Genomic DNA, 69,769 nt, shown 5'->3' with positions numbered 1-69,769 from the left:
GAAGACTTGATATAAGAGCTTTGGCACTCTAAATTTTTAGAATTTCTGTTTTGTATTTGCATTGTAAGGGATTTTATTGCACCTTTTTGCAAGATTTTTGATTCACATATTAAGGGATGTCTACAAGAGCTCATAATTGTTTTCAACTGCTTGTTGTTTATTATACTTAGTAGTTGAAAGCTGTCTCCTTATAACCTCCTTTGGGATGCATAAAACAAAAGAATATAGAGTCTAATAGAGGTTTTAGAAGGAACATTACCTCTTCAGAGCCATCATTTGAACTCAATGCATCAACAGATGCACTTTGTGTATCGTCATTTTTCTGTTTTTTACTGCATTCCTGAAACAAAACATAAAATGTGCAGATTATGCAAAGCCTGTTCACCATTCTGTAAGAACACTTCTGCAGAACTCTTCATGCCATTAACCACGGACGGAGCTATTTACAGCGCTGTGGAGCACAGGCAAGACCCCGCGTTCAAAGTGCCATCGCTACGATGGAAATGATATCCCCGGGATTCCCCCGCTCCATCGGTTCGGGCGTTTGTTAAGCCGCGGGGCTGTCGGGGCAGGCACAGCAGGGCACGGCCACACGCCGGCGACACCGCGCTCGGGGCTGTCACGGGGCGGACGCGGAGCTCGGTGACCTTGGGGCCGGCGGCCAGCGCGGCTCTGTCTCCCCGCCGGGGCTCTCCGGGGCCGTTCCCGCGGGCAGCATCCCCCTACACCCCCGTGTGCCCGCGCCGAGGGGCGGCAGGACCCGGCCGGGCACTCACTCACCTTTTTGCTGCAGTTCTCGCACTTCATCTGCGGCGCGGCCCTGGCGCGGCTGCCGCGCGGTGCTGCCGCCGGGGCTGCGGGACAGGAGAGAGCGGGGCGGGAGGTGAGAGCCGCTCGAGCAGCGCCAGCCCGGCCCCCGACGCGCTCCCTCCGTCCCCGCCGCCCTTTGTTACCGCGCCCGCCCCGCCGGGCGGTCCCGGGGCGGCCCCGCCGCGCTCACGTGTCCCGCAATTCCCTGGCCCGGAATTACCCCGCAAACGCCGCCGGCCCCGGCAATGCGGTGGCACCGAGCGGCCTCGGAGGAGGAGACGCGGGGAAGGCGCCCCCGCAGCCCCGCACGGAGAGCGGAGCCCTCACCGCTGCACCCCCGGCTCTTCAGAGCCGCCCGCACCGAGGTAACGGGAGAACGGGCGGGCACGAGCCGCAGCTCAGCAGCTCCACCGGGATAAAAACCCCGACAGCGAAATCCCCCCGAGAGCCCCAGCGCAGCCTGTCCGGGGCAGCGCCGGTGCCGTACCTGCCGCCGGGGCTGAGCCTGTGGCCGCAGAGCGGGCGGGGCGGCACCGCCTCCTCCGCCGCCTCCCCCGGCCGCGCCCGCCGGGCTCATTGCGGACCTGCGCCGCCGCACGTACGCGAGGGGCGCCCCCATCCCGATCCCCATTCCCCATCGCGGCCCCCGTCCCCATTCTCATCCCGACCGGGACCCCCCAAGCCTGCCCTCCGCGCCCGGCTCTGCGCCCGAAGCCTCGCCGCTTCTCTGGAGCGTCCCTGCGTAATTTTTTACAACGCGCTCCTCTGTTAATATCGTACAATGGTTTTTTTCCCCTCGATTTCTGTTTTTTTCCTAATGGCTTTAAAGTGAAATGACACTCTGCGATTTATTAAATACAGCATCATCACCATTTTATTTAAGCGATATGCTGCGGTTTCCCATTCCTGTAATAAAACACAAGTAGCAGCAATGCTGTTCCCAGGCAGGAATCACAAATCCTCATGAACAGGATTATTGAACAGATATCAGCCTTCCAGTCTCAAAGGCCCTGGAGTATTAATCGAGAATTTTTACGATTTCTTGTGTTTCTGAACCTCAGGTAGGATTTAGACACAAAGGTTCAATCAAGATTTTGCTCCTTTTTTAACCCCCAGCCATATGAACACACAAGTACAAGCAAACACCTACACAGAGAAGTTTTTCAAGTGTAAAATGACGTTTTATAAATTAAACCACAGAACTTCCGAAAAACATGCAATTTCCTGCCTTAACTGCAACTTTTCTGTAGCACTGGGAAAATCCCCTCCTGTTACAGTGCTTTAAGCCACAGATGGGTTTTGAGCACAAGGGCTGGAAACAGGCACGGCCAGATGTTTGTTACCCAAAACCACAACTTTAAACACTTGTTCCAAAGATAACCCCAGAGAAGAATGTTGTGCTTTTTTAGAATTATTTTTTAATTTGCAGACTATAGGTGAGTTATCACTGAGGTCAGAGAAATCAAGAATTCTTTAGCTTAACCCTGATGAAAGAAAACAGAAATGTTTTCATACTTACCACTTAAAGAAAAGTAAGCTGATGCTGCTTTACATATACCCTGGAAAAATATCACTAAAATTGTAATAGCTTTGGTAATAATTTTCTGTGCTTCTGCTCTCTTCATTCAAAATACTCTCACATTTTTTATTCGTGTATTAGCCCAAGCTTTTTAAAAGCATCACAACCACTGAGCAATTCCTATGTGATCTAAGAATTCCCATTTCCTACAGACTTGCTGGAATGCAGCATTATCTGACATCATTTTTGTTCTGTGGATGAGTATTTTCATACAAGAAAAGCACCTTATTCTACCAGGATACAACAGCTATAGCTGCACTGGCCAGTAAGGTGACAGGACAGATGGGAAGTTCTAATTTAGAAATGTGTTGAGATTTGTACTTAAAAGCACAGCTAAAATCTTCCTGTTTCACACTCTGATTATACTTACATTTATTATCCAAAACTGATAAAGTGATTCTTCAAAAGACATGCCAGTTTTGGATATTTCTGTAACTGCACAGATCATATTTAAAATATATTTTTATTTCACAGAATCACAGAGTGGTTTGGGTTGGAATGGACCTTTGAAGGTCATTTAGTCCAAACCCCCCTTGCACCAGACCAGGCTGCTCCAAGCCCTGTCCAGCCTGGCCTTGAATTTCCAGGGATGGGAATCCCTGGTGAACCAAGTAATCTGTAAATGGATTGGATTAAACACATTCTTCTGCACATCAGCAAAGGGCAAAGACTGAATTTCCCCCCTATTTCTTGTATTCACAATGAAAAACTGCATAGAAATGGAAGCATTTTGCAAGAATATTGAGGACACCTAAAGTATCCCTATTTCATCCTTCATCTTAGGAATACTTGGACTGAATTTATTTCCATTTCAAAATTCAAACAAAAAGAGCTAAAACTTCTACAAACTGAAGTGTGTGCAAGGAATCTCTGTTTCAGTGCACAGTACAAGGTTGTATTTTTGAAATCATTAGATAATTAGATGTCTCATTTATTTTATTGCCAAGAGCACTCTGTGCTTTCCATTCTCCCACAGAACAGTGGATCTTTGATCAACCCTCACAGTGTGCCTGATAACCTGAGACAAGAAACAGCATCCTGCTTTAATCTGGGCATGGTGACACTTAATCTGGGCATGGTGACACCACCTTTGCACTCTCTAAAAGCTTTCCTATGCCAGCTGTAGGCAGCACTTAAAGGCATCACTTCTTTTATGGCCACTGTTGTTGATGTGTTTGGCCTCCATGTAACATTTATCCCTGCACCTGAAGCATTTACACCCTGAATGAAATGGAGAAATAAGAATTTCCCTGTGAGAACAGCAAAGTGCTGCAGGCTGTGCATGGCTGTGCCAGCTCATGGCACACACAGCTGGCAGAGCTGGGCAGTAACTCCTGGCTGAATGAACATGGATCCATGAAATCTGTGCCCTGTTCCACCCAGGGCAGGCCCAGCACAGGCTCCTTCTGTGGCATCAGCTCATTTCTAGCAGCACTCCCAGCCAATTCTCCAGCCAAAGCATTTGGTGGCTGCTTCCAAGCAAGCACTCTGGAATTTATCCTGGCATGTCAGTCAGATCACATGCTTAGTGCATAGCTGAATTCTTAAGACTTTAGGGCAGAAAAAAAAAATAAGGAGTTAGAAAAAAATATTTAGGGAAATGGTCTGAAATAGGAAAAAGCACCACAATTACACACATGTCAAACTAATTCAAAATAAAGGCCAGTTCTGTTTTATTTGCATGTTCTTGGGTTTAGGTCAATGACTTAAAAGTTACAAGTGTGTTTGCTACACAAATACAACATAAACACTTCCACAGAATCTATTTTTACATTGTTGAGGAAGAAGTCCACAAACAATCACATATTCCTGAATTGTTTATTTTGGAAAATGGTTTTTGTTTCTGCAGCAGTGGTTTGGAATTCATGCTGTTCTTTAGGTCCAGCATCAGGCTTTCAAAATATTCCTTCTTCCTTTGTCTATTGGAAGGCATAACAGCACTCACCTACTTGAAAGAGCTGGTGTAAAACCCCCAGATTTTAGAAAAAATGCTGTAAGAATCATTAATGGATAACAGAAGCTTACAGGGATCCTTGCCATATTTATTTAGATTGTGTATGTATGTGATATTTCCCATGGCTGAAAAAATTTCTCTGTAACTTCATAATTAAATTAAGTCATACCAGGTTATCCTGGTGTGACCTTTGAAGAACTGCAGAAGTAGAGAGCTGCTGATATTTTTGCAGTTGGTAACAATAATAAAACATATGCTTTGTGGTTTATGCTGAATGGAGATGAATTTCTTGCTTATTTCACTCTACTCTAGACACAAGAAACCTTTTGTCTTTTATCAATCCAAACAGCTTAACATTTGGTTTCCAGAGAAACCAGTTGCTTGTAAAAACTGATTGACAGCTAATTAGACATAAATTTCTTCCCAAAAGCCTCAGTCAGCTGCTTGTTTGGGTTGAGCACACGTGATACTTCTTACTTCCTATTTTTCATCCAAATCCAGCAGCTGGTACCTTGTGACTCACAAGCAGCCAATTCATTCTTGCACTTCCTCACTGCCTTTTCCCATTAACTCTTACACAGAATTTTACACAGGTATTTTCCAGTACTTACACTTAAATGTCTGTATTGTGGACTCTCTGGGGGTTTATCCCTATCTTCACTCTGGAATGTTATAAAAGTCATTGGTCAAAATCTTAATTTGCCAGAATAATGTTGAGAACAGCTAAATAAACTTCTATCATGTCATGGACCTGAGCAAACACTCCAGAATATATTCATGTTTGGAAAAAAGCCAAAATTTGAGGATTTCATCCAGGAAGGACATTCCTGTGCAACTGAGAGAGGACCAAGTATCATTTGTAGATGAAGTTACAGACTGACTAAGTTAAGCTAAACTGCAGATGTCTGCATTTCACCCATCCTGCCTGACATAAGCAGTTGCTCAAATGGATTGAACAGGAGCAGCTTTCCCATGTGAATGATATTTGAAACATGAAACATTTTCCAAATGCAGCCTATTTGTCCACAACAGGAAAATTATTCTGTATTTCAAGTGAATTAGAAACTTTCCTCCCCAAATAACGGATTTTCAAACTCAACCCTTCAGCTGATGCACAATTCAGAAAACTCATGACATCAATGTTTGACTTGTAAGATTATCACTGATATTTCTGCTTTGCAAATATAAGTCATGTCCAGGTGTAACAAAAAACAAGTTATTTGTTGGTGAAATTGCCTTGTTGAAGTCTAGGGCTTGATAATGCTTTAATGACCTCAGACCTAGCAGAGGTTAACAAAGTGTGAGCAAAAAGGATGCCCACTGGCAGTGGGCACCAAGAATTCAGAATTTAGGGGCCATCTGGCAAGAACTCCCAATATAAGGAAGAAAGAGATGAAGCCAACTCAGCAACTGGGCTGAAATCAGCTCCAGCTGGGTAAAAGGGAATTCTGGCGGGTGGAATCTGCAACCACTGACACAAGAAACTCACCTACAAGAAGGAAAGGCTGAGCATGCAGACTTCTTACCATGACAAGTGGATCATTAATCAATAGAAGACAGAATGCTAATTATTAAGAGAATGATGTAACTTGTAGCCAGTGAATACTAATGTCTTTGCTAAAATGTATCAATAGTTAAAAGCTTTGGTGTGCTTGATGTGTGGAAATGTCCACCTTGCACCCTGTGCAGAATAAACAACATCTCTGTGTTTAGAGGGCTCCTAAAATCAGCAAAACTTTCCTGCAGCCATTCCAAACCCACCGGGACGCGTTCGAGGTGTCAGCAGGGCTTGGACTGAGCGATCTCCAGAGGATCCTTCCAACCCCAGCCGTGCTGTCACTCTGCCAGAGCCGGGGCACGGCACCAGCTCTTTGTGTCACTGCTGTCCCAGGTGCTGCCATCGAGCACCCGGAGGTTTCCTGGCTCTGCAGGAGCTGCCCGAGCCTGGGGAGAGCCCCCAGGGCTCCCCTGCCCTCCCCGACCCCTCATACAAGGGGCCATGTCCGCCTCATCCATCTCGGCTCGTATCCACTGATGCTCTCCCGCACACCCAGCCTCACCCTACAGCGTTTCACGCGAGGTTTCTGCTCTTTCCAAGCACCGCTAAAGTAAAACAACCAAGGAAACATCGACGCTCTTACTTCAGCAGCATCCGCGGGCCTCGGCGCCATGCTGAGTACTGGCAGCGCGCCGCCATCTTGGCGAGGCGCTGCCCGCACGGGCGGGGAAGGGAAGGGAAAGGAAGGGAAGGGAGGTTCTTGTCCCGTCCTCTGCCCTCACCCAAAATGGCCGCGGGCGCCTCCGTCCATCCCTGAGGCGGGACCAGCGCTGAGGGCGCGGGACGCGGAGGCGGCCGAGGATCTTTAGAAGGCGGCTGGAGGCCGGGCAGGTACCGCGGGCACCGGGCTGGGTGAGGGTGAGGGCGGCCTGGGGCTCTCCACACGCGGGGGCACAAAAGCCGCGGGTCGGGTGGGTCATGGCTGGGGAGGGTCTTCCCCTCCCTGAGGGGGAAACCACGCTGGGCTGGGAGCAGGTGCAGGCTTGGGAGGTAACAAAAATAAGCTCTGTAAAGAAAATTCACCTGATGTGTGGTCCTGACTTGATGGCTGCTGGTGGTGAAGGTTTCAAGGGGTGAAAATTTCAATTCTTCCAATGGGTTTTGCTGGCTCGCCTTCAACCGACAGCTTGGAGGAAGCGTGAGAATGTTATTTTGATGCTGGAGATCAGTTCATTGTAAACCAGACAAATTCAAGCAAAATTGAATTTTTAAGGACTTACCAAGAGCAGCACAAAAATACCTCTTTCTCTGTGTTCTGGTAAAACTTTAGTATTTGCTTTAGGGCGCATTTATGATTTATTTATTAAATGTAACTTTAGAAGCCGCTTTGCTGCTTTTTATTCCAAGCAGCAGCCTGTGAGAGACAATGCACTGATGTTGAGTGTCCAACATTAAACCAAAACTGGCATTTGCCTGCTTGAACTTCCCTAAATTATTATGGGGAGGAGATATCAAAGGTTGCATTAATGGACTTGACTGATAAGTGTGAGAATTATGTTCTAAGTAGGGTGTAATATTTATAAAACACACTGAGATTTCTGCGGTGATTTCGATGTGTTTTTTAACTTGGATTTGGTAACAGGCAGGAGAAGGCATTGTGCATGCAGAAGTATTTTCCGGTGTATTGAGAACAGCTCACAGGAGTCATTTGAAAATTAAAATTTGATGCTTGACATCCGGAGGAGATGGAGTGTGTCTCATGCATAAGTGCTTTTGGCTCTTTCGGTTTCAGATGCTCTCAGATGTGTTGCTAAGAGATTAAAACTAAAGCCGTGGGTGCTTTTTGTTTAACTGAAAAGACCTGGCTAAATCTGCTCCCCTGGAGCTTTGTATCCAAACTCCCAGAATTGCAGGAGCATATTGCATCCAAGAACAGCTGGATAAGTAAAGGACTGAAAATCACATATTTGCCTTTTGTGAGAACTTGGATGTGCTCAGACCTGCTCTCTCAGTGTTATTCAGAACCTGATGAATGTTGGCATTTTCTTGAAACCTGTTATCTTGGGCAGCTAACAGCAGCTTAATGCCAGCCTCCTTGAGCTGGTTCTGTGGGACAGGATGCCCAGGGAAGTGGTGGAGTCACCATCCCTGGAAGTGTTCAAAAATCCTGTAGGGGAGGTGCTTAAGGACGTGGGTTAATGGTTGGGCTTCATGATCTTAAAGGTCTTTCTCACCCTAGATAACTCTGATTCTGTGCTGTGAAACAGTAAAAATATACTGAAAATGCTGCATGGGATTACCCAGCTCTTCCTGGTTTTAATTAGTGCCTGGCCTTTTAGTCTCTGCTGTTTCTGCCTGGGCTGAGGGTATGGTCTTGTTGAGGACAGACAGACGTGGTTGTTGGAAGCTCCTGGCTGTGTTCCTGAGGTGCCTTGGAAGATGGGACTGCTGTCTGTGGCATTATGGGATGGTGGCAGTGCTTGGCTGCACTGTCCTGCCCCAGCTCCCAGATTAACCCTTCCCACAACCCTCTGAGCTCACAGGAGAAATGCTGTAAAGAGATTTCCATTCCCCTTGCTCTTTTATCTGAAGGGCTGCATGAATTAACAACAACATTGTTCCAGCTCCTTGTTTCTCACATTTTTCTTCCAGAATCTGATTATAACAGAAAGAGACTTTTACCCCTAAAAATGAGAACTTTCTTCCAGGAATTCACATTCCTGTTGTTGTTATGCAACTCTCAACATGACAGTTTTACTTTGTGGTTATTTTCAGTGTTCATATTGCTCTTCCTGTGTTCTTACCCCAGAGTATCTTTTATAGTCTAGATTGAGACTTGGTAAATCCTGGAGGGGGAACTGGTGGAACTGTCAATGATTTAAAAATCTTACCTTTTTTTGTTTGTTTGTTGTTTTGGTGCAGTGAGGTTTGATGAGTGACACTGGGCTGCTGGGAGTTGCTGTTGAAGATGTACATGTTGGTTGAAAAACGCACAAATTCCCATCTGCACCTGAAGAGGTCACCTGGCATCCGCTCCTGGTCTCTCTGTGTTGGTAAGAACACAGCTTTCATTCCACAGCTTGCTTTAAGGGGAGATTCACAATAAACTCCTGAAAGAGCCTCTGGTGAAATCCCTGCCTTCCAGGCATTTTCCTTTCCAGAAGAGGAGAGATTGGGCTCTGAACTCTTCCTTTCCATAGCCACTGAATGAGTGTGAAGCCTCAGCGTGGCACTTTCACTGTGGGACTTTCAACCTCAGAAGCTCATGGATGGAATTTTAAGGGAGTCCTGAAAGATCAAGAACAGAAGGTTTATTATGAAATGTGAAGCTTCTGAAGGGGGTTTTGCTTGAGAAACGTCTCAGTTTGCAGGAGTAGAAAGCTGCAGTGTGACCATGCTGGGTTGTGTTGTGTGTGTGGTGGGAAATCACACAGGATATTCTGAAAGGCATCTTTATAAACACCACTGAATATGCAGGAAAAATCAACTTGTTGGGATTGTACTGAGAGAGCTGCTGGGGAAAATCTGGTTTATCCTGCTTTCCAGCTGAGATCCCACTGCAGCAGCACCACCTTGTCAGTGCTTTCAGGGATGTGGTTGAGAAGATCTTTGCAGTTGCAGCAGCCCCTGGGGCATGGGGCACTCTTCAGCTGCTTCCTCCTCTCTGAGAGAGAGGAGCTGGCACTTTCTGACACAGCTTTACTGCAAAAGTTGTCTTTTGGCTCCATAGAGCACCCAAAAAAGAACCATTGCAAGGTTTGTGTGAGCACTCCAGGTTGTACTGTGCTGAGAGGAAGTGTGGTGTCATGGTTGGACTGAGTCCCTCTGAGCTTCTGTTCCCAATTGTGTCACAAAATTTTTATTTCTGACTCCAACCACTGTGCTTTTAATGCCTTTGCAGGATGGAAGCTTTTTTAATACTGAGAGAAAAAAATAACTGGACTTTCATATAGTCATATATGTTGCAATCAGGTTTGTCCTGGTTTTGAAAAGTGATGTTTTTCATCAGGGAATTTTAGATGTTTTTTAATTATTTGTTATTTATTTGTCTTAATTCTCTCCTCTTTCCTGCTAGGAATAGCCTCCATAGGTTTGGCTGCTGCTTATTATAGTGCAGGTAATGCTCTATCACTTTTTTTGGGAATTATTTCTTTGCTGTTAATCTGTTTTTCATGCTGATGACTCCTCTGCAGCTCCTGTCTGGCCCTTCAAAGGCAGTGGAGGTTCCTCTCCCCCTTTGTGGTGTGATATTAAAACTAATAATAATTGTTGCCTCTATGGCTTGCTGTGCTTTAGTGCTGTATTTCTTACTCAGCCTCCTTTTCCATTTGCAAGTATTTTTAATAATGATATTGGTACTCTGTGGCATTTTGTACTTTCAATGTTTTATAAATGTGATTAGCTGCTCCTCACAGCTCTCCTGGGAGGACATGTAATGATGATTTGACACCATAATGAAATGATTGCTTTGCCTGTGATGGAAATTCTCTGTTTCTCTGGAAACTGTCAGATCATCCCTGGCAGGGATTTACTCATCCCAGCACCTTTAGGGATGAGCCAGCTTCTGCTGCTTCCTCCCCCTGCACCAAATGCCAGCTGTCCTTCCATCCATGGCATTTGTCCTGGAAGCTGCCCTGTGCTGCATCCTGTTAACATCAAATGTTAAAACTTAATAGTGTGGAGGAATGTGCTACCAACAGAACCCACATATTTTTATTTCAAGAGAAAAATGCAGTGAAATCTGCTTGAGCCACCAGCTAAATCAGCCTTGTTTTTCTTTAAACATTGCAACAAAGTTTTCTGAAATCTCAGCACAATTCTGCTGTGCCTTCAGTTAAAAGCCTGAGTGAGCAAATTATTCAGGCTGTGACATGTAAACATCTCCAGGACATGAAATGCAAATGTTTGTTTGTCAAGAGGACCAACTGCTTCCTTTTATGCAGGAACATGTTTCCTTTATTGAGTTTTCATTGTCCTTATCCTTGTCCTCTGCAGCACAAATATTTGGTGTTTGACAGCAGGTTGGCAGTTTTGTGAATGCCTGTTAAGATGCCTTTGTACAGAAGAGAAAGATGTGATGTTCCAACCTTGCCAATAATACAAATGCTTATAATTCTGCATGGTTTGAAGCCCAGTGTGAATGAAGTTTCTGGAAAGTGTGAAAATTTTCTATATTTTCATTCTGGGAAAGAGCTGTAAAATAGCTTGTAGTACAACTAAAAGCAAAAATGTTCCATCAGAGAAACCTTTCCTCCTTTTGTTGCTTTTAAAGGGAGCATGTTGCTTTCAGGATTGTTTCAATACCAGAGAAGGAGTAAAAAAACCTAAATTTCTGCATTTTTTACATTGTCCAGACAGCTTGGCATGGAAGCTCTTCTACATGGCTGGGTGTTTCTTTGTGGCAGCCCAGAATCTGGAGCAGTGGGAGGTAAGAAAGATGCTGAGCCCAGGAAATGAGGGGCTGTGAGTAGGAAGCACTTGGCAGATGCTGATCCCAAACACACAAGTTCTGCTTTTGGTTTTGAGGAAACCCTCTGGGTTGCTGTGCTGGGACCAGAATTAGGGCAAGAATTCTTGGATTATACAAGCATAAAAATGTGAAGCTAAACATTTGGGTATTTTTAAGGGGAGACTTGGCCCAAAATGTTCTCTCTTATACAAAAGAGGGAGAATGACCAGGACATTCAGCTGCACAAATGATTTTGAACTTAGCCTTCAGGCTAATGACAGAGAGACCACTAAATAAGGGAGCTCTCAGCTTCCAGGCTGCTCAGCTTTTTTCCTCTGCTTTAGAATTGTGTGGATGTTGATTGGAGAGCAGTAAGGCACCTTGTCACACTGCTGACCTGAGCTGTGTTAGAATGAGCAACTCCCCTAAAGAGAGCAAGATCCTCTTTTCATTGATCAATATGAAATTTTATTAATATCCCATATCATTAATATTCATTTTCATTGGGATGTTTGAGGTCTGTGTAAGCCTGGCCAAATGAGCACAGCACTGGGATGTCAAATTCACTAGATGTGAGAATTATAGGAGTTACAAGTTAGTGTTCAAATTTAATTCCAGCTTTTATTACATGGGGAATGTGGCAAGAGGGACAATGAACCCATTTTAACTCCTTTCTAGAAGTCACACCAGAGATATGGTAAAATTTCTATTAAAACCAAGAGCAAGATTGTGATTTTCATGGTCTGGTAATAGAGGAATGTATCTCTGTCTCTCTCTGTGTATTTTTCTGTTACCAAGATTATTTTCCAATGGAACTATTTTTATTTCACTTTGAAGCATAGCTAGTGATGAAAATCTTAATTCTTTTCAATTTCACAGGAAGCTGTATTTGATAAAAACAAGGGAACAATCTGCCTAAAAACATTCAACCTCTACAAAAAAATCCTGACCTTGTCAAAAGGAGGCAATGAACAAGGTGAGAAAGCAGCATCTGTGGTAGAAAATGTGGTGAGCAGCAGCAGAGATGGATGTGTGCCCATTTAATGGCTTCTCTGGAGTTCTGTACTCAAATTAAGTCACATCTGCTTCCAGATCTTTGTTCCCAAGCAGCAGATGTAACAATCTGCCTCTCTGGGCCCAAATGCTTTTTCTCAGTGTGCTGAATGCATCTTGTTAATTATTTTAATCCAACAGAAGTAGGCCTACACATTGCTTTCCCTAATAATGTTAGCTATTCCTTTGGGATGTTAATGTGCTTACCTTGCTCTTGGCTAGCCTGCCTGGCAGCTGGGACTGGTGGAAAAACTTCAATTTTGGAACCAGAAGTTGAGATTCCTGTAATCTCATCGGCTTTGGGGAGCAGGCAAAGGTTTGATAGCATATGCAAGCAGGCTTGTTCCATCCTGCAGTTACAGAATATGCATTTAAAGCAGCCTGAGCGGGAGGCTCAGTTTAATGCAGGATCTGATGGCCTTGGGCTTTGCCTTGGACTCCCAGAAGTTGCAGTTTGGTCTGGGAGTTGGGGGAGTCAGGGTGGTGAGTTGGAAGCTCTGTTGCAAACTGGGATCTTTTATTCTGTTGCAAAAGTAGGATCTCCTTCTATGGCAGAACATCTAAACCTGAACCTGCCAAGCACTCAACCCTGCACACAACTGAACTGCACTGAATCTTGTGACTGTCACCCAACAGTCCTGACACACACACCTGGCCTGACAGGCCAAGGAAACAAAACACCATCACTGTGGGGAAACAGGCTCCATATTGCATCCTACTTTTGCACAAACACAGGCACAGCAAATGATAAGAATTGTTTTTCCTTTCTCTGAGGTTCAGAGAATGTGAAACCCAGAAATATTCTTGGGAAGAATTGTGCCTTGCTTTTCTCTGTGAAGAGTAATGGGGCTACAGGGAGACAAAAATTCCTTCTCTAGCTGGGGACCAAGGACAAATGATCCAAACCTCAGGCCCAAGAGCATAAAAAATGTGGACTGAAGAGAGAAAAACAGAAGGAAGTGACTTCATGGGCTGGAGCTGTAGCTGGACAATGAACTCCAAGATGCAAATGGAGCAGAACTTATAAAAGTGAGAGACCCCATGACCAGTTGTGCATTTTGGGACCATTTTGGTTCATCTTGGGTGCAGCCCTGGCTGGGCTCTTGTGCTGCCCAAGGTGGATCCATGGAGGCCATTTAATAAATCCCTAAGAAGAATAAAGTTATTCTTTAGCTCCATCTGGTCTCTGCTCTAGATCAGCCTGCACAAGGCATCAGTTTGCTGCTGCAGGAGTGCCCTGGCTGTGAGGGGTCACAGCAGTGCTGCCCCAGAGCAGGGTCCCTCTGAGGATGAGGAAGAGATGAGGATCTGACTCCATGTTTCAGAAGGCTTGATTTGTTATTTTATGATATATATTATATTAAAACTATACTAAAAGAATAGAAGAAAGGATTTCATCAAGAGGCTAGGTAAGAATTAGAAAAAGAAAGAATGATGATAAAGGCCTGTGACTGACTGAGACAGTCTGACACAGCTGACTGTGTTTGGCCATTAATTAAAAACAACCACATGAGACCAATCCCAGATGCACCTGTTGCATTCCACAGCAGCAGATAATCAATGTTTACATTTTGTTCCTGAGGCCTCCCAGCTTCTCAGGAGGAAAAATCCTAAGGAAAGGATTTTCCATAAAAGATGTCTGTGGCAGGGTCCCTGTGACCCTGTCAGCAGTGCTGGGGGTTTGCGGTGCTGCTGAAGCTGCTGTTGTGCCCTCCCTGCAGTGGTGGCCGTGCTGAGCGAGATCCGCGATGTGAACGTGGAGGAGGAGGCCGTGCGCTATTTCGGGAAGGGCCACCTGGTGGTGCTGCGCTTCGTCACCGGCTTCTCACACCCGCTCACCCAGAGCGCCGTGCTGGGCTGCAGAAGGTGCAGTGGGGACTTGGTAAAATTGGAATGTGGAAGGTGGGGATGCCAATCGTGTGGGTCAGTAATTGCCAGCTATTGTTGATGCCTCAGGTTTTAGTTTTTCTATTTTTCACATTCTGTGCTGCTTTAGTGTGTGGGTCTGAGCTTCATGTGAGGGGATGGTGAACTCTGTGCACAGAGCAGGGAGACAAAACAATTCCTGCTCCAGCTGGGCACCAAGGACAAATGATCCAAATCTCAGCCCAAGAGCACAAACACCGTGGGCTGGAGAGAGAAAAACAAGCATTAGCTAAACCTAAAATTGGACAATGAACTCCAATATGGAAATGGAGCAGAACTGATCAAAGTGAGACCCCATGGCTTGTCGTCCATTTTGTGACCATTTTGGTTCATCTTGGGTGCAGCCCTGGCTGGGCTCTTGTGCTGCCCAAGGTGGATCCATGGAGGAGATCCTTTTAATAAATCCCTGCTTTATTCTTTAACTCTGTCCAGCCTCTGTTCTAGGCCAGCCTTCAGAAGGCATCTTTATTACTAAGCTCAGTTTTAGACTTGCTGTTATGACCTTGTGTTACTCAGTTTAACCTTTTTTTAAACCCCAGGATGTTTTCATTTGCAGACATTTTGCTAACTCCATCTGTCAGGATCATGTTTAAATATCTGAGATCCCTTTAGTGCTGCGTGTCTGCTGGAGTTGCCTTCCTGAGCTATGCAGTGGCAGAGGGGTCTAATTCTACTTTGCAAATATTTGGTGTATTAATTAACAGAAAAATTATCTTAAGCATTGATAATAAGGAACCTTGCAGCAGGGAGTGGGAAAGCACTGATTTGTTCTGCTGTGAGGGAATGGCTTGGTGTGTCAGCCATAGCCTCTATGCCCATAGGAGTTTCCCTCCAGGCAGTTATTCTCAGGAATTAGCATGCCTGCTCTTGCCTTGTCAGCACTGCAGTTCCACTAACTCTTCCATTGTTTCTTCCTTCCCACAGTGATGTGGAAGCAGTTGCCAAACTCATTACGAGTTTTCTGGAACTGGACAGAGTGGAGACCCCACAAGATTTCTCCCAGAGCAGCGAAACAGAGGCAAGTGATGCAGATGAGCCACAGGTTAAATACTGATAGTCATTGTGAACTGAAGCAAGCAGAGGCTTTCACACATCTGGAAAATATTCTGGTTGTTCTTCAGAACAAGAAACCCCTCACAACCTTGATCTGGGCATTTCTCAACGTGTGCATTTACAATGGGTGGAATCTGTCTTAGGGCCCATTGTTTAGTGCTAAACTGCTTCAAGACCCTGCATGTGGACACTGCTGGCTTTTGAACTTCTGTCACCTCATCAAACTTGTCTAGGAATAGTTATTTATTAATGAATTGGTTTGAAATAATTGCTTTTCCATTAATGAAGATACAGATGTGAGCTTCTGCTTACTGCAAACATTTGCTGCAGGTACAGTATATGCAATGTAGAAGAGTTGAATTTGTAACTCAATACACAATGCTTTGAGGTTTCCCCTTTAATATATGCAATTAGGAGATGCAGAGTAGTGGCACTTTTATGTTCTCTACTACTGACTTGCCACTGGATATCTGTGGAAATTAAAGTCTGAGTGCCTCTCTTGGAATTTTAAACATCAGGATAATCAACTTGTAACAGTGTCTTAACTTATCTCAGACTCACCAAGGAGCCATAAATAGCAAAGGAAAAAGGATCATGATGAAAGTCTTTGGGATGTTCTACCTTAATCCTGTTCTGCTTCACTTGTGGGCAGGACAGAACAATCTTTTTCTAGACCTCAATGTTTACTATTTAAACTGTGTATTTAGAAAGGAAGCAGGGACATGTGTAACTTTAGGTAGGGAAAGGGCTGATGTCAAACAAGGTGGTAGCTTAGAGTTGATGAGTATTTCCTCACTTGAAATGATACCCAAGTGCTAAATAATAACTTTTTTAAAGGTAGGTAGCACAGACTAAATGTCTGTGTTTTACTCCAGCTGTGTGGTGTCCTTTGTTCTGACCAATGGTTTCACAAATAGTTCAAATATGCATTTTTTCAAGGTATTTCTGAAGTAAAAGCTACCTCTGTTAGTCAACATATTCTGTCTAGAGCTAGAACTGCTTCATGCTTACATTAACATGTCAGTACAAGAAAAAATTGTAAAAAGCTGTAAGTTCCTTCAGCATGCTACAGCTGCTTGTACTGAAGTTCACTGGGTTTTACTTAGGAATCTTATGGTCTTTGGACCTGATTTAGAAAATCTGTGCACAGTTGCATCTAGGAGATGTGAACAGGTACGAGGTAACTGTGTTCTGTGCTTTCACAGCTGGCCAGCAGCAAATGTCTCCTGGCAGCAGTTCCTTCAGATTTAAAAGAGCCTGTGTTCTTGTTCCCAATCACTCTACCTCTACAGAGAGAAGGCTCTGGAAAGCTTTTGGTGGAAGGCACATCCTGTTGTGAGTTCAGTTTGGTGTGAAGCTGAGCACCTGCTCATCAAAGGTTTCCCTTCCAGCTGCCAGACCCAGGTGTGAGCAGAGGCTGGGGGCTCACACTGCAGCAGGGCTGCTGGCTGTTGGTGTAGCTGCCTGCAGCACAGAACTAGGTCTGTTTCCTATAAATACGATAAAAAACTCGTAATCATGTCAGGTGTCAGCACAGAGCTCTGCCAATACATGTTCCTGAAAGTCCTCTGAGTTGTTGGGGTGATCGTGGGGCTTTTGGTGCCCACCCCACACCACTGGAGCTGGGAAGCTGCTGTATATGAATGTGGGAAAATCAGGTTGCAATTAGCTAAATTTGCCTTTATTCTCCAGCACAGCTGTAGGCTAAGCATAATCATCAAACCTGTTTAAAAAATACTGCAGGGTGTAACCCTTAATGTAGAGTTCCTCATTTAAATCCACTGTAATGTACACCCCAGGTGATGCTCATTTTAGAGAGAGGAGGATGAGATTGGGGATTTAGAGAACTCTTGTTCCCCACAGTGTAAAATGAGAATGGTGAGTGTTCTGAGGACTTCAGCAGGAAGTTCTGTGCTGTATGTCATGGTGCAGTGTAAGCACAAGGGCTCAGCCTGTGCCAGCTGCTGCTCTGTATCAGGGATATTCAGAGGGCATTGTGCTGTGCCCTGCACTTACCCTGAGCCTGTGGAGTGGACCATGGATAGCCCAGACCAAACTGCCTTCAGCCTCAGCTCTGCTGGCTTTCATTTGGATTCCCAGGACAGCTGACATTCCATGCAAGATGTAAACCACACTGTAGATCTCCAGTTAAAAATCAGCTTTTGAGAGGTGCATCTGTTGGTGTGACCCTGTGTGTGTCCTGCTGAGCTGCAGTGCCTCCAGCTTGCTGTGCATTCATGGTGTTTCATGCCTACACTGACAGACTGTGCAGTATCTTAGACAAAGACTAAAACAATGCCAGGACATTGAGAATATAGGAAGGGGATGACCTGTAGTGAGGTACAATGTAACTTGAAATGCATCCTGTGGAGTAATCTGTATGTTGGGTTGGTGTCAGTGGTCACCTCTGCAGAGGTGTTCTGCAGCATCCTCCTCACTCCTCCTTACCCTGCTGTGTTAGGCAGGGCAGGGATGGCTGCACCATGCACTGTGTGTCTAGGAGGAATATTGACTCCTCAGCCTTTCCCTTGGAGCAGCTGGTGCCATTTCCATTTTGCATTTGGCAGCTGTCACTGTACCAACAAGTCCAGTTCCAGTGGGGATCTGTGTTCTGCAGCCTGAGCTGGCAGGATGGGCCCTGGGGATGTTCTCAGAGCTGTGTTCTGCAGGATCACCCTGGGGATGTTCTCAGGGCTGTGTTCTGCAGGATCACCCTGGGGATGTTCTCAGAGCTGTGTGCTGCAGGATCACCCTGGGGATGTTCTGGCAGGCCGGGGGGCTCCTGTGGGGACGTGTCAGGCACTGCTGGCAGATCCACCCAGGAGCTTCTGTGGCACTGATCCATCTGAGCCTGGCAGGGGACACTGCCCCAGTGGTAGCACAGGCTGATGGAGGCTGATGGGCTTTTCTCTTGTTTCTCCTCATCCACATGTGGAGCTTCTTGCCCTCTAATACCATCTCTAGCTGGAAGACCTGGCCATTTGAGTGCAGTAACTGTGCATGGACAATGCACCTGCAGTTGCTGTTGCTGTGATTTGGCTGTGGCAGTGTCTGTGCCCTCAGCAGTGGCAGCACCCTGAGGAGCTGTGGGAAGCAGGTGCAGCTCAGCACAGGGTCCCCTCTTCCCTCTTTGCACAAATCCTTTCTCCTTCTCCTTTTGTGCCACTTCCCAGCATTCTGCTGAAGGATTTCCTGGTTTTCCTCCCTCCTCAGTACACAGAGCCTGGCATGTGCCTGCTGTGAAGTGACCTGGACCCAAAGTGCTGACATGAAAGACTCATTTTGGGTAGGAAATTCAGCACTCCCAGGAGACTTTGTACAGATTTACTCATGAACTTCTGCATCTCAGGCTGTCTCTAGAGAGCTGTGCATGACTTAGCCATGATTTAAAAAGCTGCACAGCAGAGCTCAGATCAGCTCTAACACCTAAACCAAGCCCTTCTGTCACCTCCTTCCCTGCAGCTGTCACTTAGGGCAGCACAGGGCAGCTCCTTGCATGGCTGGGCTGTGGCTGCTGCACTGCTCTGTGTAACCTTGGTGTAACCTCGGTGTAACCTCACATTCCAGTACTTCACAATGAAATATTCCATACCTGGCATTAATTGTGCAAGCCTCAAAGAAAATCCAAATATTTCTAGTTGAGATCTGATTTTTGGAGCTGTATTTATGAAGTTCCACAGGTACCAAAACCTCAGCTGGCTCCCATAATAAATAAAAAGTGCTAGTTCTGACAGTGTCATAGATGGCTGGGAGGCAAAAATACTTCTGGAAAATGTTTAGAAATTGCCTTTTTTTTTTTTTTTTTACTTTAAAATCGCAAGTAGAATTTCAGCAAGGCCTTGTTGTGTTGTCTTTTTTTAAAAAATGTTCATTGATAAAATCAACTTTGATAACTTGTTTTGCATCGCTGTAGTATTTTGTATATTGTTTTTAATTAAAATTATTAAAATATTAATGGCTGTCTAAATTATTATTGGGAAGGAGTTAATGAGGGGGAGGACAGAATAGGAGAAGCCCAAATACCTGCTTAGAAGTGACCCTGCTGACACTCCTGCAGCAGTCCAGCTTTTAATTCCATTTTCTATTATTCCATATAATAGAGATTGATAGATCCAACTCTCTATTGGTGAATATTTCCATTTTCTCTCCTTTAAACCAAACCAACATGCTACACACACAAAAAGCAACACCCTTCCACAAACACTTTGAGTATCAAAGGTTTTATTCAAGTAAAATAAATTAAGATCTTGTTTGGTTCAAGCTTTGTGACAGGTATACACAGCAATTAGTTTATTTAAAATAAAGATTTGCACGTGGGCCTGGTTCCTGAGGCTCTCATTGAGTCACCTGAACCTTATGTCCTGAACCTTACAGTCTTATGCTGTAGTTTTACTTTTTGTATGTTAAAATTTGTTCCAAGAAAATTTCAATACCAGTGCTCCCAAAAAAATGTAAAGAAAGGTATAAATGAAGCACAGAAATAAATATTTTGAATATACATGGTGAAGTAACATACTTAACAAGAGAGAATTGGGATAATCACCAAAAGTCCCCAAAATATATTTCTATACATTATGACAAGTTTGACATTAAAGCAGAATAACCCAGCATTTTTTCCTTAGATTTAGTACCTTTAGTCATGGCTCAAGCTGGCACAAAGCTGGGAAGTGCAGGTTGCACTTTGGGGTTTTACAGAGCCCAGCAGGTGCTTTCTGTGGGGATGGGGCTGAGCTTGGGTGCTGTGGCAGAAAGTGAAGCAGCCCAATGTGTTTTAGGGCATTTTCCCTCCAAGCCAGGTGTCCCTGATTCCTCCCAGACAATGAATGAATGCCAGGACACAACTCAGAGCACAGCTGGCATGTGAAGGACTTTTGGTACAGAACAAAATGACCCAAACATTTTCAAAATATCCTAAATATGAAGGTAGAACTTTCCCAGGTCATTGTTATGTAAGAGTCTGTTGTTTCAAATGCTGAATTTGGAAGGACCTGGGTTTTTTCCTGCTGTGACTCACAGGGCAGCAAACCTGACTGACTGACAGGTGAGTTAAGGCTCAGCACGTGTTAAGACAGGAAAATTGAGCTGAAGTGTTTTATGCTAATAAATTCCTTCATGCCTTCAGGTCACTTTTGTTTACCCACACTCTCAAGATGACAAACTCCAGGTGCTGATTTTCACTAGCCATGTTTTCCCAGGGAATGAGTCAGACTAATTGAAATGTCTCTAATTTTGTGCTCTTATTGCTTCATCTAAATCCTCCACCACTCCCTGCAGCTTCTGGAGGTGGGGGTGGACATTCTCCTCCATCCATTCCTCTATAGCACACCTGGGGAAAACTTGCTCCATGGCTGCCTGCAGGTCCTGCACCACAGCACTCCACTTGGAGAAGAGCCTGAGCAGAAGTGAAAAGAAGAAATAATGGCATTGGCAGGTGAGCTCTGCCTCAGGGGAGGGCTGGCTTTCTGCCTTTGGAAGGAAAACTGTCCTTAAAACCACTTGACAGGAAAAGAAGCTTCTATTACAGGAGCCCAAAGGACTTGATTTGGTTCAGATGGCAAAAGCTTGATGCTGTTTCTGTTTAATTCCATTAATCTTGGCACTTTCCTCATGCCAAGACTTTTAAAGTACCAAAAAGTGAGCTCAGAAAAACACTATGCACATTTTAAGTGTAACTGAAACCCACTGTGAGACTTGTTGGGAATTTAATTCTGGGTTTTATCAGAAAGGGAGATGAGGCTGGAGTGGATGTTCATCTTAACACAGAAAATAAAATTATAAATGAACCTTTTAGCATGAATTGGCAGAATGTCTAGGACAAGTTCTGAAATGCCCATGGTGACAGGGGGAAGGGCCTGGCTTTATTCCAAGCCCCTGGAGGTGCAGCAGGGCTGTAACTCCTGGAAATCCTTGTTACAGGAATAACAAGGGAGAAGCTTTTGGATTCCAATTTTGTACTTGTTCTCAGAGAATTCATTCAACAGAAGGCAAAGATAAAATTAGAACCATAGGATGGTTTGTGTTGGAAGGGAGCTGTGAACATCATCTAGTTCCAACCCAAACATGTTGTATAAAAACAGATTATGGATACTTTGATTCCCACTGATGTTTCTGAGATAATTCTAGCAGAGGGAAGGGCTCACAGCTCTCTGGACCTGAGTGCCCAAAATATCTCAGACTTTATTTCCCCTGGAGTGCAAAACAAGTGCTGGTACCTGACTGCATCTGGCTGCAGGTGGTGCACTATGATGGGATGAATAATCTTCCTTTTCCTGTGGTAGGGGCTGAACCAGCCTGTGGAATACCTGGAAATGGAGGGTGGTGGGAGCAGTGATGGAACAGCAGCCACCTCTGTTTGTCACTGCTGGGGAGGCTGCAGCTGAGCTCTGCACAGAGATGGTGCTTCAGGAGGAAATTTATTCCAGCCTGTAGATCTTTGGAATTAGCTTGTGGAAGTGCTCCTGGCAGATGAGCACCTGATCATCTGCTGCAGTGTAAGTTTCAAAGTTTCATTTTAAGCTCCTTTCTTTTTTAACTACACCATTCAAAATGTTCATTTTAACTTTAAACAGCAGTAAAATGTAATTAGGGAAAGAACTATATGCTTCAAATAAGGCAGCATACAGTATTTAGGAACATCACTAAAATATTTTAAATTTTGATGTAAATATTATGTTCTGCTGAGGTGTCAGTGACACCTGAAATGCACAGCTTGATATTTAAATCATTTTTTTGGAGTTGTGCCCCACTTTGAGAGGATACAGCTCCAACAGTGCTGCAGCCAGGCAGAGAATCAAACAGAAACTTCATTACCTGTTCCTTTCCAGAAGTTCATCCACTGATGACTTGAGGTGGAAACTGATTTGTGTCACAAGGGTGAGGACACTGCTCCCAGGAAAGGTCCCCAGACCTGGGCTGTCCCAAGAGGATCTGTTATTTCTGAACTTACCACACAAGGAGAAGCAGCTCAGTGCTGCAGCTGGAATGTTGTTACCTCATGAAAGTTTCAATTTCCAGGTTAGGCATTCCCAGGAGGTTTTCCACGTTTTCTTTAACCTTTTCAGAGAAGCCACCTGGCAGAAGACAGTGAAATGAGTAAAGGAGCCTAGGGAACCAAAATGTTCATACAAGAGGGGTTTTCTGCAGTAATCTGCCTTGGCTTAGTAGCTCCCCTTTGGTGAAGAATTTTTTAAAAGGTAAAATGGAAATAAAAGAAGGAAAAAACACTTGGGAATGGGAGGAGGAGCTCAGTGTCTTTCACACAGCTGTCTTGTGCAAGGTGAGCACTTCCTAGCTCTGAGCTTTCTGTTCAGGGTGCTGAATATTTCTAGTGCCTAAATTAAAAATCTTATTTTGAAAATAAGAAAAATATTGTTGGCAACTGCCTGTAAAGAAAGCAGAAACTACAGGAGGTATTTTACCAGACAATGTCCTCCCTAGATCCATTTTAAGAAAAACAATTACTTAAAACAACTTTTACACATGAGCACGTTCTAAATTAAACTAAATTAGGCTCATTTATATATCACTGTTGTTTCAGGTAAGTTTGAAGAGCAATTCTGCATCTTAAATTTATTTTTAATATAAGCATGAAGTTTTTGACCATTTGTGTGTTAGTTCACAATAAATGAAGAGGATACAATGGCTATTTTTAAATACTTAGGCCAAGAGGCTTCTCTGCTCCCATACTGCAAATTGTAATTTATTGTTCATAATTCAGACCATGATCAATTCAGCAAACCACCTCAAAATATAACAATCCTGTGCTAATTTTAGGGCAAGGGCACTTCACTCCTGTGCTAGGCATTGTCTGAGAGAGAATAAAGTTGTCATTGTACCATTCTTCAGTGCCTGCAGACACACAGCCAGGGATGGAATGGCCACAGGGAGAAGCTCACACAGAACAGCAAAGTGATCATACCTGTGTAAGAAAACATCCATGAATCACACATTTTACTGTTAGAGCAGACTAAACAAATGGGAGGGTTGATATTTCAATCACCAAAATTCAAAGAGCTTTAGAAACATCAGTTTCTGTCTCAGAGAAGACATCACTTATCTCTGAAATGTGAAGTATTTCTGTTTAACCAGTAAGAACAGAGGAAAACCAAATTCTCAAGGCAAGTTAGGGTCAGAAATTGGACATCAGCTCTCTGGTAGGGAATACATGACTGCATAAAAATGTTTTACTCCTTCATAACTTTAACAAATTCTTGTCTTTTAAGTGATTTCATAGTTTTTGAGTTCCCATCAGACATTCAGATAGACACAGCATGCATGAACTCCAGTGTCTGTGAGCAGTTCAAGGTGGCACAAAAGCCATTCAAGCCTTCCAGCCCAATCTGCTGCTGGTGTTGTCCCCAAAGCCATTGCTCCTGCTGGTCAGTCCACCCTTCACAGGCTGGGGGTGAGGCACAGCACTGACAGAAGAATTGCAGGGTGGCAAAATTCCCTTCCAAACCCTCAGCTTCCCTGGAGCTCTAAGGGAGCTTTTGGGTGGAAGTTGGGTTATCTGTGACTCCTGGAGGCACACAAGGGCTGCTCCTCACCTCTGCCAGCCAGTCAGTGCAATCCCTTCCAGGACATCAGCAGGGCTCCTCTGGGCCACCTGCAGCCACTCCAGCTGGTTCCTCAGGTGGTGCCCAATCAGGGTCAGAGACTGGTTTGCTCCCGTGGCTCCCTTGAAGGCACTTGCAAACCACACCTTGGAGAAGCCACACCTGCGGTACTTCTCGATCAGCTGCACTGCAGGGACACACAAAGGGCACACACAGCATGAGCCTCCTCCAGTTCCAGCCCCAGCTGCAAGGCTGCAGTGAAGGGAAACCCAGCTCCAGGTGCACCAGGCTGCTGAGCCTTCCCAGGCTTGGAGCATCAGCAAGGATGGGGGATTGGCACCCTCTCTGAGCAGCCTGTGAGTGGCTGGCTGTGGGAACCCAGAGCATCCCTCTGGCTGCCCAGCATGGCCAGGACCCTGGCACAGAGCCCAAAACACCTGTGGGTTTGATTATGACCCGTGGAGCAAATTACCAGCCTTAGATGAAGATCTGCAAGCCACAACAGCTTAGGTAGAAAAGTGAAGTTATCACAGGGTGGAAAAGTAGATTTTGGGGTTTTTATAATGGGGGTTCAGGGGGGCAAGACAGAGGGAACTGGGTGTGTCCTGCCTTTCTCCTGCTTCTGCTTGGCCTCCATCTTCTGCTGTGATGTTGGCACTTTCAGATTGGTTTAGAGTGGAAGCTCACTGTCTAACATAGGTGATAGGTATTGGAAAGCAATTGTAAACATTGTGTATGTAGTTTTTAGTATAAAGACATAACACAGCCCTGGGGGCAGGCAGAGTGCCTGGAACTGTCCTGCTGAAGGACCTCAGCAGGGCAGGAGAAAATTTTTTATAGATAAGATGCAATAAACAACCTTGAGACCGAGAATTGAAGAGCTTCAACTCATTCTTCAAGAGCTGGGCTGGGAAAAGAGACTTTTAACATTCTTGGGGAGACAGGAACCCAAAAGACCCCGAGAGGTGTCCCCCTATTTTCATGTGCCAGTTATGTACTCCAGTCCCTAGTATTGCTACCATGCTAAGAGCTGTGAGGTTATAACAAGCATGGACAACATCTGAGAGCTGATGGTTCTGGCAAAAAGAAATATTTGCATGAATGTTAGATGCCTGACAGGGGCCTTTAGGAGCTTCCCTCTGAATTCTATAGATGTATGAAGCCCTGAAGCTTCTTTTGCAGAGCTGTTCAATACAGAGTTATGTGCTCCAACTGGTGTTAATGCAAGGAGAATTAATGTAACAGTGCTTGTGGAAAACCTCTGAATCTCTTCCAAAGCTTTGCTGAAAAGAATTAAGCAGCCTACAATGCAAGTCATTCATAGGGGAAACAGAAATAGAAAAAGAAAATAAGTAATAGCAACTATGATGTGAAATCAAATGGGCTGTCTTTATGCTATGAAAGCAATAAAAAACAATTTCACAAAACCAGATGTTTTGGTGTGCAGCTAAGGTAGGTTTTAATGGCAGGATTTTACTTCTACACAGCTCAGCAGAGAAGTACAAACCTTTGCCCTCCACGTTGATGTCTGTTGCATAGTCCCAGATCATGGGCTGCACCAGCTGGGGGACCCCGGACTCTGAAAGGAACAGAGCTCTGCTAAACCATGGAGAACCCTGCTGAAACGGGAGCTCAGCACAGCTTCCAACAGCCAGGGCTGGCACAGCTGCAGTGCCCCTGGGCATTTCAGCCTGGCCAGGGTTTGGCACATGCCCACTGTCCTCAGGCATGGTGAGCATGGAGGAGCAGTGACAATTCACCAGAGACCCCACTCACCCCAAGCCCACCTCGTTTTCAGCTCTTTGCATCTCTCTGTACCAGCTGGATTCCACTGGCAGAGCCACAAGAGGAGATTTAACCTAAATTCAAACGTAACTTTTACCCTTCTACTTACAGAGTGCCTTTCAAGAACAACTAAAGATACAAATTTAGCTTTAACTCCTTTTATCATCAACTCCTCAGCTAGTTTTAAACATATAAAACTGACCCTTAGAGAAACTGCAGTAAATTGTGCAGAAATTCAGTATTTTAACTCCATCACATTTCAATTTGTGTTTTTGTGGCAGTGCACTTAGAGTGCTGTACTGCTCTTGTGGAAACCCCATGGGTCCCACCTGCATTTTTGGGGATGATTTCCCTCTATCAAAGCCTTGAATAGGTCAGTCACTGTTGGATGAGCTGCACAGCTCTTCCTGCTACCATCTAAATCTGTTTACAGCAGCCATGTAAGGTGGCTCTGAAAATGCTGCAACTCCATCTGTGCTCAGACTACTCCAATTTCAGCAGTGCTTTGATATTTTTCCACAAACAAGACTTGTGATGTCAAGGTCTTGGAGCTAGCCCACAATTCAGTATCAAACTCCTCACAAAGTGCACCATGATCACAAAGATGCTCACAGGGCTGCAGCTTCTCTGAGTTTGCACCACTTGGGATCAGGTGCTGCAAAGGGCAGCAATGAACATCTGAAGGTGGTGAGAGGCACAGAGATTTAGACTTGGACCACAGATGTTAACAGGTTGTTGTTTTAATGTATAAGGAAAGTAGAACTGAGCATTTTCTAATGGAAAACTGAATTGTTCAGACTCACCCACACTCCCACAGGGCCTCTGTGGCAGCCAAGGACTGAGTGCTTCTGTTCTCCAATCAAACCACACCTCAGCTCTTGCCAGATTTGTTGTTTTCATAACATTCAGCTGCCAAGCAATCTGTTTTACCTGTGCCAACCTGCTCACACACCTGCCAGTGTTTCCTCACTTATCCCCCTGAGCATGTCGTCCCACACGATGGGTGTCACCATGGGGTAGGACCAGGCCAAACAAGTGGCCACTGCTTTGATGTGGGACAAGCACAGCTTCTGTGGGGTGTTGTTCTGCTGCTGCAGCCACTGCTTCGACTCCTCTCCTTCACCAAGGTAGTACACCTGAAACACCAAGCAAACCATCCTGATTTTTACTTTTATTTGCACAGAAATAGAGAAAGTGAGGTGGACAACATTCCAAACCTTTGTCCAGATGTCACCCACTGAGGGGACACATGCCAAAGCACCTCTCAGTGCTGAAAACACTGCCAGCATTTCCATCAGTCTGCAGGAGACTGTGGCCATGACCACATGCATCACTTGAGGGGATTTTCCTACAGAAACTAAAATATCTACATGCCATATTTGCCTTTGGAGTGCTTGTCCTAGAAATAGCTCTCACCACATTTATTCACTTCAAATCCATCAGGACCTGAGGTAGATAAAATGAGGTTCCTATCTTGGGGAAGATCATCCAAATGTGAGTCTAGAAGGAGCCTGGGGCCATGTCCAAGGGTGGCCCAGCATACTTGGTCCCATTCAGAGTGTGAATTAAAATTTGATAGTTTAGAGCACGTTTTATTTATTCTACATAAGTACTATTTTGCTTTATAACAGCTCCCTGTCCAGCCTTCCCACCAGTTTCAACACAACAGAATACAAAATGCTAAACTAATACCAGTACAGTTAATTCATAATGAATTCCAGGGATCTGTGTGCCATCAGCATGGTTTTAACAAACTATGAGAATGAGAAGGAAAAAACTCAAGCTTCTCTGAGACAAACTACCAAGGTAAAAAACCCAACACTTCCAACCACAGAAGGGTTTACTTTGAGTAACTTGCCCAGAAAAATGAGCCAATATCTTACACCAAATTTACAGGATTTCTAATGAACAGCTCTAATTGATACCTCACTACAAACACTCACTAAATCCAAACACTGTTAGCTTCAAGAAGCTGCTTTCAATACTTTTATATTACACTCATATCTGTGGAAATGACAACCTGTGCTATTGGAATAATTTATTGGCAAAAAGGCTTTTCTACACTGGCTTAAATGGTGTTTTCTGTCCCCAAAATCCCACCCAAACATGGCCTGGCCACCACTGAAATGCAAAAGCCTCAGCCCTTGCTATGATTCCTCAAAAGAAAAGAAACATTCCCAGCTGAAGAGAAGCCCCACCTCATCACATCCGATGTGGAACCACTGCAGGTCCTGGTGCAGGGCCATGACCTGGTCAATCATGGCTTTGACCAGCGCCAGGGACTCCTCCTTGTGCGGGTTCAGGGCGTTGGGCAGCTCCTTCACCTCCCGCAGGTGGGCAAACTGCCTGTGCTTCAGCACAAACTGCAGGGAAAGGAAGGGGAGCTGGGGACAGCCACCACAGCCAGCACAGCACTGCCCTCCTGTCCCCAGGGAGTCCTGCTGAACCTGGAGTTTGGCTTGGCTGAGCCCCAGGGACAGGCTGTGGCTCAGCTGCTGCCCCACGCTGCTGGGGGAGTCTCTGACCACAGAGCACCTCACAGGGTGGGTGAAGGAAACGGGGAGGTCACTGCAGTGTGACCCTGCTGTCAAATCCTGCAGCTGGCAGAGCTGGATAACCAGAGCACTGGGACTTGGATTGGAAATTTCCAGCAGGGAATCCCAGAATGGGTCAGGCTGGAAGGGAGCGCTGTGGCTTATCTGGTCCCACCAGATGAGCAGTGCCAGGGCTGTGTCCAGAGAGGGTGTGGGGTCTCTCTCATGGGGATATTCCAACCTGCTCAGGGCCTGGTCACTGCACAGGGAAGAAGTTCTTCCTCATGTCCAGGTGGAACTTCCTGGCCATGGTTTGTGCCCAGAACTGCTCCAGATATCACCAGGGCTGAGCAGAGGGGCAGGATCACTCCCTGCCCTGCTGCCAATGCCATTCCTACTGCACCCCGGGACCCCACCAGCCCTGCTGTCCCCCCGGGCACTGCTGGCTCAGCACACCCCCTCTCACCCAGCCCAGCTCACCTCCATGTGCCCAAAGCTCTGCACCAGCGGCACCACGTCCAGGCCCTGTGCCCGTGCCCAGCTCAGCAGCGCCTGGAGCTCCTCGGGGCTGCAGGAGAACGACTGTCAGTGCCTGCTGTGCACGGCCCGGGCTGCCTGCAGCACCCAGGGCTGCCTGCAGGGTACCCAGAGCTACCTGTAGGCGTGGGGGGCCTGCAGCACCTCCAGCGGCCCCGTGTACGGGAAGGTGTCCTCATATTCCAGCAGCAGCCCGGTGGCACCCAGGGCACGGAGCAGCGGCAGCACCTGAGGGAGGGAGGGAGGGGACACTGGGGATGCAGCTGGGCTGTGGGCAGTGCCACTGTCACCTGCAGCAGGTGTATCCCTCACCTGAGCCAAATAAATCCTTCACCCATATCAGATACATCCCTCACTTGAGCCCAGCACATCCCTACCTGAGCCCAATACATCCTTCACCTGTGCCAGGAACATCCTTCACCCATAACAGGTGTACCCCTCACCTGAGCCCAACAAATCAATTATTTGTGCCAGATACATGCCTCACCTGCTCTAGGTTCACCCTCACCTCCCTCAGGTTCACTCCTCACCTGCCCCAGGCACATCCCCCAGTTTCACCCCTCACATCCCTCAGTTTCATCCCTCACCCCCCTCACGTTCTCCCCTCACCTGCTCCAGGTACTGCGCGCGCGGCGCGGCGCCCTTCAGGTCCAGGTGCACCAGGCGCCGCCACATGCTCCGGCCTCGATTGCTTTGGCCTGTCACCGCGGCGTCCCTGCTCACCCCTCCCGGCCGCACCCCGCCGTCCCTGCCCCGCTGTCCCGGCTGCGAGCCCTGCTGTCCCGGTGTGCCGTTGTCCCGCTGTCCCCTTGTCCCCCTGTCCCGGTGCCGCCCCTCCGCCGCTCCCAGCTGTGCGCTGGATCCTTCCCCTCTCTCTCGGCAGCCGAGCGCGTTCCCCTGTCAGGCAGGCCGGCAGGCCAGGCCGAGGCGCGCCGAGCGCATCGCTCGTGGCGGAGGAGGCGCGATGGCTCCGCAGCGGAGGGCGCTGCCCCGCGGCCCCGACAGCTCCGGGCCGGGACCGGGACCGGGCCGCGGGAGCCGCCGGCACAGCAGGTACCAGGGCGGGGCCCTGGCCCTCACCTCTTACCGCCAGGCCCAGCGGCGCTGCGGCTCTCGGGGATGCCGCGATGGGGAGGCGATCGCGCAGCGCCGGGCCCGGGAGGGATCCGCGTGTTTGTAATGCGTGTGGTGTGCTCTAAACCGGGATCCCGGGAGAGAACCGTGTGTGTAACGCGTGTGGTGTGCTCTGAACCGGGCATCCCGGGAAAGAACTGTGTGTGTCTGTAACGCCTGTGGTGTACTCCAAACCTGGGTCCCGAGAGGGATCCGTGTGTGTTTGTAACCCCTGTGTTCTGCTCCGAACCGGGGTCCGGGAGAGAACTGTGTGTGTCTGTATCGCGTGTTCTGCTCCGAACCGGGGTCCGCGGGCTCGGTGCTCCCCGGTATCGGCCCGGTCCGGCCCTCCCCGCTCACGGTGCCCGTTCTGTGCTCCCTCGCAGCGCCAAGAAGGGCAGATCCCAGCAGGATCCCCGGGCAAGGTGGCTGAAGGCAGCCATCCTCCTCCTCTTCCTCTGCGCCGCGGCCGGCGGCGGCCTCGTGGTCTGGAGCCGCGTCCGCACCCAGGATGGGATCCCCGAGGGTGGAATCCCCGCAGACGGGGTCACCGAGGTGCTGGCCCATCGCAGTGACACCCTGCAGGACAAGTTCGTGGAGGTGCCCTGCTCCGAGGACTACGAGAGCCACCGGCGCTTTGCAGGTACCGGGCAGGGCTGGCCGTGCTCGGGGGGCAGCTGCAGCTTGGCCGCTGCCCGGGCACCCAACTTTGGCTGTAAAACTCCCGTGTTTGCAGCAAACTCCTGGTCACTGTCCCTTACCTAAAGCCCCAAACGTTCGTGCCCCTCGGGCCAGCTGAACTTGGTGTAACTGAGCTTCCAGTCGATCCTGAGAGGTTTTTTCCCCCTTCTGAAACTGCTTTGCAAGGGTCTATGAAATAAACTTCCTGCTAAGTCTGTTTCTGGTTTGTTTCCATACTCTGTTCCATACAGAGCATGGAGCGGCGCTGATGCAGGACATTATGCCACCAGTGTGTGGTGACTGACAAGTGCCAGCTTTTGTCACTTATTCTGAGATCTGTGTCTGCTTTGGGGGGTGCCTGCAAAGCACTTTTCTGTCTTTGTGTCTTTCTGCTGAGCCTGTTTTCAAATTGGTGTCTGTTCCCCCTGGCACTTATTTCTTTGCAGTGTTGAGGTTGGTTCTTCAAGAGACAGGGAAGATTTTAATCTGCACAAAGAGCAGTGAGAGTTTGACTTGCAGCTTCCATGGATGAGCAGTGCTGATGTTCTCTTTCAGATTTGCAGAGTGTTGTGATGAACATTTTCAGTTCGTACAGCTGCCAGAGAGCAGCTCTGCTCTTGGTTTTTGTCAGTATGTCTGGCTGTGTGTTGGCTGATAAGCTGTTGAATCCAAAACAAAACCAAACCAAAATTTTCTGAGTTAGTTTTTAGCCAAATTGGTGATTTATCTGCTTCATGATGTGGCTGAGAAAATGCTGACACAAAGCTGGAGGCTGGAAGAAGCTGCTGTGAGCTGAGGAAGAACAAAGGTGATCAAGGGGCTGGAGAACCCATCCTGTCAGGAAAACCTCAGGGAGCTGAGTCCCCTTTCCCTGGAGAAGGCTCAGGGAGAGCACATTTCATTATTCCAGTGCTTAAAGGAAAGCTACAGAGGACAGAAGCTCTGCCTTTGTCAGGAGCAGCACAAAGCAGACAAGGCACAGCGGGTGCAGCTTGCATTGGGAAAGATTTCATCTTGATATAAAAAGAAATTACAGACAGAACACTCAATCACAGGAACAACCTCCTCTGGCTGAGGGTTTCCAGGATGTGATTGAACACTGTGCTGGATAATCTTATCCAGGCTCTCTGAGAGCACCACAAAAAGCTGAACCAGATGATGTTTGGAGGTCCTTCTTTCTCCTGTGCTAGTTCTGATAGAAAGTGTTTGACAAATTGCAGCTCCATGTTCTTCAGGTGCTGTTGGTCAAAAAGACTTAGAACATAAAAGAAAATTTTATGTGGAGTTTGAGGTTATATAGTTTTTCCTCAGTGCTGCTACTGTAGCATCTTTTTTTGACGATTCATCTCAAATGTTATTTAGGCCAAGAAAACTGATGTCAGGAAGCTGCCAATAAAAAAATTGTCTTGGTAAGGTAATGTTTTGGTTTTTTTGGTTTTTTTTAACATGAGAACAGGTGTTCTGTGTTAACTTTTCATAGTTACTATAAGGGGAAACTGCTGCTGGGTGAATTTGTGTAGTGCAAGGCCAGAGAAAACTGCAGCTGGTGATTTGGTTATAACTGAACTGGGGCTAAAAGTCTCTGGATTCTGCATCTGCAGTATTTTCTTACCAAAAGAAACCCCCCAAACCAACAAAACTTTACTTTTCCCTTCCCAGTTTTGCAAAAGCAATTTTTTTGAGCTTGTGGTCTTGGCCATCCCACCAGTTATGCTTGTCATTGTTTTCTTTTTATTCCTTCTTTTTCATCCTATTCTTTTCACTGTAAGGAAGGCAGGAATTTGAAGCACATCTCTCCAGCAACAGGAATGAATGTATTCTTTATTTTTAGGGGTGTCTGGGGAGCAGCAGCAAGTGCTGCTGTGAGATCTCACCTTTTGGCTTTGTATGGGGATAATTGATAATTGTCCTCCATCTTTCTAATTAGGTGTTTCCTTGGTGCTGCTGCTTAAGTTCTGTGATTGATTTGGGTTTTTATTTATGGGGTATTCTATTCTATTCTATTCTATTCTATTCTATTCTATTCTATTCTATTCTTTGTTGTGACTGTGCTTTTGAGGGTCCAGCTGTTAATTGATTAATTAAAGCTGAGCTGTGATCATTTTCCCACGAGAGGGTGGTGATGAGCTGTGGAGGAGTTCTGTGTGTTCCCCACAGCCCAGCCAGGCAGAAAATGTGGATTATGGATCAGCTCAGCAGCTTCAGGCACTTGGAAATAGGTTTGTGTCACTCAATAGCTCTTCATTCTCAGTCTTTGGCCTGGTTTGGCACCCTCAGCTGTGGGCTGTGTGTCAGGAGGAGGCACATTCCTGTCACCACTCAGGGGCTGATGCTCAGCTGTGAAGTTTCCACAGCTAAAATCAGCTTTTTATTTATGCACCTGTCCCTGCTTCCAGCTGAACCTGCTGCAACTGAGCTTCCAGTTTGCTTCAAGTGATTTGGTAGCTGCTGTCAGAGCAGGATTTATTCCCTTAGCACCGCCTGCCTGTAAATAAACTTCATACCAAAGAAAATTCTGGTTTTTGTGCTGAATGGGAGCAGTGTTTTCCTCGTGTTTTCCATGTTTTGGTATGTTCTTCTTTACCTTGATTTACCTGGTAGCCAGAGCTGATGGTGCCTTATCAGACAAGGGACCAGATCAGATCAAGGTTTCAAACCATGCCATTTTTTCCTCCTCTTTTTTTACAAGTAAAAATATTTACTCTATTTTACAAGTAAAAATATTTACTCTATAGCACCCACTTTTTACAATTTCTCTGGACACCATAACAATGTTTAAAAAACAAGCAAGAGCAATTAATATCTCAGCAAGCACAGACAATTCTGCTCCTATGGGCTGAGCTGGAAACTCTGTTTTGTAAGAGGGGAATTGCAACCATTAATTCTTTCAGAATATAAACTTTAATGAAAATTAAAAGCAAAATGGTATACCTTATGTCATACTTCTCAAAAAAAAAGCAATATATTTTCTGGAAATACTCAATAAACTAAGCTCATCTTGAGTTAGTGCTTTGTGAGCACCTCCTGCTTCCAGTTCTCTGTCAGAGACCCCAGACCTGTAAAAATTGCCTGAGGTAACCCTGTAGTTTTGCCAAGCATGGATATTTGCAGCTGAAAAAGGAACAAATCTTCTCTGAAATCAGAAATCTTTGCAGAATGTTGTAGAAAGGAAGCTCTCAATAGCCAGGTTTGTCCTGGAGTATTGAATTTCTCCTTTGAGTTTACTCTTCTCTCTTGAAAATCAGCTTTCCCTGCAGCCCACCTGGGGTACATCCAGTAATAGGAAATGGAAATTCCTGCAAAATTCCTGGCAAAACTTCTCCCATCTGCCTGGTCATTGTTATGAGCTGCCTTTGATCAGAGCACAGTGATGCTTTTGTCCTCCATGGGTGAATTGATGGATTTCTTTCCAGGAATTTTGTGTTCTGATGAATAAATAATCCTTGAAGTGACAGTTCAGGAGCACTGAGAAACCACACTCAGCCCCTCTCTCTGGGGCTTTACATCTGTAAATGGATCTTCCTCAGAAAAATGCCAAATGTAACATCCCAAGGTCTCTGGTGGCTCAGAACTGATTTTATTTCTTCTTTTTTTTTGCCTGAAGTTTGTTGTCAACCAGACTTACAAGAACTTTCATATATTCTCCACCTGGAACCCCTGCTGCTGACTTGGTATTCCCTGGAGCTTTTAAAATTTAATGTTAGATTTCTTAGCAGTGAATTTTAGGAGGCTTTTAAAATCTTATATATCCAAGCTGTGTGCTTCAAGAGAGACTTCAACAAAGACTTTTTTGCAAAGCCTCATTTAAAAACCTGCCCTTCAGGTGGCTGAAGTGGTTTCAGTGGGTTCTTTTCCTCCTCTTTGTGTTGCAGGTTGCACTCCTAGGAAGTGTGGAAGAGGGGTGACAGATGCTGTCATCACAAGGGAAGAAGCTGAAAGAATTCGTAGGTAATTCTTCTTTTAGCTCCAGCTTTTAAAAGCACTGATTTTAATGCCAATCTGAGGGGTAGGATGGTGGAGCAGGATAGGTTAGACTGATTAAAAACTGAAATTTTTGTTATTAAAGCAATTTTACATTTTTTTACTGTAGTGGGGGCAGTTCTTTCACACAGAATCTTCCCGGCTCTGAGGGGCCACGAGCACTTCACAGAGAGAAAGGAAAATGAATTAAATAAGTTTTAAAGGATTTTCACTTGTTTTAAATGCAGAACAAAACAGTGTGAGCCTTATTGCAGCTGTGTCTGTCTGGGTAATCCCCAGCAGTCCTCTGGGAAGGGTCTGGTTTTGGGGTATTTTGGGGATTTGTGGAAGGGAGCTGCAAGCTCAGAAATATTCTGCAACTCAAATCCTTCATTTTCATGACAGCCTGGAAAGTTCAGTTTCCAAAAAAATTGGAGCTGCTGTTAACTCAGTTGGGTTCTACCTGAAGCATCAAATCCCACTCTGTGGGGAGTTACATGGTGTAAATAAGGACATTAAAGGACAAATTAATAAAACTCCAGTTCTCATCTGAGATTATTGTTTTGCCTGCAGAATAGCAGAGAGGGGACTGTCCTTGGGAGGATCTGATGGAGGGGTGAGCAGTGTCCTGTTATTTTCTACATTCTTTTATTGCCAAGGCAAGATTATAAGTGCATTTTTTGGGGGCTGAGGTGAGGAGATGGAGATTCTTTCCATCTGTTCAGACTTGGAAAATAATTGATTTGTAAAGTTATTTCTCATTATTACTTCTGCTAATTCTCATTATTACTTCTCATTATTACTTCTGTAACTCTTGACTTTGTAATACAGAATACATTTCCTTGTATTTAATTATTTCTAGCACCTCTCTTGAACTGGTTTTGTCTTCATCTGAAAAGAGTTGCTGTAGTAGAACTGTAAAAGTTTCTCTTCTGAAAGTAAATTCCAGTGGTTCACAGCATCATGTAAAGATTGGTTTTATAGAGACAAAAAAACCATGTAATGTCTTAAATAGCCCTTGGAATAATATTCTTGAAAAGAAAATATTTTGAAAGAATCCCACTTCTCTTTAATGAGCACATTCATTTTAATTTCTTTCCCCCATCTTTGTTCTCAGAATGTTTCTGTGTGTGAACGGGGACTGTTTAATGAATATTTGTAAACAGAGCCACTCCTGTGGGCCTCTGCTGAATGAGGACTTTTATTAGCAAAAAAAGAAGGGTTTCAGTGGAAAAAAATAAGAATTTATTGTCCTTGTGAATGTGTAAAAAATATAAACCAAGAAATATCTCTGTTACTTTGGAAACTTCATTTTGTTCCTTTTTATTTTTTAAGGGGAGGTAAATGAGAGGGAGGGGAAGCTGCTTCTCTCTCACTGCAATAAAATAAATCTGTTAAAAATCTGATGTCTGTGGAGAGGTGTGGGCTCTGAGCCGAGCCTCACATGTCTCATCATCTGGAAATGTGAGGAAATTCTTAATCCTCAGGGAAAGGATGTTTTAAATACATTCTCCTTACCCAGTTTCTAATATTCTGAATATATTTAAAATAATATTTAAAATACTATTTTAAATATACTCTCCCTACCCAGTTTCTAATATTTTTACCATATTTCAAATAATATTTTTAATAGGATTTAAAATACATTCTCCTTACCCCGTTTCTAATATTTTTAATATATTATTTAAAATATATTATTTGATAGTATATTATTTTATAATAATATAATATATTATTATATATTAATATATATTATATTAATAATATATAATATTATATATTATTTTATAATAATTTTATTATTATTTTATAATAACATATTATATTATTAAAATATATTATTAATATAATATATTTTTAATATATTATTTAAAATCTATTATTTGAATATATTTTAAATAATATTTTAATATGATTTTAAATACACTCTCCTTACCCAGTTTCTAATATTTTTTCTATATTTAAATAATATTTTTAATAGAATTTAAAATACATTCTCCTTACCCCATTTCTAATGTTTTTAATATATTTTAAATAGTATTTTGAATATATTTAAAATAATATTTTAATACGATTTTAAATACACTTTCCTTACCCAGTTTCTAATATTTTTACCATATTTCAAATAATATTTTTAATTGGATTTAAAATACATTCTCCTTACCCCATTTCTAATATTTTTAATATATTTTAAATAGTATTTTGTATATATTTTAAATAATATTTTAATATTATTTTAAATACACTCTCCTTACCCAGTTTCTAATATTTTTACCATATTTCAAATAATATTTTTAATAGAATTTAAAATACATTCTCCTTACCCCATTTCTAATATTTTAAACATATTTTAAGTAGTATTTTGAATATATTTTAAATAATATTTTAATATGATTTTAAATACACTCTCCTTACCCAGTTTCTAATATTTTTACTATATTTGAAATAATATTTTTAATAGGATTTAAAATACATTCTCCTTACCCACTTTCTAATGTTTTTAATATATTTTAAATAGTATTTTGTATATATTTAAATAATATTTTAATATGATTTTAAATACACTCTCCTTACCCAGTTTCTAATATTTTTACTATATTTCAAATAATATTTTTAATAGTATTTAAAATACATTTTTCTTACCCAGTTTCTAATGTTTTTTCCATATTTTAAGTAGTATTTTGAATATATTTTAAATAATATTTTAATATGATTTTAAATACCCTCTCCTTACCCAGTTTCTCATGTTTTTACCATATTTCAAATAATATTTTTAATAGGATTTAAAATACATTCTCCTTACCCACTTTCTAATGTTTTTAATATATTTTAAATAGTATTTTGAATATATTTTAAATAATATTTTTAATAGGATTTAAAATACATTCTCCTTACCCCATTTCTAATATTTTTAATATATTTTAAATAGTATTTTGAATATATTTTAAATAATATTTTAATATTATTTTAAATACTCTCCTTGCCCAGTTTCTTTTATTCCTGTCCTGCCTTTTTCCTCTTCCTTTCCCCAAGCTTCCAGACACCTGCAGTAGGTCTGGCTTGTTGCTTTAAATTTCTTGAGCGTTTGGATGATTCTGTCCAATTATATCTGCTGTAAGACTAATTCTTCCTTTAAAATATCTCAAAATTACTGCTGCTGTTTCATGATTTTTAATTCTTACTTTAGCCACTTTGTTCTCTTTGCTAGTCAAAATAAAACGTGGGCAGGTTTCTGTTGGGATTCAGATTGCATTTTCATTGCCTGGTGTTTCCTCTTAAGCCCTTTGTAAGCAGCACGTCTGGGGTTTTTTTGGGTTTTTTTGCCTATCATGGTTGTTACATTTTGAATTCTCAGAAGTGGGTTTGTGTCTGTGTGTTTAGATATAATTTATTCATTTAAAGGTGTAAACTTGCAGTTTGTGACTTTGTTTAATCTCTCCTCCCTTTGTTTGTGCCCTTCCCTGGAGTGCTGGAGCACAGCACCAACACTTGTTTCCTATTCCATCTTTTTATGTTGAGAAAGTTTTGACAAACATCTGAATTATTGAAGCCTCCCTGGGGTCACGCCCCAGTTGTCATGCTGAGCTTTCTTATCTTCCTTTGTAACTTTTCTTTTCCTGGGTTTATATTTATTTATGCAGAGGCACACAGAGTGAAGCTAGAGGGGCCATGGTCATCTGGTTTAACTTCTGCAGAATCCAAACAGGAACATTTTCTCCAGCAGCAAGCTGCTTTCCCTTCTACATCTGTCTCTGTAAAGAAGTTTTATACTAAAGAAGTTTTATACTCTGTTCCTTATTCACAGAATGGGAATTAAATTAGTTTTCTTGATGTTTGCCTCAGCTTTTTGCTTCTTTGTATAGATAATGATATTAACCTTTTCAATCTTCTGTGATTTTGTAATTATTCCCTCCCTGATATTTCTGCACATCACCCCTGCTGGTGTGAACACTTCAGTCCAGTCCACTTCTTCCAACTGGAGCTTGGGGAGTGAGAAGAAATGTGTAAGAAAAGCATGTGGAAAGAGTTAGAAAGGCAATTTGTTTTTAAATTAAATTAAACTTCTCAGCTGTGTTGTGCTACTTCCTATAATCTACTTTAATATGGTCACAAACAGATCTCTGAAGCTACACAGGAGCAGTTTTACTTCTTTTAGCTGTGGTTTGGATTTTTGTACAGAACCAGAAACAAACAGATGAAAGTATTTTGTTTCTGAAGCTTGAGTAAAGCTTGATACAAGAGCTGCTCTTGCCTGAGAGTGAGAAGGGCAGATCTGAAAAGCTCATGCTGTGTCCACTCCAGTAACTTGCTACTTTATGTATTTTTCAAGGGGTAAATAAGGTTATTTGTGTAAGTTTGTTTAAAAAAAAGATCTTTTTATCTTTTCTAATAAGAGTTAGTAGGGTTCCCCTGCACAGAGCAGTTGAGGCTGCAGAGATTTTCTAAGGGACTGTGATGAGAGTGTTCCCCTGTCACCAGTGCTGTTACTGCTGGGATTTTGTCAGAATGATGTGAATGGTTTGTGGTGCACCCAAACAATGGCAAATTCCAAGATGAGTGCCCAGATATTGACATCAGAGCTGTCATTACTTCAGTGCCAGTCAGGTTAATTAACTGGTGCTCTGATATTTCCAGTATAAATAACAAAAAGGCTTCTATTAGTTCTATTTTTAAATATTTTAGAATTGATGCAGAACAAACGTGTTTTGTGGACTGCAAGGGACATACAGAAGTGTACTTTATTAAATTTAGAGAAACATTTTAGAATCCTCTCTTCTGGCAAATCTGAATATTAATCCGTGGTGGTGTTCACAGGGGTCCCAGGAAGAGACAAGAATCTGACTCCATGTTTCAGAAGGCTGATTTATTATTTTATGATATATATTATATTAAAATTATACTAAAAGAATAGAAGAAAGGATTTCATCAGAAGGCTGGCTAAGAATAGAAAAAGAAGGAATGATAACAAAGGCTTGTGGCTCAGACAGAGAGTCCAAGCCAGCTGACTGTGATTGGCCATTAATTAGAAACAATCACATGAGACCAATCACAGATGCACCTGTTGCATTCCACAGCATCAGATAATCAATGTTTACATTTTGTTCCTGAGGTCTCTCAGCTTCTTAGGAGAAAAAATCCTAAGGAAAGGATTTTTCATGAAATATGTCTGTGACATTAATCTTTGCAGCTTGTTGGGAGCTCAGCAGGAGTTTGGCTTGAATTGGATGAAGAAATGGATTGAATTTTCATTTTCACTCTGTGGTTTTCTTTTATAGCGGCTTAGAAATTGAGGAAAAGAAAGTTTGGTCCTAGCAAGCCTTGGAATTCTAATTGTACTTTTAAAGAGACTTTTTAATGTCTGTATTAAATATGAGAAGTATACAGGATCTTGTGGTGAAAGAGAAGTTTTAATAACAAATGCAGGGCAAGATAAATATTAGTGCTGCTACTTGAGCACACAAATACTGGAAAATGTGTGTGGAAATGTCTTCAAGAAGGGATCCTGGAGCAGAGTGATTTACCCTGAGCCCATGGGGGGAAGCTGGCAATTCCCTGTCAGATCTGAGTCTCAGAATTTGCAGTCCTGTGCTTTTTTTTAAATAATACCTTAATAATCTCTGCAGGGATCTGAGGGAGGTTTCTAGTTGTAAAATAAATGTTGTATTGTGAACCCAAAGCTGGAAGCTGCTTTTACATGGGAGGCTGTGGAAAGTGAGAGGCAACTTGGGACAGTTATTAAAGGTCACAGTTAAATAATGCTAAAACCTTTTCATGCTCATTTTTCCTTCTTTGTTTCCTTTTCCAGGCATCAATTCTGGACTTGCACTCTGGAGCTCTTTCCCTGGGGAAGCATTTTGTTAATCTGTACAGGTAAAGTGAGGCTGTGGCTTCCTGCCTGCTGTCATCCCATCCCTTCCCTGCCACTGCCTCTTGCAGTGTCTCCAGCCCTGGGCTGGGATTAGTGAGGACAAATTATGGAATTTGGCTGCAGCCACCACACTTTCCATGGCCAGTTAAAGAGCTTTCCTGGCATGAAAACTGATCTTTTATTGAACTGGGCACTTTGAAAGCTGCCATTATCTTTATTTTTATGTTCTTGCACTGGTTAATCATAGTATTTTTTCACAGTTATAGTTTAGTTTATTCAGCAGTGGAAGAAATCAAATAGCCTGAACCATTAAAAACTTGAGTCCATGTGCTTATTTCATGATGTGGGAGGGGATTTTTTTAATGCCTGAGGAATGCCATTACCACTTGCAGCATTTCAATCCTTTAATCTTTTAACATTTGATCTTTTTTGGACATCATGCTCAAAAGCATTTGTAAGATTTTTTTTTTTTTTTAATTTTGTCCTCACTTTTTGATTTGGGGTAAGGAGTTTTCTTGTTATTGCTCAGTATGATTCAACAACTCCTCTTTTAGCCTGTTGTTTAACTTTTCAGGTACTTTGGGGACAAAATTCAAGACATCTTCACAGAAGAGGATTTTGCCTTATACAGGTAAAGATTTCCAATAACTGCTGAATGAGCCACAAACCAGAACTTTTTATGGTTTTGAGTTTTTTGTGGAGTGCAGGCTGGGAGGGAATTGCCCTTTGCATTCATACACTGGATTTTGCAGCTCAAAATAGTAATATCTTAGTAATTTAGAGAACTAAATGACTCAAGGAAGAGAAGTAAAAGGATTTTTTGGTGACTGATAAACAACATCAGCCACGTCAGGACAGTTTTAGGGTGTGAATGTATTTAGGGTGATGGCAGCAGCAAACATTTCCCTCCCTCCCAGCAAGAAGAGCTGCTCCTCTGAGTTCTGTGGGGATTTGGGATGGAAAATCCTCATTTCCTCCTCTTTCACACTTTATCCAAGGGGTTGTGTGAGATGAAAGACACAATTCTGGGCTAGTATTACATCAGGAATTGGGGATTTTTTTTGAGGCAGAGTGTAGCAAAACATTAAAAATGATAAAGCAGGAAGTGGAAGGACTTGAGATGATTCATGTTCTGGCTGGAGAAGCAGCCAGAGGATGAAATAACTCTATAATGGAGCAGCTCTGGCACCTGATGCTCCCAGCTTTGCTGCAGCCCTGCTCATGCTCTTAACAAACACAACAAAGCTAACGAGTTCCATGTGGCTGGGGAGGTGTGTGGCCAGAGTTTGGGAACAAGACTAGACACAATAATTCTTTGGTTGTGCATTTCAGTTGGTCTCTTATAATTTAAAATGTCCCTGATTTGAATATTTGAACTCTTTTTTTTTTTGGTCTTTTTTTTTTTTTTTGCCTGTGAAGGAATCTGATCTCCCTCTAGTGGTGGAAGGAATGTTGAGTAGCCAAATGAGTTTATTAGTTTTATTAAAATAGTAATGAATTAATAATATATTAAAATATTAATCACTTAAAGCTTATTTTTATTTAACAGCTGTTTTTAGATGTCATTGTCTTTATAGATGAACTTCTTTAAAATGTTTTTACTTGTGATCCCAATATTGCAAAAATTAGATGAACCCTTGATCATTATTGAACTTTGCATAAAGAAAATGTATAATTTCTGTTTCACATGAACAGAAGCATTCAATTTTTCAATAATTTTATAACTTTATGCTGTGAGATGAGACAGCTGCTAGGGAATGTCACTATTCCATTGGGGTTTCATGCCAGTATAGGGGATGTTTCAGTGACTGGATGTGAAGCTAATACAAAATATATTATTAAATGCTTCTGTTCCTATTAATGGCAGTGCTTTAGCATGGACTGTAGTACTTTATGGCCTTAATGAATGATTTTATGCTATTTTTGGGAGCATTTGTCTTCATTACTTCCCCTTCCCTACCAAGGTCACTTTAAAAATACACTCTTGGGAGAAATAACTGAATGTAATTCATGTCTAAGTATTACTGATTGCAACAATAAGGAAACTGAGAAGGCCTCCTGAGCCAGGGGCCTGATTTCTGAGCTGTCTCTGTCAAAATTACATTGCTTCAGACTCAATTATGGTTTCTAGGCTGATGCTTTAACCACCATCTGCCAAGCACATTACAGCAATCCCTCTTGTTGCACATAATAAATGAAATGTTTATTCAGAAAGGAGACCTTTAATCAGGGTGTTTGCTGGAAGGGGTGAGTTGAGCAGAAAACAGCACAATCAAAAGATTTATTCCCAAAACCTGACAGCTGATGAAGGCAGAGACAGGAGGAGCAGGGAGGAGCTGTGGCTTTGCTTTGTGTGTGTGATTGCTGTTAAAGGAGCCCTTGGCTTTGTCAGCTCCCTGGGCAGTGCTGACGGGTGGGATCATCAGCAGTTGTGTGCATTGAGCTCTGAGTGTTCCTGTCACCATGGCTCAGTCACACTTTGCTCCTAACTGCATTTTTTGTGTTGTTCTGGCAGAGCCTGTGTCTCACAGAAACTTTTCAGTGGCACTTTCATCTCTTTGTGCTGCTGCTGCATTAAACTGGCAGCTTTGCAAGCTGCAAACTTCCTTTCTTTACAGTTGTGTGTTCCTTGAGCTTCCAGCTATACTTCACTGGCTTTTTTTAAAATTGTCTTCCTCATCAAAAATTTTACATTTTCTTCCTCACCAAAAATTTCTTCCTCTAATTCCAAACAGTGACTGATTGTGGTGGTGCTCACAGGGGTCTCAGGATGAGGGAAGAGATGAGAATGTTGACTCCATGTTTCAGAAGGCTTGATTTATTATTTTATTATATATATTGTATTAAAACTACACTAAAACAATAGAAGAAAGGATTCCATCAGAAGGCTAGCAAGGAATAATAAAGGTATGGAATGATAATAAAATCTTGTGACTGACCAGAGAGTCTGACACAGCTGACTGTGATTGGCCATTAATTAGAAACAACCACATGAGACCAATCACAGATGCACCTGTTGCATTCCACAGCAGCAGATAACCATTGCTTACATTTTGTTCCTGAGGCCTCTCAGCTTCTCAGGAGAAAAAAAAGGAAATTATTTTTTCATAAAACATTTCTGTGACAACTGTTTTTACAGAATCTGGTGCTCATGTGCTCCTCTCAGGGAGTTCTGCTCTGCCTGTTGGCATTTCCCATTGACTCAGTGCAAATGGACAAGGGCTGCTGCTGACAGATGTGGGGGGAGCATGAATTTGGTGCTGAGCATTAATTTGGAGCATTAATTTGGTTGACTGGAGGCTGTTCTGGGCATTTCTTGCCCCTGAGAGCTCTATTATTGCATCTGCCAGGGTACACCTCAGCAGCATGAATGAGACAAGAGTTGCTGTGCTTATGAAAATAAATGCTTCTCCAGCAGGAAGAAATATTTTCTTTGTAGCCATAATCCACCAGAGCTGTCCCAAGAGTTGTGAAGAGCCCAGAGCAGTGAGGGAAGGGAGGCTCCTGCTGCTTCTGGGTCACAGAGGCTGAGGGATCAGTGTGACTCTCCCAGTTTTGGGCTCATTCATTCCTTTCTTCTGAGCTGAAATTTGGCTTCTCTTGTCACTTGGTTTAGACATGAAGGGCAATGCTTTTGTCCTTAAGTATTTTGCCAGTAGTTTGTGTTTGGAGCAGCAGGGCAGGGAGTGGAATGAAAACCTGCAGTCATATTGATAAATGTTGAAATGGCCTGGCCAGCAGAAAACAGACTGTACAGAAGAATTTTTCTAGGCTAAAAAGTGACCTTATTCTATTTTTCAAAGCTGTATTTGGCATATTGAGTGGGACTTTGCATCCTGTTTGGTTTGTAAAACACACATTGTGCCCAAAACATTGCACATCAGTCTCCAAGAGGAGAGAAGCTTTAACAGAGCCTTATAAACAGCAGACAGCAAACCTTAACAGAAAGCTTTTAAAAGTGAAAAATGAATCATGCTGAAAGAAGAGGGAGGACTCTTTGCAGAGCAGGACAACTGGAGGAATTCAGTTATGTCAAGACTGTGACTGCTTGGGAGGGGATTTATTCCTGGCTGCTGCAGGGGCCAGGAATCAGCTGCTCTGCTGTTCGTGGCTGGGAATTCTTCAGCTGCTCTCCATTCACAAAATGAATAATTGCATTTAATGCTTTCTGAGAGCCTTTCCTGCATCCTGCTCCTTTGGAAAGGCAGACAGCAAGATCAGCCTCCCACAGCATGAGAGGAAGGAGCTGTGGGTTCTTTCCTTTTGCAAACTCCACCACTGTGTAGCACATGAAACCTCAGCTCCTGCAGCCATATATATCCCTGAAAATCCCTCTGACTTCATCTGATACTTTTAATACTTCACATGTAAAATAGCTGGAATTGACCCCTAAAAATGTAAAGTGAGACAGGTTAAAAAATCAAATCTGTGTGTGTTATTTCTATTTCTTGTGAGGGACTAGGTGTGAACTGAATGAATATTTAGTATTTTTTAGTACTTGTGGATTTTAAGAGATGCCTTTCACAGCCTGTAGACACACACCACAGGTTTTGTTTTAATTCTGCCACTTCTTTTTAGTCACCATTTAAGTTCCCTAGAGAAATACCTGGGAAAAACTTCTTGAAGCTTATGCTGAGTGGAGAAATGCAGTGGAAGATACAAACCTACTAATATAATTCCATGCACAACTTCAGAAATATGTTCTCTTTCTTTTTTGTACACTGTAATTGTGTAGTTGTGAAAGACATCTTGCATTAATTTAAAAAAGTCTGGTAATAATACCAATACATATGTTGACCAAGAGCCCTGAATTTGATGGTGCCAGGAACTTCACCAGTTGATTTAAAAGCAATTAAAGGTTCTTCAGAGGCAACCCTTTTATGAAGTACAACTTTACTTTTTCCTGCTTTGGATTAAGAATATCTCTGTGAAAGCCTTTAATGTTCCAGCAGTTAACAAACAGTGGGATCAGTGTGGAAATACTCAGGAAAACAGAAATTTTCAAACCTAGGCCACAGGAGACAAAGTTTGTATCCCTTGATATTCTGATAATTAAAAAAACCCCAAAGAAACAAACCCCAACCAAAATCCCTGGGGGAGGTCCCTTTTCTCTCCCTCTTTTCTCTTTCTCTCTCTCTTTGTCTTTTCTTTCTCTTTTCTCTCTCTCTCTGTCTTTTCTCTCTTTTCTCTCTTTCTCTTTTCTCTCTTTCTCTTTTCTTTCTCTTTTCTTTTTTCTCTCTTTCTCTTTTCTCTCTTTCTCTTTTCTCTCTTTCTCTTTTCCTTCTCTTTTCCTTCTCTTTTCCTTCTCTTTTCCTTCTCTTTTCCTTCTCTTTTCCTCTCTCTTTTCCTTCTCTTTTCCTTCTCTTTTCCTTCTCTTTTCCTTCTCTTTTCCTTCTCTTTTCCCTCTCTTTTCCTTCTCTTTTCTCTCTCTTTTCCCTCTCTTTTCCCTCTCTTTTTCCCTCCTCTCTTTCTCTCTCTCTCTTCTCTCTCTCTCTTTCTCTCTTTTCTCTCTCTCTCCTCTCTCTCCTCTGTCTCTCCTCAGGCAAACTCAGACATGGCTGTGTTCCCACGTTTCTCAGCTGAGGAAGAAGCAGTGAGTGATGAGGAGCACAGGAGCAGCAGGAGGGAGGTGGCACTGACAGCCTGTGTGTTCTCTGCAGGGATGTGAGGCAGAGGATTCAGCAGAGGATTGCTCAGGTGTTTGGGATCAGCTCTTCTGCCTTGTACCTGACCAAGCCGACCTTCTTCTCCAGGATGAACAGCACAGGGGCCAAGACAACACATGATGAGTACTGGCACCCGCACGTGGACAAGGTGAGGAGGGGCTGACATGGGATGCAAATATCTGTTATTATTATTAAATCACCTTAAAATCATTTTGCATTTAAACAATCCATCAGACAGGTTTGAAAACTGGTGCTTCAGGGGATGAACAAGTGAGTTTTAGAAACATGAGCCGTTACATCCCATTCATTTTTATTTTCTCTAATTTAGTTTTGTTAGAATTAGTAAACTGTGAGGATGACTAGTCAGGAATCTCTTTTGTCAGAAACACTGATTAAAATGACCTGAATTGCTCTTTCAGCCAGACCTAGAAGGAGCTGTGTCACAGTGGTCAGTTGGTCACTGTTGTTATTGATCTAAGGCTTAATATTTGTATTTCTGCTATATGTGACTTGAAGCTTTTTGTGTTTCAGTGGGGATGTGGGACCTGGTACCCTCTTTCAATAACTTGGTGTTTTGATCCTTTTAACTGCACAGTCTTATTTCTAGGTTTATTGCTTAATACTTGGCATTTCTCAATGGACTTCAATGATTTGGTATTGAGTTTGTTTCTGAGTTTCACTGAGTTCAAGCATTCTGTGCAGGACAGTAGAATACCAACAATGGAAGAATCAAAGAAAAAAGAAAAAAACCTCACAACCCAAAAAAAATCAACCCAAACAAACAAAAAACCACCTCCACAATACCCACATTTCATGCCTTCAGGATTTATAAATGAGTCACTCTGGAGTCAGGGATTACCCAGAATGGAACCAAATAAAATAATCCCAGCAAAATCCAAGTTATTCCTTAGGGCTCAAGTCTGTAAGTGGGCAGTGTACCTTGAAGTCTATGACCTGAGACATGAAAAAATCAAACAGAAATATTCCTTGCCTGAAAGTATTTCCTGGTAAAAGCCAGTCTGAGGGAAGTGTCTTCTGTTGGTCACGGCATTGGTGTGAGTTCATGTGAGCAGAAGCAGATTAAATTTAGAAAATGTGGTGGTAGTGATGACACAGGTATGTTTGGAAGCAGAAAGTCCTGCAGGGTGGAATCTGCCTCTGGTTTGAAAAGCTGTGATGTAACCAGTGAATAGGAATGGCTCTGGACCAGAGGTGGTAGGGATGGTTTTGAAACCCAGATTGTTTTGGTAGGAAATGGCTGCAGGGAGCAAATTGTGCTGGTGGGATTCACAGAAATTCCATCATGTTATGCTCAATTCCTGTGGGTTCTCTGCTTCCTTTTTCTGCCTCTCTTGGGGTCAGGATTGAAGGCACTTGAGATGATAGTTTACATTCAGACCCAGGTGTTTGTTATTTCTTATCCATGTTACAGCCCCACAGCAGTGAGTTCTGCAGTCCTTCATTAGCAAGGCACAAAATGGCCAACTGTTTCTTGGTACAAGGTCTTTTAAGGCTCAACTATCCAATTAAGAAATGACACCTAACTTATTTTCCCTTTTAACCCAATAACTGATCACTCGAAGCCTGCAATGAGGACTTTTCTGTCCAATTAAAAAACCTCACCCAAACCCATGAAGAAGAAGGAAGAAGGTAAAGAACAACCTGTCTCCACCCTAAAACCTGCATCTTGCTTCATATTTATTTATATTTTTTTATTTCTTATATTTTTTCTATATTCTAAAATCCCAAACATTTTTTCCACTCTGTGATATTACACACCCCCAATCCCAGTGCTATCAATCAATTTTGAAAACTTCTCCACAGCCTCAGGTCAAATGCAGTGTTCTCTTGTGAGTCTGTGCCTTTCAGCACAGAAAGTTTCAAATTCTCAGCATCCAGGGCTCCAACAAATTCCAGGAGATCCTTGGGAAGAAGGAAACTCGTGATTCTGCTTGTGTGAAGTGCAGTGAATTCATTGGTTCTTACGGTTTTTTCACAGTTTCAGAGAATCAGATTTGGCTGCCACAAGGGTGGGAAAAGCAGTATATTTCGACAGCTTATACCTATTTTCTCCACTCTTTTATTTCAGCCCCCAAAAAAGCCAATTTTAGAATTCCAGACTCTGATTTATTCTATAATAAGATTTGTGTCTGCCCAAGCCCTGCTTGCCAGAATTCTCTTTATTCTTCTCTGCATGTGTTTTGCATTGGGAAATGAATAAGGTGGTTGGATAAGCTCTCAATTAAGTGTTTCCACCTAAATATCTCCTGTAATGTTCAAGTTATTTTATCATTTACATGCAAATAAGTTTACATGAAGAGAATTTGTGGAAGCTGCTTTTCTGTCCTGTCATCCTGAGAATGCCTGGACATGATGGACAGCAGGCTGAATGTTTTCCTGGTTTTATCCTTCTCTTTTGTCCATGTTTTATTTATCTTGCAGGCTGTCTGTTCAGGGAGCAGATACATCAATTGATTTGTCTTGGCTTTTTCTAACCCATCTCCATCTTCAGAAAAAAACCAAAACAAGAAGGAAAAATGCTCTCCTAGACTTGGAATGCATAATCTAGACCTTAGTGGTGTTCTGTACTGAATAATGGGGCTGTCTGATTTCTGACAGTGGTTGGAGTCAGTGATCTTGGAGATCTTTTACACAATCTCAATAATTCTGAGTCTGTGAAGAGAATTATCCCAGTTGGGGCAGTTTCCAAACACCTTGTTCATAATCATAAATAGTCTGAGAGAGATTAATTAGGATGAAGTTGTGCAGCTTCCCAGGTTGCCTCCAGTGCAGTCAGCCTGGCTTGTACTTCACTTCCTCCAGCAAACTTTTCCACTTCCAGACTGCAGTTGAAAGCAAGGAAAAAAACCAAATTTCTATTGATCTGAGGTAAAAAGTTCTTCCCAGCAAAGAGTAGTTGAGTTCTTATGTGGCCTCCACAGCAAGTGTGAATGCTGGGAAGTTGAAGAAAGATCAATAAAACTTGCCAGTTTGTTGGATGCTTTTGCCTTGGATCATTATTTATGCTTTCCCCTTGGAACAGAACAAATCACTTCAGGAATTTGTGCATGATTTAACAGTGAAGGTTATTCCTAGAAGACATCACAGTTTTTTCCTTGCCTCCTTCCAGAAGAAAGGTAAAATGGAGCCTTAGCAAAAAGATTTCACTGTATTTTCTGTTTCAGAGTGACATTGTTGTTAAAAAGATGTGGCTTCTTAGAACATATGAAAACCCCTCTTGCCTTTTCCCTGATGTTGCTGAGTCTATTGCAATTAGATTTCTCAATCTGAATCTCCCTGAAGACTTTCAACAGCATAATGAAGTAGTACAGATTTATTTTGTTTATCTGAGGCTTTGTTTTTTTCCCTCCTAAAATTTCCTTCGTTTGTGGTTACATAGGAATGGAAACCCTGAAATCACCCAAATGTCTCATTTAATCTTGTTGAATTTATAAGCCTCTAAGTCAAATGAAGAGAGTGTTGTGTTAAGGTGTGGAGTTTCATCTTGGATGGAATTTGTTTGGAGCTGAGGCTCCAAATGTCAAACACCTGATTTCTAATGGAGTTGCTGTTGCACACTTCACACTGTCAGCACTGCAGCCTTCCACCATTCTCTGGTGGAATTTGGAGATTTGTGCACTCCCCTGCCTGGACACAGATCCTCCCATCCTTCAGAGAACTGTCAGGCTCTGCCATAAGATGGTTTTGGGTTTGTTTTCCTTGAATTCTTCTATCAGAACTAGTCCAGCACTTCAGTGCACATTTCCCAAAATTTATTCTGGGTTTTTTTTAGCCTAAACATGTCCATGATCTCTTTATAGCTATTCTTGCTCTTTCTCCCAGTTCTACATCCTCCCACCCCCATGTATTTCTGGGTAGGAATCACATCCCTTTCCAGCCTTTATTTCTCTGAGGTGGACAAGCCAAACCTAATTATTCTAATTATTTCTCCTTCCCTGCATTGTGCTCTCCATGTCCCCAACCCTCCCCTGTACCTGCAGCCCTCTCTGGCACTGAGAGCAGCTGCTGTCTCTTCTAGCAGGCTTTTCACCTTTCTTTTCTTCCCCTACATTTAATCAAACACATCAAAAGATCCCATTTCTACCCTGAGACAGCATCATTTCTGAGAATTGAGGAGGTTGATTCTCATTTCTGCTCAAAGCCATCACCTCAGCTCACCTAGAGCCCCTTGCAATTCAGAGATGTGCTCTTTGCTCTTTTATTGTCTAATAGACACTGCCAATAACAGCACACTGGAAGGGCTATCAAGGTTATTCTGGGGCTTATCTACACAGAATTAGGTGAAAGCTTACAGGAAAAAGAGAAGTTTTCACTCTTTTTCTGCAATGCTGATTGCAAAAAGTGAATTTTCTTCTGCGCTGGAAAGCAGAGGATGCTGTCCTGAATATCCCCAGTAGTTGCAGACCTCTTGCATGATCCTACAACTGTTGAGTTGCATGGAAATGTGTCCCTCAGAAAAAACCCACTTCAAAATGGGGCTGGCTAATCCTGGCAATTAGTTCTATTTATGAAATAGCCTTTAAAGAAGGCTATTATTTATTATTTATTTATTTAAATATGCTCATTATGAGCATTTACCATTAAATATTATCTGTGTTTGACTTTTTGGATAAGGACAATTAGGTGAAGGCTTAGAGGAAAAGAGAAGTTTTGACTCTTTTTCTGCATGCTGGACCAATGCTGATTGCGAAAAGTGAATTTTCTTCTGCGCTGGAAAGCAGAGGATGCTGTCCTAAATCTCCTCAGTAGCTGCAGACCTCTTGCATGATCCTACAACTGTTGAGTTGCATAGAAATGTGTCCCTCAAAAAAAACCCACTTCAAAATGGGGCTGGCTAATCCTGGCAATTAGTTCTATTTATAATAATTAATAGCTTTTAAAGAAGTGTCATGTAAACATCATTATGAGCATCTACCATTAAATATTATCTGTGTTTGAGTCCTTGAATAAAGAGTATTCAAAAAGAGCACACTAACCATTTGACATAGCAGGCTGAATGGAATTATCTGCATTTTTTTCTCTTGAGTTGTTTACAAGGAGCTGTAGAAATTTGATTTGGAGCTGTGTGGCTTTTAGTGACAGCTTCTCTCATATAGTTTGATCTTTTGGTTCAATTATTAATCTGTCTGGTACTGGAAATCATTGCCAGGGTAACAAATATATTTGATATACATGGAGAGACTTGTAGCATTATAAATAACTGAGTTTAATTTAATGCCTGCTTTCCATAGTGTTGCATTTCTCAGGCCTGGTTGCTTTCTGAGTGTGAGTAATGAATAAGGACAGGAAGAGCAAAGCCATTTTCTCTTGCACACTTCATTCCCCAAATTAGTCATCTCTAGCAATCAGGTGTGTTTGGTTAGGCTAAAATGGTTGGTTCTTAGAAGTTGTAAGAAGTTTAGAATTGGTAAAACCACCTTGGAGAGTGCACTGGGGGAGCAAAGATTGCTGCTCCTCTGAAGAGTTGCTAAAAACAGTTCTAATGCATTAAATTTGGAGCTATGAGTTGAATGAACTTCTGCACTGGCTGGAGCCTTCCTTAAATCGATTGGAAGTTTTTATCACCAGCTCAGTGAAGTGGAAAATGGCTCTGCAAAGCTGATCTGCATGGGAAGGGCTCTAGAGTGGCTGCTCTGAGGTGCTGCACCAGCACTAGCTCATTCATTCCCATTTATTGCCTTGTATTGCTACCAGGGTCTGGAAAAATATGGAGAGAAAGGGATCACTGTAATATTTCTCTCATTTTTGTGGTTTGGCTTTTTTCCTCTGAGCCCTTATGGTCAAAATAATGACATGAGTATGAATGGAAATGTCTTCCTCTTCCATCTGCTGTTATGTTCTCTCTGGTCCTGCCCTTACAGAAAAAATGTGTACAACTGCTCCTGAGCCAAAATTTAACTGGCACTAATGAGTATAACTTGAAACATGACTGAAAATATTTAGAAAACTTCTAAGTTTGGAAGTAGCACCTACCTCTGACAGTCACCAGGTCAGTCAAAACACTCTGCAAATTCTGTGTATTTATACAGTGCTACTGTGCTGCACATTTCACTGCTTGACAGTGTAATGCTGAACTTTTGAGTTGAGATACACAAAGAAATTGGAGAACCCAGCCATTGATTTCAAGTATTCTTTTAATTGCTGGTGACATGTAGATATGAAAGGAAATATTTCCAGAATCAGCTAAAGTCAATGTTAAATATTTAGATAGCTTCACTCTCAGTATTAGTATGTAGTATTTATTTTCTCAGTGTACATATTAACCAAAAATTATGCTTTAAAAGGAAGGAAAAAATCACCTTGCTGTACTTAAAAGTGGGATGTTTGGTCTGTAGGCTGAGAAGAAGCAGAGACTTCCAAAGTTCAGTTTGAAGGGTTTTTGTCACCATCACATTTTCTGGAAAAATCCCTTTGCCCAGGATTTCTCTCCTGGGAAGCTGAGAAGCCTCAGAGAAAAAGGAAAATAATTCTTATCTCATTTGCTTCTCCTGTGTTTTGCTGCTTTGGAATGTGGTTTGGACATTGTTTACCCACAGGTGATTGTTTCACTGGTTTCATGTGAATTGTTTTTATTTATTGGCCAGTCAGGGCCAAACTGTGTCAGACTCTCTGGAGAGAGTCACAAGTTTTCATTATTATCTTTTAGCCTTGTGTCTGTATCCTTTCTGTATTCTTTAGTATAGTTTAGTATAGTATTCTTTTATTTAATATAGATGATAAAATAATAAATTACCCTTCTGATATCAATGGAGTCAGATGTATCATTCCTCCCTCCAACAGGGGTCTCAGAAAATACAACAGGTTTTAAACAAAACCTGTATGGAAAAGAGTAGAAGCTCCCCCAACAAATTATATTTACTTGGAAGTTCTGATTTACCATGAATCTCCTGTGTGATAGTGGTGAAAAAATAGCAGTGAGGTATCCAGAAACTTTATACCCAAGATTAATCATGGGTGGAAATCATTAATCAAGGGTTGTTCTTCTGCATATTAACCTCCTGGTGAAATTTTATCTTGGAATAGCAGAAATCTGTCTTTTTGATACTGTGCACTTCTGACACTGTTGTTTTTTGCTCTTGAATGATGGAAATCAACCAATCACTTCTCTAATGATTGAAACTGTAACAATAGAATTAATAAACATGACATGCTAGTCTTGCAGTGTTACAGGAGAATAGACTAATAAACACAGATAATTCCTAGAAAAAGGTATTCTTGGTTTTCAAAGACCCCTTTATTAAATACATGAAAAAACTGAGAATCAGCAAAACCCACCAGATCCATCTGCTCAGTTTGCTGTGCTCTGCAGAGATAAGATCAAGAATTTGGTAAATTTTGGTGATTTTGGCTTCCCCCACAGGTGACTTATGGCTCTTTTGACTACACTTCTCTGCTCTATCTCTCTGACTACTCCAAAGACTTCGGGGGTGGACGTTTCGTGTTCATGGATGCAGATTCCAACAAGACAGTGGAGCCCCGAGCAGGTACGAGCCAGGCTGGCTGCAGCTTCTGCCATTTATTGACTTTTCTGGGCTGGCAGCTGGTGTGGGACTGGGTTTGGGGCAGCAGGAATAACGTGGGGTAGTGGAGCATGCTGTGTTCAGGTTGGTCACACCAAAAGTAAAGATTAGAACAGGTTAAAATACAGCCACAATTTGTAATGTGTGGTGTTAAACCACAAGAAGTGACTTCCTGGAAAGATGTAGGGCTTAGAAGAGGTGAGCAGTTCTGACAGCTTAGCAGGTGGGAAATAGTAATAATAGTAATAATTTTAGATTCTTAGCTTTAAGACATTTACAGCATAGTGTAGCTAAAGCTGATAGGCCAAGAAACACTTCTAGTATATTAGGAAATAGTTTGCTTCTGATTGTGATAGCATGAATTATAACACCTTGTCTCACCCTTCTCATGAGACTGAAAATAGAATAAAAGGTTCAAAACACCTCTCAGTTGCCCCATCTCTGAGTCAAAATGAGCTCAGTCTGACAACTGTGCAGCAAGAGCAGAGCTAACTGTCACTGCAGCAAATCCAAATTAAAGCAATTTATTTTACACTGGCCTGAAATTCCATTGCTGCTCAAGGTGGGGCTTAAAATACCCTGTAATGGCTGAGGGTGGGTGTGAAGGTGATGGATTGTCACAGCTCTGCTGGAGCATGGTGAACCAGGATTACTTGCCTATAAATCCATCCCTGCTTCCAGGAGGTCTGACAGGGATGAGCCTTCTGATGGCTGTCAGTTATAAATAAATAAAAAACCTTTCAGGCTGGTTTGAGATTTTTTTAATATGTGGATAATTTGAAACTAGAATTACTCTGGGGCTGCCTAGAGAGGAGCTCAGCCTCAGCTCATCTGTCTGGCAGGTGAGTGCTGAGCTTCCAGCAGTGTTACCTTTCATAATGCAAGATCAGCCACACTGCTGCAGGGAAGAGAAAAAATGGGCAACTTTATATTCCTGCTGTGTTCTGTCTTTTTTTTCCAAGACAGAAAATATGGAAATTTACTCATTTAAAGAGCCTCAGTAATTGTCTGCTGACAGTTGTTACCCCAAGCAGAACTGACTTCAGATTATTGCTGCCTGCAGATTGGGATGGGTGTTCTTTGAATTCTGGATCACAGTGATGCTGCTTTAGATTAACTCTGGAATTACCTGGGTTTGCCAGCAAGAACTGTGTGTTTGATTATTTTGTCTTTTATGGTTGGAAGTCAACCCTAAACTGAAAGCTTCATCTTTTGCAAAATGCTGCTGCCAGTATTTTGAAAGGGAACACATTAAACTATTTTTCAGATGCAATTCTAAGATTACCAGATCTGTGTAGCTGTAGAAATCACAACTGAATTCTAGGTGTGTGAGGAGAGCTGTCTCAGCCTGGCTGCAGTGCCCAACATGCCCCTGACTTAATTTCCTAAAGTCTGTAACTGTGAAATTGCTTCCATTCAGCCCCATCTATTCATTTTCAGGTTTTCTGCTGCAAGGTCTTTGCTCTTGATGTTGTTTTGGGGGAAGAAGGGGAAGCTGATGAAATCCAGAATTTTCTTTTTGGCTGTCCCTTTGCCAGGGGGATGTATGGGCAGTGAAACAAAGCAATGCACAAATATCCCTCATGGACACAGGAGAAAATGAATTACACTTTTCTAACACATCTCTGCTCTCACAGTTGTCAGGGCTCCTCTGATTGTGTCACAGCCTCTGGTGCACAATCCCCACTGACATCCTGGGAGCAAAGCAGAAAAGCTTGAGAGCTGAAGCACAATGTGAAGGCATTTGCACTTATTTTTCCTCTTGCTGATAAAATGTGTTTTCTGAAGGAATGACCCCAGGCTGTTTTCTATTGCTGGAACAAGTTGATGTATTTTTCATGTTCATAATGTTCCTCTGCAATGTTTTTTCTCTCCTTCTGTCTTTTTGGCTTTTCTTTGTTTGTTTTGTTTTACGCTTCTTTTGATCCTTTGTGCTTCTCTTGCCACTCCAGCTCCACTTTTAAAACCACATGTTGATGAGCTTTCATGCTTCTCTTTTAGGAGCTCCAGGCTTTTCTAGGGATGACTGTCATAATCACTGGTTCAGTTTTCATGCTTGACAACTAATTTACTTTTCTCTATTGCTAATGCCACTGCACTCCTAAAAGCTGGTACTTGTCTCACACTTAGCCTGTATTTTTGGGGACCTGAGTGCCAAAATGAGCAGGTTTCTTTTCCTGTGAGCAGCAATTTGTCCAAGTGTCAGTGAGGAGCAGAAAGGCATTGTTAGTGATGCAGCAGAGCAGAAAAGCAGCAGTTGGAAATCCAAGAAGCAGCAATGAAAGCATTGTGGGATGTCCTGTGTTTGAAATGCTGCCTGGGCAGGCCCCACTGCTGCTGCAGATGCATTTGCAGCACTGCTCTGGTGAGGATCAGTGCCAGCAGTGGAGCCTAAATTAAAATGCTTTTCACTTCCCTCAGTGGACATCACTTGCACGTTACCTAAGAAGTCTCTAAGTCCTGACTCTCACATAGTTCACTGAACAACTCTCTAATTTATAGGATGATCTTTAACATCCCCTAGTTTGGTTCTTAGCAAACATTAGCTTTAAGAAGGAATTGTGATTTATTAACATTGAGGCTCTTCAGGTTATTTTTTTTGACAGAAATGAACAAGTCAGCACCAGTTCAAGTGTACAGACCTTTGGCTAATTCATAACCAGACGTGGCATGAAGGAACACATCTTTCTTGTGCTCTCATGGGCTTCAGAAGTGAATATTTGTCTTTTGACATTAGTCAGGACCTCTCTGTGCCACAAGAAACTCGCTGTACCATGAGGAAGAAAATTCTTAATGCCAAGGGATATACAACTTTGAAAATATTTCTTTTTGTGACAAAGAAACAGATCTAAAGTAGAATCTGTTCCTTTTAAATATACATGGAAATTCTGTTTCCAAAATCGTCATACTGGGATTTTTCCACCCCTTTGCACCAGGATTGGCTCTGTTTGAGAGACTGTAAGAAACAGAACAACATTTTGAAAATGAAGCCGTTCAAAACAGAGCCCTTTCAATATTAACTCTTCTTGCTGGTCTGAGACATGTTTTAGTAATCTGCAAGATATAAGGAGGAATAAGAATAAATGGCAAATATCAAGGCTTTCCTTTTTCAATCACAAAATTGGTATTCTTTCTTCTGCTGCTAAACTTGTCAGCGTTTAAAGTTTCACATTTTAAAATTTCATTATTTTGCAGAGTCTTGTGTGAATTTGGGGTCTGGCAACATTAGGCAGGTCCCAGACTTCACTTGATCATCAAGTGTAGATGAAACTACTGTTGGAATGAAATCCCATTTCTGGTTCTGTGTTCTTTATTTGCATGTGCATTTCTTGGTTTGAAGGTCAGCTTTGCTGCACTTCTTTTCAACTTACAAGGCAATTTGTTCTTCATACAAGTAATTTATTATACAAAGGCAGCAGGAAAGGTCACAATCACTTCTGTGTGTTGCTGGGAGAAACTAATTTGTGGGGCAAAATGAATTCTGTACATTGGAGAGTGCAGTGTGACTCTTTAATCTCAAACTTATCTGGAACTGTAAAATATTTGATTTGAAGGTATAAGATATTTGGGAACCCAAATATCCCATACAAACAATCTCATCTTCCTCTGTATTCAATCCACATCCTCCAGATTCAGTCTAGATCATGATAATCTGCCAATTCCAGCTTCACTTTTGCTCCAATCAGTAAAAAACTGCAGCACATCTTGAAGTTAAATCAATATCAGCTGAAAGCTGAGAATAATTTCTAAAACATCACAGAAGTAGCTGTCAGTCCTGGTGAGGAACAAATGGAGGCAGCATTAGCAGCTGCAGTAAGCACTAGCCATGCAGAGGACAGCAATTCTTAGTGATTTGCAAAACATCACAAATTGTGCCAGGGACTGGTGAGGTGATTGCAAAGAGGGGTAGGAAAAGGAGAATCTGTTGCAGTCCTCCAGGTGGGATTTGCTTAAAGCACTTAAATTCTCCCAATTCATCATTTTAAAATAAGTAATTTACTTAAATAAATTTTATTGTGTGCTTGCAGAAAACATTATTACCAGTTTATTTGCTTAATGATGTGATGGGGTTTCTTGGACACTACATGAGAATGAATTGGTGATTAATCCTAAACAGATGCAGAGGATGAGAAGACAACTGTTGTGCATTTTCCCTGGCAGTGCTCCTGTCTGGCTGTCACTCAGCAGCTGAGATGCAGCTTTTCCTTCTTTCCTGAGGAACATTTAGAGCTGATAAATGTTAGGCAGAGAGTGGAAGCTGTCAGTGCATGAGATGAAAGATCTGTGGTGCCAAATAAACTGTTCTTGCTTCCCTTTAACCAGACAGAGGAGTTGCTTCACAGAATTCACAGAATTCACAGAATCACTGGGCTGGAAGAGACCTTCAGGATCATCGAGTCCAACCCAGCCCCAACACCTCAGCTAAACCCTGGCACCTTGTACAGCTACCCAGCTGATGCATATGGGAGCAGATTGATACCATATATATGAAGACATATTTATTAAAGAAAAAACTTAAAAGACATTCAGTATAGCAAAAAAAAAATTCTATTTAACTGGCTTAACACACTGAACCTTGTCTAGCTGTGAATTACTACTACTTCTAGTCAGAGATCAAACAAAACAGCTTGAAAATCACTTTAAGGCAAAGCTTTGGGTGAGCAGGTGAGGGACCAATAATAATAATGTACTTTAATGAAGTTGAAATATGGTTTAAAAGGGGAAAAAAGTCGTGACACAGGGGATTTGTATGGAATCCTTGAGGGCAGCACTGTTCATTGCAGCACTGGTGGGACTGGAGGACGTTGCCTTCATTTAGTTTTTCATCCAGAAAAGCAGGACAGTGAGGTGGGAATGAGCTGTGCCCACAAATGGATCTGTTCTCTCCATGTCTGGCTTCACCCATTATTGAGCTGCAGGCACAGAAGGGATAAATTGCTGTGAAAGACTCTGAATGCACTCTGAGGATTAGATGTGAGCTGCAGCTGAACATGAAAGGGACTCAGGGGTTAGTGGGGAAACCCAGCCCCATAAAGCCAGTCCAGGTTTGTCCAGATCCCCCCTGGGTGCTGCTCAGGAGGATGCAAACAAAGGAAATTCTGGATCTTTGGTGTCCTTTTAGAAGAGAAACCCAGTGATGTGCCTGGTGCCCATTTGAGCTGAGGAGGTGGGGTAAGGGTTAGAATGGCTCATGTTGTTGTTGTGCAGACTTTAGGCAGGCTTCAGCTTTCAAACAAACTGTGATTTGAACAGTGAGGGAAAACCTGAGCAGGAAAACCTCATGCTGTTGAGGTGAGGGAGCTGTGCAGGTGAGAAATTTTGGCTTCCTTGGGAGAACTGGAGCAGTCCCACAGAGCCACATCAGTTCAGAGTTACCTGCTGGACCTCAAGCATCAAACCTGTACACTCTCAGAAGAGTTTATTAATGGAGGAATGCAGAGGGCTCCATTCTGCTGTCTCACTGAGAGGGATGGCAGTGTGCTCTGCTGTCAGCATCAAAGTCACCAAAGTCACTGCATTTCCATCTCACCTGGTGCCACCTGAGGCCCCCAGTGTCCCCATGCAGGGTGGTGATGGTCAAGGCTTTGGGCAGGCACACCCCTGAGCACTTTTATCTATAAAAAAGAACTGCCAAGCCCATGCATGGATGGAGTGGCTCTTTCTAAGGAAAGTGAATTTGGGCATGGCTGATGGGTGACTTTGTGACCTGCCTGAGTGGGAGTGATCAGAGCAGGCACAGAAAGTGATAGCAAACACTTGGTGCAATGCTGACATCTGCCACAGCTGCTTGAAACCTGCTGAGGTTTTGTCTCTGAAGGCTTCTTGCCCCCTCTGTGGTGCTTCCTCCTCCTTTGGTTCAAAATCAGAGCCAGGACTAGAAGGGGAGCAGGGAGGAAATCAGTTCACTTTGCTGACAGTCACTAAAGTTGCACTTCTTTGGTTTTAATTGAGGCAGCTAAGAACTGGCTGCCATGTTCTTGGCTTTTATGAAGTAGCTTTGGTGGGATTTTGTGGCAGCAGCTCTCTGGCCACAGAGAGAAACACACAACGTTCCCAGGCATTGCCTGAGAAAGTCTATGAGAAGATCAGAAAAAAGAATGAGAAACAATTCTTATCCTAACTTGCTGCACCTGTTGTTGTGAACATGCAGAATGTGTTATGGAGATTTGTGTACCAAAGGGTGGTTTCTTAATTAGCTACTGGTGATTTGATTGGAGGACCAATCAAGTCTACCTGTGTCATAACTGTCTATAAAAATAATGTGTTTCTTAATTAAGATAGAGATTGATCAGAGCCTTCTGTGAATCAATGCTAATTATTACCCACTGTGATGATAGGATTGCATGTCCAGCTTTGTGGCACCAGGGATTAATGTATATTTGGAAGGGTTAAAAGCTGTCAGAGTGCAGTGTGAGCTGCACAGTTTGTCTGTGATCTCCTCTGGGCTCCCAGCTCACTGGAGAGCAGCAGAGCAGTGGAGGGAGAGCTGCAGCTTTGGCAAACTCCACTGAAGGGTGAAATGTTTGTCTTTGCAGGCCGGGTGTCGTTCTTCACCTCAGGCTCGGAGAACCTGCACCGGGTGGAGAGGGTGCAGTGGGGCACTCGCTTTGCCATCACCATCTCCTTCAGCTGTGACCCCCAGCACGGCATCGGGGACCCCGGGGTGACAGGGCACCATCCCTGAGTGCCCTGCAGGGACAGACCCCAGGGTGACAGAGCACCATCCCTGAGTGCCCTGCAGGGACAGACCCCAGGGTCACAGAGCATCCCTGAGTGCCCTGCAGGGACAGACCCCAGGGTGACAGGGCACCATCCCTGAGTGCCCTGCAGGGACAGACCCCGGGGTGACAGAGCACCATCCCTGAGTGCCCTGCAGGGACAGACCCCGGGGTGACAGAGCACCATCCCTGAGTGCCCTGCAGGGACAGACCCCGAGGTCACAGAGCATCCCTGAATGCCCTGCAGGGACAGACCCTGGGTCACAGGGCACCATCCCTGATGCCTGCAGGGACAGACCCCGGGTGACAGGAACCATCCCTGAGTGCCCTGCAGGGACAGACCTGGGGTGACAGGGCACCATCCCTGAGTGCCCTGGGGACAGACCTGTGCAGGCACCATCCTGAGTGCCCTGCAGACAGACCCGTGTGACATAGCACCATCCGATTGCAAAGAGGGTACAAGCACCTGATCCCTACAATAGCTCTGCATGACAGCAACCTGCAAGAAGAGAGGAGAAAGCAGCTCTTGGAACCTCCCTTGCAATCAGAACTGCCCAGCTGTGGGAACAGCTGTCACACATTTTGATTTCACAGCTCCTTTTCCATAAATGTTGCAAATGGTGGCTCAAGGACCATTCTAAATTTGATGCATTCTGAAAATGGTTTGACTTCATATGCCATGGGGACAGGCTGCAAAGAAGAGAGAATGGACTCCACAAAAAGAGAGAATGGACTCCACAAAGAAGCAAGAATGGGTTCCACAAACAAGAGGGAATGAGCTCCACAGAGAAGCAAGAATGGATTCCACAAAGAAGAGAAAGTGGGCTCTTCAATTTTTTAATATTTTTTAAAAATTCTTCAGTTTGAAAGATACAAACAATCTTTGGGCCATGCCTTGATGTGACTCCCGGGCTGCTGTTACCTGTTCACTTCTTTGGTCTCCTCATTACTAATGTGGTGTGGAAAGTCTGATCTCAATGAATTGAGCCTCAGTTAATTAAAACCTGAGTTAATTGAATGTTACTGTCTAGAGCACACCTTCTGTTGAGAGGGATGGATTCTCTGAGTGTGGCATCAATGGGGAATACCCTGGGCCTTGAACTTTTTTGAAAATGTAATTACTACTGATTCATAATTCAGGAAGTCTCTCAGTAGCTATTTTTTGATTTCTCTTTTCCAGTTTAGCAAGAAGACTTTTTTTGTTAATGAGAATCCTGAATATTAAATTGCAGGTTCTTCCAAGAGGAGCTGTCTGCAAACACATGCATAATCCTGCCAAATACTTTAAAGTTTTTACTGCAGAGATTTCTGTGGGTCAGGAGGTTGATAAATAAACGGTAGAAAAACCTATTTTCTTTTCAATCAAACTCTGAAATAACCACATTGATCTGGTTTATTACCTGGATGTATAATTTCTGTGAAAAACTGAAAATCTGGGAATGTGCTTTGATTTTTTTTTTTAATTTTATGCATACGGTTTGGACTTTATAATGTAACCTTTTGTGGAAATAATAAATAGTGGGGGGAATTACAGTGAAGATCAATATCAAGAGGAATAAGAGGACACTTGGACTTGTGAGGGCTCTCACTGGGCACACCAGCAAGATTAGTCCTCTGTAATTTCATTTCTTTGTTCTGAAACTTAAAAATTCTTCCTTGTCTGTACTAACAAGGGAGAATTGTTAAATTGTCTGAATGCAAGGAAATATTAAAGTCACTTGGGTTTCATATTGAAATACTTGTCTTAAAGCCTGTTTTTTTCCAAGGAATTTGCATTACAACGTTTTAAATCTGTGTGAAGGCAGACCAAGAACACCAGCAGCTTGATTCAAATGTAGATTTAAATGAGATTTAAATGTAGGGCAAAAGCCTAACATGAATGGCCCTGTGTTTGCTGGTTTCTCCTGTGAGAGGCACTTGTGGAGCTGCCCTCTGTCAAATCCTGCTCAACAAAATCATCTCAGCCCATGGGGGAAATCTCAGCTCATCTCCTCTTGGATTTTCACCTTCTGAAGATCCTGTGTCCTGTAATAACTGCAGCCCCTGGTGCATCTCCTGCTGGGAACTGATGGATGCTCAGAAATAAAATCAAGCTGGTTTTTGTCTTTCGGAGTTTTTAAGCCTCAGTAATCTGGTCATTATGATGACCAAACCTGTCAGCTGTGATTTGTTAGGAAATTGTGCACTGTGCATGGTAGGTGAGCTCTTCTCTGGAAAAAAGCCAAATATTTTGTATCTTTTAGTGCCGCTGAGATTCTTCTGTTTAGAGCTTCAATATCCAGACTGCTAAAAGCAATGCCCAAATCTAGGGAGAATTTAAATGGCAAATGAGGAAATAAAGTGCAATCTAAATGTTTCTGAAGGTGGCCTCCAGCAGGAAGCAGTAATTGCAGAATGTTCCTGGGGCACAGTGGAATTTGAATTCAATTCAAATTATTCAGCTTAATAAGAACAAACTTGGTCGAATTTATTTTAGGCCACTTAAATACCCTGAATAACTTTTTATTAAGAGTCTCTCCAGGTAATGGCATGTAACTCTGAACTTGAAATAAATTAATTTCTGTCCTTTTGGAGGCTCTGCTGCCTGTTGCTACTGGGAGCTGCAGGGCTGTGATTTTTAGAACTCTGACTGCTCCAAGGGCAGGATTTCTTCAAGAAATGAAGAAATATTCAAGTAGCATCAATCTGATGCCAAACTGCTGCAGAGAAGTTCTCCTAATTGAGCAGAGGAGATGTCAGAAGGTGGCTGGATGTGTCCCAGCTGGGTGAGGACTTTTCTGAAGAGTTAAAACAAAGTCAGAAAAGGTCAGAGCTTGTGCAGTGGGAACTGGGGCCCAGTCCTGGTGGTAAAATTACAGCTTTGCACCTGAAAGCAGACTTGGTACAAGTGTCTGGGAATGCTGGGTTGTGTTTGGGAAGGAAATGACTTGAAAGGAAAGGGAAAGGCTGCTGGTGTGAAAAGTCCCAGAGTAAAATAGAAAATGCAGCAGGAGGGGAAGCCAGATTTGACTCCCTACAGTGAGACTGAGTGAAGCCTCCTGAGGACTTCTGGGAAGTTGTGCTACTTTAAAAACCACATTTCCATTCAAATGTTTCGTGGAATATCAGGAGCTTTTTCAAAATTGTCAGGTTCTGTGGTCACATTAGGTTTTTAGTGTACACCTACCTTTCAGTCCTGTGGGATGCATTCAGTTTTAATTTTTTCATCCCCTGTGATTTTAGGAACTCTGGGTGGACTTCTTGGCATTCCTCATGGATAACATTTTCATTGTGTAAGCAGTTGTGGAATCATTATGGCTTTGAATTCCTTGTAAATCAACTGAAGGTTTAGGAAGATACATTTATATTGAGATATTTCTGAATATGTATAATCCACCTGAAATATTCTGCACTCTATCTCAGTTTCAAATCCAGAAATGTTTACAAGGATACCCTATTTACAAAAAAAGATTTAAATTTGGATTTATAGCAGGAATTCAACCACATTTCCATTCAAATATTTTATGGAATATCAGGAACTTTTTCAAAATTGTCAGGTTCTGTGGTCACATTAGGTTTTTAGTGTACACCTACCTTTCAGTCCTGTGGGATGCATTCAGTTTTAATTTTTTCATCCCCTGTGATTTTAGGAACTCTGGGTGGACTTCTTGGCATTCCTCATGGATAACATTTTCATTGTGTAAGCAGTTGTGGAATCATTATGGCTTTGAATTCCTTGTAAATCAACTGAAGGTTTAGGAAGATACCATTCCAATTTATGTTGGAATTTTCCTGAGTATGTATATATTGAAATATTCTGCACTCCATCTCAATTTCAAGTCCAAAAATGTTTACAAGGATACCCAATTTACAAAAAAAATATTTTAATTTGGATTTATAGCAGAAATTAAACTTCTTGTCTTATTTTTAAGGTCAGCAGCTGGTTGCTTTAGGAGGCTGTAGCACCTAATAATGTGCACATTAAAATAAATCAGCTGAAAAGGCATTGATGATCACTGTGGTTTTTGGTTCTTCAGTTGCATTTCTTGGTATTGAATTGCTCCCACACAGCTCTCCTTCATCCAGTAAAATAAGATGATATTGTTTTTAATGTAAGAGTTCCTGGTGTTCCTTCTCCATCCAGATATCCTTGCACAGTGTTTGCAGGGGATTTGGTTCTCTCTAAGCTGCCCATAGAGAGCTCTGTGCAATATTTTTGTCTTTTCTAAATTCGAAATTCTAAAATGCTGCTGGAGGTCAGGGCTCTTTGAGTGGGGAGGAATAAATACAACCTATCTACCTGCTCCAAGTGAAAAAAAAAGTAAAATAAAATAAATTAAATAAAATTTAAATTAAATATTTAAAAATAAAATAAAATAAAATAAAATAAAATAAATTAAAATAAAATAAAAATTAAAATAAAATAAAATAAATCCCAGCTCCCTTTTTTGAGTGTCTTGTGGAAATCCAAGCACACATTGCAGGAGCAGCAGAAGAGTTATTTCCCTTCTGAACCCCAGGTGGCTCTGGCACACATGGATTGTCTCAGCCTGGAAATGGAGCTGAGGCATTATAATTTCATGTATATTAAATAATTATATATATAATATATAAAATATATATATAATAAGTAATTGTATTAATAGTATTTTTATTAACAAATAATTATTGTATTACATTAAATAGTATTTAATAGTATTAAATATTACTTCAACTATTAAATATTAATATTTATATTTAGTATTAATAAACACTAGTATTAAATATTACTATTGCTATTAAATGGTATTTCCATAAAATTTAATTAATATGAATTTAATTAATCTCAAATTCATCTTTAGTAGAATTATTTCTAACTCAATTTTTTTGAGATTTTTCATTCCTCAGCATTAGTTTTTTTTCCCAAATACTCCTATTTTTCTTCTAGCAGAAGCATTGTCCGTGTTTAGCCCAATTATTTCAGAAACATTTCTTTCCATCTTGCCTGTTTTCCTGTAAAGCTGAAATAAGGACAAGGTGAGCATTATTGATCATTCTTGTGTTTCCTGACACCTCCTGGACAAGGAGGGAATTTTGGAGCAGAGACCAGAGAGAGTCAGACCATGGGACCACAAGAAATGCCTTGCTTGAATAATTCTCACTCTGGAATCAATAAAGCAGCCTGGAGGTACCATCTGCTTTGTTTTTGTAGTATTTAGATGCATCTAATTAAAAATATTTGGGTTTGCTGCTGAATAATCCTGAGGCTGTCCATGGAACCCATGGTGGGTGAATCCGTGAGCTGCCAGGTCAGACTGAGTGTTCAGAATGAGCTGCACTGGAACCTTCCCTTTTCTGAAGGAAATATTCTGTTTATAGGGAGAAACTCAGATTTGTGGAGTGCTCATGTTCCTGGGAATTTCTTGGAACAGTCCTTCAGTGTCCAAAAAATCTCATTTTAGACATGGATACCCTTCCTATTCTTTAATTAACAAACCACAGCAGCCCCTCCACCCCCTGAAAAAAGCACAAATTGAGTTCCTGAGCCACGATTTTCCTGTTCAGACACCTTGAGGATTTATCTCCTTCTTGTTCCTCAGTTTATACAATTCATTTCAGCCGTTTATAAAGACGCCCGGACACTTTGCTGCTGACTCCACAGAAAGAAAATCTTGCTGTTTTCTTTTGAGAGAGCTTTTCCCTGCCAGGGGAAGGTCTCTGGGTGGATTCCTACCTTGGAGGTGACCTCCTTGCCAGCCAGACCATTAAATCTTGTGGGGATAAACAAAGGCAGCTCCTGATGGAGTCATCCTGCATGGCTTGGCTCAGCGTGGTGGTTTCTTCCATTCCCTCCAGCAGGGAATTGTGTTTATTGCTGATTTATGTTCCTGAAGAGCAGACGTGTTCTGGGAGTCCTCCCTGCATAATGGGCTTTTAATTGTGCTTCACTGAATCACCTTGTAAAAAGAAGGTTTTACCAGGTGATTCAAAACGTCAGAACTGCTCTGAAAGAAGACAAACCCTGAGCCCGTTTAGTCCCCTCACTTCTCAACACAATAGAAATGAGAGAAGTGATCTTGGATTGTTTCTACTTTGCTTTGGGCCATAAATGTGTGTCTCAAGTTGCTGGCAGCTGGGCACTGCTCCAGGAGGAATTCTCCAGGAGAATTCCTGAGAAATCCACAGAAATCCAGAGCCTTGTGCTGAGGCAGAGAAAGGAGATTTTTCCTGCTCATGGTCTGAAGGGATCGAGATCTCCATCAAAATGTGTGCCTAGAAAGGGAAAATGGGCAGGGGGAGGACTGGGTTTCCATCCAGGTACTGAGGAGCAGGTGCAGATTCCCTACAGCCCCACTAAAAAATTAATAAATCAATTATTTTTAAAATTTTTTTTCTGTTTTTTCTTACAGCTCCAAAACTTACAAATTTTCAGTAAAACCTCTGTTTATTTGTTTGTTTGTTTTTTGTTTCTTTTTGTCTCAAAGGGAAACTTTCTGTACACTTCTGTATATTTATTAATTCAGTTTTAATTTCTTCTTGGGTTATTTATTTACAGGTCTAAATTCTGTCCAGTTCCAGAAAAGGTGCAACAGACACAAGCTGTGTGTGGAGGACGCCATCACTTAAAAAATGCCCATTACTTATTTTAGCATATTCACTGTTTATTATTAATTCAAACAGAGGATGGACAGGATAAATGGCTGAAACAAGTGGTTATCAAGAGGTGCTATTGGAAATTTTGTGAAAGGTTTGAACAGCAAGGGTTTTGCTGCCTGAAAGCTCTCAGTTTCCAGAAGTGATCTTGGATTATTTCTACTTTGCTACGGGCCATAAATGTATGTTTTCTTGGTTTCTTTATATTAAAGGAAAATAGGAATTAATTTGAGAGTCATTCCTTTCCACAGGGATGAATATGATCAAAATAAACCTTGACTAGTAGGGAAAAAGCAATTTTACAGAAGCCAGCCAAGCAGGGGGGAAGGTAAATTTCAGATGATGTTAGCTACAGGAGATTTCTGCCACACTGACGTGGCTGTGTCACTCGGAACTGACATTTTCTCCTCCTCCTCACTCTGCTTTATTGTTTCATTAGATTAGACAGCTGGAAACTGAGAGCTTTCATGCAGCAAAACCCTTCCTGTTCAAACCTTTTACAAAAATTTTAATAGGACCACTTGTTTCAGCTATTTATCCTGTCCATCCTCTGTTTGAATTAATAATAAACAGTGAATATGCTAAAATAAGTTAAGTGATGCTGCATCATCTGCATATTTAAAAAATGATGGATTATGCTTTCTTCTGCATTTATCAAAGGGGCATTTTTTAAGTGATGTTGTCCTCCACACACAGCTTGTGTCTGTTGCACCTTTTCTGGAACTGGACAGAATTTAGAGCTGTAAATAAGAAATAATCCAAGAAGAAATTAAAACTAAATTAATAAATATACAGAAGTGTACAGAAAGTTTCCCTTTGGGACAAAAAGAAAAGGGTTTGAAAATGTGTGGGTTTTGGAGCTGTAAGAAAAAAACAAAGAAAATAAAGAAATGATTTATTAATTTTTTAGTGGGGCTGTAGGGAATCTGCACCTGCTCCTCAGTACCTGGAAACCCAGTCCTACCCCTGCCCATTTTCCCTTCTAGGCACACATTTTGATGGAGATCTTGATCTCTTCAGACCATGAGCAGGAAAAATCTCCTTTCTCTGTCTCAGCAGCAGCACAAGGCTCTGGATTTCTGTGGATTTCTCAGGAATTCTGTGCCCTCCTGGAGCAGTGCCCAGCCGCCAGCAACTTGAGACCTCTTGTCTTTGTTTTTTTAATGCCTTTAGCACCTCCAGATGGGTGTGAGTCAGTGAATTCCTGTGCTGCAAAAATTATCACCTTCAATGCAAGTTAAACACGTTTTGACTCTGTTGCTAATTTTTCTATTTAAGGCTTTGGAGCAGACTGCTAAAACTTGTCCTCTTCCTAATAATTCTCCTTAAATGAAATACTTCAGCCATAAAGCATGCACAGAAGGGCTGTAATCAAAAACCTTTCCATAGCTGAGTTGTACAGGAAGATATTTCTGAGATGTTCAGGTCTAAATTAATGGTTCTGTCCTCTGGTCAGGCCAGGTTTGTGATTTGGGCAAGGCAGAAATGAAGGTGTTTGATGTTCTTGCTCCCCTGGAGTTGGATGTGTAATAATTCTGTAATTGTGGTGCACTGGTAAAGGTTTCTGTGTTAAATTTACAAACACCACAGTGTCATTGCAAATAATTCTGTAATTGTGGTGTATTGATAAGGCTTTCTGTGTTAAATTTACAAACACCACAGTGTCATTAGGAACTGCCACGGCCTCTTGTTAGACAGAACAAAAAACCCAGAAATCTTTGAGCCTTAAAGCCTTGTTTATAATGAATGAAACTGAGGGAATGATCAGTGGATCAATTAGTTTGAAAAGCAGATATCAGGGTTAGTGAGCCCTGGTTTTATTTCCTTCTGGCTGGGGATGGATGTGGGGCTGGGAGAAGGTTCAGTCATCCTGCTCTAGACATCCACAGCTCCCTCCCACAAACTGCTGAGGGCCTGTTTGTCCTGCAGAGGAGACAAAAAATATTCCAAATATTTTAAATTAATAAGATTTCAGTTCTCTAATAGCAGCACCTGCTTGCTGACCGCATTCTGAGTAGTCCAGACTGTATCACTCAGATGCAGACATGGATTTTCCAGTTGTGTCCATGGCCCTGGAAAGGGAGGACAGCACATCTGAGCCAGCTTTAGTCATGGAGCATGCCAGGGGTTCGTGTTCGCATCAGTGTGACAAGGAAAATCTGTCTCTCAATTAACAGCCTTGAAACTGAAAAATTATTATTTTGTTGGGAAGAACACAGGTGTGGAAAGAATGCTTGTCTTAATGAGCTTATCTAATCTCAGTCTCCTTCATGAGTATGAGCCTGACTGCAAATACTGAAGCTCTTTTTAGAGATAATAGCCAAAAATGCTTCCTAACCACAGGAGGATTTACCATCCCTAAACAGCTAAAGAGCTGAAACTAATCAGAAATATGAAAACTCCATAAAAATGAACATTTTGCAACATGGGTGTGTTGGAGCTGGAAGCTCCTCTGGGCTGGAGCCAGTCCTTGGCAGGAATTTGCAACAGCCTCAGGTGCCACAAACCCTCTGTATTTCTGCAAAATAACTTTCAGATTGTTATAATCTTGAGGTTTTTCTGGGATTTCTCCCTCCTGAGAGCAAGGGAAGGGGCATGCTTTAGACACATGCCCGGGGAGCCCCCAGGGTGTCAGCCCTGTCTCCTCCTGGAGACAGCTTCTCTAAACACTGCGGGTGCTGTTTATCCTCAGGGCCTGGGCTCCATCAGTTTGCCCAATTTATGTTGGGGAGAGACAATAAAACTGCTGCTAACAGGAATTCTGACTGCACCCACCCCAGACGAGGAGACCCCGGTGTCCCCCAGCCCCAGGTGGGTGGTGGGACCACCCCAGGAGGAGATTTGGGGTTTGTGGGGCTGGAGGGTTTGCTGTGGC

The 69,769-nt window shown here is 42.6% G+C and overlaps 4 protein-coding genes across 9 annotated transcripts in view; 2 read left to right on the top strand and 2 right to left on the bottom strand.

Annotated features, from left to right (window-relative positions):
• NARF (nuclear prelamin A recognition factor) overlaps positions 1-6,558 on the bottom strand; it is a 24,274-nt gene extending 17,716 nt beyond the window's left edge. The window contains exons 1-3 of one of the 4 annotated variants that reach the window (XM_064728757.1): positions 6,485-6,558; positions 781-854; positions 260-340 (exon numbers count right to left, since the gene is read on the bottom strand). In XM_064728757.1, the coding sequence (XP_064584827.1) occupies positions 260-340; positions 781-807 (108 nt within the window). In that variant the 5' untranslated portion in view covers positions 808-854; positions 6,485-6,558. Of the gene's footprint in view, positions 1-259; positions 341-780; positions 855-1,030; positions 1,093-1,137; positions 1,157-1,297; positions 1,343-6,484 lie in introns of those variants that run through there. The other 3 variants (XM_064728758.1, XM_064728760.1, XM_064728759.1) reach the window with 3 other exon arrangements.
• A 39-nt stretch (positions 6,559-6,597) lies between these two features.
• LOC135455502 (cytochrome b-245 chaperone 1) lies at positions 6,598-15,847 on the top strand. Of its 2 annotated transcripts, none has more exons than XM_064728762.1 (7): positions 6,598-6,732; positions 8,764-8,894; positions 9,917-9,958; positions 11,196-11,269; positions 12,170-12,266; positions 14,065-14,209; positions 15,194-15,841. In XM_064728762.1, exons 2-7 carry the CDS (start codon positions 8,810-8,812, stop codon positions 15,321-15,323), a joined length of 573 nt encoding a protein of 190 aa, XP_064584832.1. In that variant the 5' UTR covers positions 6,598-6,732; positions 8,764-8,809; the 3' UTR covers positions 15,324-15,841. The 2 variants fall into 2 exon arrangements, with proteins under 2 accessions (XP_064584832.1, XP_064584833.1); XM_064728763.1 differs by lacking the exon at positions 6,598-6,732 and adding an exon at positions 6,814-6,891 and having other exon boundaries at positions 15,194-15,847.
• A 3,711-nt stretch (positions 15,848-19,558) lies between these two features.
• HEXD (hexosaminidase D) lies at positions 19,559-29,471 on the bottom strand. The gene is made up of 12 exons (XM_064728305.1): positions 29,343-29,471; positions 28,852-28,961; positions 28,677-28,764; positions 27,861-28,025; positions 26,615-26,798; positions 25,385-25,456; positions 23,869-24,064; positions 23,158-23,240; positions 22,314-22,392; positions 22,133-22,234; positions 21,535-21,624; positions 19,559-20,714 (listed from the first exon to the last, which is right to left on the bottom strand). The coding sequence occupies exons 1-12, from the start codon at positions 29,406-29,408 to the stop codon at positions 20,546-20,548; spliced, it is 1,404 nt and encodes a 467-aa protein (XP_064584375.1). The 5' UTR covers positions 29,409-29,471; the 3' UTR covers positions 19,559-20,545.
• Positions 29,407-60,536, top strand: OGFOD3 (2-oxoglutarate and iron dependent oxygenase domain containing 3). 2 transcript variants are annotated; one of them, XM_064728307.1, is made up of 9 exons: positions 29,407-29,786; positions 30,233-30,489; positions 34,400-34,475; positions 35,061-35,103; positions 40,294-40,358; positions 40,931-40,987; positions 46,017-46,170; positions 53,404-53,527; positions 60,100-60,536. In XM_064728307.1, the coding sequence occupies exons 1-9, from the start codon at positions 29,407-29,409 to the stop codon at positions 60,246-60,248; spliced, it is 1,305 nt and encodes a 434-aa protein (XP_064584377.1). In that variant the 3' UTR covers positions 60,249-60,536. The 2 variants fall into 2 exon arrangements, with proteins under 2 accessions (XP_064584377.1, XP_064584378.1); XM_064728308.1 differs by lacking the exon at positions 60,100-60,536 and adding an exon at positions 57,887-59,563.
• Positions 60,537-69,769: the final 9,233 nt, after the last annotated feature.

This window comes from Zonotrichia leucophrys, chromosome 18, assembly GCF_028769735.1.
Source record: "Zonotrichia leucophrys gambelii isolate GWCS_2022_RI chromosome 18, RI_Zleu_2.0, whole genome shotgun sequence".
NCBI classification, from domain to species: domain Eukaryota; kingdom Metazoa; phylum Chordata; class Aves; order Passeriformes; family Passerellidae; genus Zonotrichia; species Zonotrichia leucophrys.
The sequence above is the reverse complement of the archived record's forward strand: the minus strand, read 5'-3'. Positions and strand labels throughout refer to the sequence as shown.

Excerpts from the sequence above, each read along its gene's own strand:
- LOC135455502 (XM_064728763.1), top strand. The coding sequence starts at position 8,810 with ATGTACATGTTGGTTGAAAAACGCACAAATTCCCATCTGCACCTGAAG. Across the intron at positions 8,895-9,916 it reads CTCCTGGTCTCTCTGTGTTG|GAATAGCCTCCATAGGTTTG; the intron begins GTAAGAACACAG and ends CTTTCCTGCTAG. Across the intron at positions 11,270-12,169 it reads AGAATCTGGAGCAGTGGGAG|GAAGCTGTATTTGATAAAAA; the intron begins GTAAGAAAGATG and ends TCAATTTCACAG.
- OGFOD3 (XM_064728307.1), top strand. The coding sequence starts at position 29,407 with ATGCTCCGGCCTCGATTGCTTTGGCCTGTCACCGCGGCGTCCCTGCTC. Across the intron at positions 40,359-40,930 it reads CATTTTGTTAATCTGTACAG|GTACTTTGGGGACAAAATTC; the intron begins GTAAAGTGAGGC and ends TTAACTTTTCAG. Across the intron at positions 40,988-46,016 it reads GAGGATTTTGCCTTATACAG|GGATGTGAGGCAGAGGATTC; the intron begins GTAAAGATTTCC and ends TGTTCTCTGCAG.
- HEXD (XM_064728305.1), bottom strand. The coding sequence starts at position 29,408 with ATGTGGCGGCGCCTGGTGCACCTGGACCTGAAGGGCGCCGCGCCGCGC. Across the intron at positions 28,765-28,851 it reads CAGGCCCCCCACGCCTACAG|CCCCGAGGAGCTCCAGGCGC; the intron begins GTAGCTCTGGGT and ends GTTCTCCTGCAG. Across the intron at positions 21,625-22,132 it reads GAACTTCTGGAAAGGAACAG|GTATTCCACAGGCTGGTTCA; the intron begins GTAATGAAGTTT and ends CTCCATTTCCAG.